This window comes from Urocampus carinirostris, chromosome 5 (assembly GCF_059441175.1).
Source record: "Urocampus carinirostris isolate Australia breed hairy pipefish chromosome 5, RoL_Ucar_1.0, whole genome shotgun sequence".
In the NCBI taxonomy this organism is placed as follows: Eukaryota; Metazoa; Chordata; class Actinopteri; order Syngnathiformes; family Syngnathidae; genus Urocampus; species Urocampus carinirostris.
Window position 1 is genome coordinate 39,934,150 of NC_142353.1, and position 72,089 is coordinate 40,006,238.

General features: G+C 41.2%; 1 protein-coding gene across 2 annotated transcripts; it reads left to right on the forward strand.

The window, feature by feature from the left end:
* Positions 1–7,073: 7,073 nt before the first annotated feature.
* LOC148366390 (protein crumbs homolog 2-like) lies at positions 7,074–58,225 on the forward strand. Of its 2 annotated transcripts, none has more exons than XM_088335217.1 (13): positions 7,074–7,188; positions 32,496–33,191; positions 34,522–34,717; positions 34,960–35,099; positions 38,848–39,033; positions 39,100–39,213; positions 43,658–44,611; positions 45,012–45,553; positions 45,822–45,987; positions 48,225–49,086; positions 52,972–53,088; positions 53,213–53,339; positions 57,731–58,225. In XM_088335217.1, the coding sequence occupies exons 1-13, from the start codon at positions 7,110–7,112 to the stop codon at positions 57,950–57,952; spliced, it is 4,401 nt and encodes a 1,466-aa protein (XP_088191343.1). In that variant the 5' UTR covers positions 7,074–7,109; the 3' UTR covers positions 57,953–58,225. The 2 variants fall into 2 exon arrangements, with proteins under 2 accessions (XP_088191343.1, XP_088191344.1); XM_088335218.1 differs by lacking the exon at positions 7,074–7,188 and adding an exon at positions 20,652–20,736.
* The last annotated feature ends 13,864 nt before the right edge of the window (positions 58,226–72,089 follow it).

Sequence of the window (72,089 nt, forward strand, 5' to 3'; positions counted from 1 at the left end):
TTGAAACTACTCAAGATCGGTTAAACTCCTTTTGACCCTTTTTTCATACATATTGGTTTCAAAACCAGATGCAAGCAGTTATTGTGTAAAAACGTCACAACATTCTGCAAATAGGGAGCCTGATGAGCTCACTTTTGGCGCAGACGGCGTAGGGCGAGAGATGGGAGGGAGTGCTTGCACTTTTTGCATAGCTCCACCCATCCCTCCCACTCACCCAATCAAATGACTAAGTTCTCTTCCGGTGTTTTGGCGTATTTACAGTTCTGTGGATTCATCATAAGGTATCTGAACACTGAATACAGATTATATAGTGAACTTTTATATAAAGGATTCTTTAGCGTTGTACAGCCAAAACGAGTTTTTTTTTTCCCCTTTTTTTTGTGTGACACCTTGACTGTAAATTGTAGTGAAAAACGTGCCCTATATATACTGCGAAGTAAGCTTTGGTTTGCCTTTGCGTGTACCTGGATAGGATAGACAACTCAAGTTTTGAACAAGATGGAGAAATTTTGCATGCAATCAAATTTGTCTCTGAGCCACAGATACTCATAGAAAGAGCCATATATGACTCGCGAGCCACAGGTTCCCGACCCCTGCTGTAGGCGAATAGCGACATGAATATGGAGGCAATTTGTTTTTTTTTTACTCTCAAAATTGCAATGCATTATTTATTTGAAACAAAATGGATAACAGCACCCGTGTATATACTGTTCAACGCCTAGCAAAAAGCATAGAATCACCAGACTTGCGCAAGCCCAATCGTAAGGTCATTCTAAAGTGTAGCATATTGGCATTCACAAACACTATACGAGATTAAGGAAAAACATTGCAATGGTGAATAAATGTTAATTTTACCTCTGTCTGCCCAATACCCACCCCTTCCCGTGTGGGGCCACCTGCGCCCCATTGACGGATTGGCTTTCTGTCTATTTAAGCTCAGTGCTCTCATTCTTCATTTGTCAGCCCGTCAACGAACCTCTGGCCCGCTAGACTTGGATTTTGACCCGGTCCTGTTTCCTGTTGGTATTCCCTGTCCGGTATTCATTTCATCTCATCAGCTACCTACTCGGGCAATTGGTATCGATCTCTTCGGCCTCTGGCTTCCTATCATTTCACACCAGACTGCTGCCTACTGTGCTTGACTCCCCATCTCCCGTAAAATAAAAGGCTCGTGAGAAAAACGTCACGTGTTTGGGTCCTGATCCAGTTCTGGTTCATGACAACCTCATGGGACTTGCAAGCACCATGTAGGGGGGGGGGCTAAGAACACCTAGGCTCTGAGAATAGCTCACCAGTGATGGGTCATAATACAGTAATTTCATTTCTTACTGGCATTAGAAATCATTGACATGGTTAATGCATTTCAATCCCTGATCAATCATTCCAAAATCCTTTAAAAAAAGTTGATACTTCTATACTGTAAATACAAATAAATCACTGCCCATATACAAGGCAGATGTTCCATGGGTTGACTGAATCGATTTTACAACCTGGTAATAACATAATAACAGTAAAAACAGAGTAACAACATGACAAGTTGTTATTTATAAATGTAGATCAATCTGGTCAATTACAAAAGTAGCTCTCAGCTTTCAAAAGTTTGGTGGTTCTTAGGTCCATACCAAAACCTTCACTGGGTTTAAGATCTGTTCAAGCCACTCCAGGACCTCGGAATGACTCTTGTGATACCAGATAGATAGATAGATAGATACTTTATTCATCCCCGTAGGGAAATTCACACTTCCAGCAGTCTACCCCGTTGTTTATTAACAGATGAACATGATGCCCTAGGGGTGCTTGTAGCGAAGTGGATGACGTCACGCCAGTCCAAAAATTCGACATCCCTGCGGCAGATGGAAAACTTTTCTTTGTGAAAATCCAGGGATACACCACCTCGTGTTAGCAAGTCCGCCTCCTCTCCGATTCCCCCCGGCTTTCGTGTCTCTGTTTAGCGGCGTTGAAGCCGGATAGCTCCGGGTAGCTCCGGGTGGCTACACGTTAGCGTCCGGAATGCTAAACGTGGCCACGCTTCCGCAAAACACAGCAACTGCGCTCCCTGTGCGCTTCGATGTTTTCCACCAGCACTCGATGATCTTATTTGGTCGTGAGTTCGCATTTACCATGATTACGGATGGTACCGAAGACTTATAACGCCGCTAGCCGCTTCGCTAGCTCAGGCTCTTCCTCCACGATAGGCCCCTTCATCACACCGGCACGAGAATTCTTCAGGGCAAGGAGTTGAAATTCCTTGAATACACGCATTTCTTGTGCGTTAAAACCCATGTCCATAGGATAGAAGTAATCCATAGTGTAGTTGTCAAAACGGGAAGAAAAAACACCGAAGATAGGAGCAGACAATAAAACAATAGGGCAGCTGCTGGAAAAGGCAGCCGCTCGTGGCACGCCTCCTAGAAAATAAAAGTATGTTTTAACATGTGTTCTGTGAAAATGTCATGTCCCCTTTTGAATAAACCAACCACCATCTCTAAAGAATAGAAGGTTACTTCAAAGGTCTGGAGCAAAATCAATCCAAACAAGTCATAAATGTGGACACAAGAAACATAAAGACGTGCTTGGCAAGGAAAAAGCAACATCTCATGCAGGGTTTAAAGGCAGAGAATGAAAATGTGTTTGTTACTGAATCCAAAAACATTATTTGACAAAGACTTTCATTCCACAGCTAAGAAGACAACAAAAGTCTTCTTGACTAGGCTTGTGTTCCTCCAATTGAATTAAGGGTACACCTGGAAGATGTACTTGAAGGCACCAAAAGCAGAAATGTTTTATTTTCCTTAAAATAGTGATTTAAATAAAAATATGAATAATAATGATAATAATAAATCTCATGGGCAGCACGGCGGCGCAGTGGTTAGCGCGTGTGCGGCACAGTTCTGAGGTCGTGGGAACCTCCTGCGTGAGTTCAAATCCAGCTATCGGCCTAAGTGTGCGGAGTTTGTATGTTCTCCCCGTGCTTGCGTGGGTTTCCTTCGGGCACTCCGGTTTTCGTCCCGCATTTCAGGTGAATTGGCCGGTCCAAATTGTCCCTAGGTGTGACTGAGCGAGTGAGTTGTCTGTCCCCGAGTGCCCTGCGATTGGCTGGCAACCAGTTCAGGGTGTCCCCTGCCCACTGCCCAATGATTGCTGGAATGGGCTCCAGCACCCCCGCGACCCTACTGAGGATAAGCGGTGCAGCCAATGAGATTAATCTCATGTGTGGATTTTTATATTTATTTGCTATTCAGTTTTATTGCACACAATTCAACAAAATTTATCATGTATTTCTTGCCAGTCACATAAAAGTAATCAACTGAGTTGTGTTTGAAGAAAACAGTGCAAAAGAGTTGAAGTCTACTTTAAAGTTTTTTTTTTTATATTAATTTAGAAGGCACCACTGTTTTTCTATAGCGTGAAATGCTGCCCTCTGTTGGCGGGTTGATCCACTTACAGCACTGGCGTAGTGTTTCTTGCCAACCTATTGACCAATTGGATTATTAGAACCATTGCAAAAAGAAGTCTCTCTCTCACTCTCTCTCTCTCTCTTTCTTTCTTTCTTTCTTTCTTTCTTTCTTTCTTTCTTTCTTTCTTTCTTTCTCTCTTTCCAACTCTCCTGGACCAATTCCAAAAATTGATCAACAGATTGCGATGTTCTGTCTATTTTTGTTTAAATAAAGTGCAGTATTGCAGTATAGTGGTATGTATTTTTTCTTTTTTTGTGTGAAAAACAGAACAGGGCACACGTCTTTAAGTTCATAATAACAGAAAGGGTGGCAAAGAGTCATTTTTTTCTTCAAACAGTTATTCATTTCTCACTTGCCATTTTTTTGAAAACAATTAGGACAATTCCCAGTAAATATAAACAATAAGATCAAACACATATTTGATAGTAATAGCAGTTAAAATTACTACAATAAGAATTAAAGGTGTTCAGAAGCGCTTTTTTAGCCTACTGATGCATACCGAGTAGTCATCGATACCAATATGAAGTACTGAATCCCATTCCTCTGCCCCCCAAAAATGGTTGATTTGTTTAAAGAAGTCGGGAGTTTGAATCCTATGTTGTTATTATAAGAAAATAACAATAATAATAATTGGATTAACACAGAATTAATTAAATTCAGAAATAGATAGACTTTTGCACCAATGAGTAGCATACTTGTCGATCTAAGCCAATTGATCCCCTACTTAATGATTGCAATTACCCTTATGAAGTGAAAATCCATCCATCCATCCATTATCTGCACCGCTTATCCTCAGTAGGGTCGCGGGGGTGCTGGAGCCTATCCCAGCTATCTTCGGGCAGTGGGCAGGGGACACCCTGAGCTGGTTGTCAGCCTGTCGCAGGGCACACCTACGCTCATTCACACCTAGGGACAATTTGGACCGGCCGCATAACCCGACATGCATGTTTTTGGGAATGTGGGAGGATGCCCATACAGGCACGGGGAGAACATGCAAACTCTGCACAGGGAGGCTGGAATAGAACCCTGCACCTCCACATCGTGGGACCGCACACTAACCAACCAACCGCTGTAAAATAACCTAGTTAAAAAAAGTTAAGATACGATAAGTCTAAAATCAAGAAGCCCATCTATTATCTGCACCGCTTTTCCTCAGTAGGGTCACGGGGGTGCTGGAGCCCATCAGAGCTATCTTCAAGCAGTGGGCAGGGGACACCCTGAACTGGTTGCCAGCCAGTTGCAGGGCACACAGGGACATAAAACTCACTCGCTCATTCACACCGAGGGACAATTTGGACCAGCCAATCAACCTGACATGCATGTTTTTGGAAAGTGGGTGGAAAATGGAGAAACCCACGCAAGCACAGGGAGAACATGCAAACTCCACACAGGAATGTTCGATCTCATGACCTCAGTGAACATAAATCTTACAAACACAACGCAGCACCTATTTACTCATAGAAGGATCGACTATGTAGACTAAAAACAAAATAGTGACCGAGACAATCCAGAGTAGAGCCAAAACGGGCAATACGAGATGGGTGTGATTGTCCTGTTTTCACAATCATCCAATAATATCGCTGTATTTAGATTCCCACACCCCTTAGGGCGGATCTGCTTTTTGTATCCTAGGAGATGTAATAAAAAGATAGGGCTTCAGGGAAGACCTTTAGAACAGAATTGTTATTTTGAACTGTGATGTTTTTATTTTGTACAGTCCTTTCCTGTTCTCCTTAGAATTCATTGAGGTCTTCTCTCCTCATTTGGGTGTCTACTGAATTAGCCAAACAAAGGCTGCCAAAGGTAGAAATACTGCAGGAATAAAGTCACATAGTGCAATATGTCAGGATTGCTTCTCCAGAAGAGCAATTTTTTCTTGTCTGGTCCGCCTTCCGTCTCCTGCTGAGAATTCTCCGTGGCAATGGAAGAGCTAAGCTGACAGACAGACACAATCTGAAAGGCTCAGTGGAATGCATTGTTTTGCTATTAGATTTGCTCTACAAATATGACTCGGGGAAGTCGACTTTGATCCCCGATAGCCGGCTTCAAATCCCTTTCATTACTCCAGCATTTGAGGAGGCATCCTTCAGGCCAGGTTGGAAGTGGAAGCAATGAAGGGGTTAACAAAGGATGCTCGTAGGGGGCCTCTTGGGGGCACTGCCGGGGCTTGCCGTCTCTCTTTGGCTTCTTAACCCTGCGAGATTATACCGAGCTGGAGGCCAGAGCGTAAAACAACATTATTTGACGAAGACTTTCAGAAGTAAAGATTTGCTCATTCCACAGCTAAGAAGACAGCAAAAATCTTCTTGACTAGACTTGTGTTTCTCCAATTGAATTAAGGCTACACCTGGAAGATGTACTTGAAGGCACTAAAATCAGAAACGTCTTATTTTCCGTAAAATAGTGACTTAAATAATTAAAAATATAAATGATAATAAAAATTCTCATGTATGGAATTTTATATTTATTTGCTATTCAGTTTTATTGCACACAATTCAACAAAATATGTCATGTATTTCTTGCCAGTCACATAAAAGTAATCAACTGAGTTGTGTTTGAAGAAAACAGTGCAAAAGAGTTGAAGTCTACTTTAAAGATTGTTTTTTATATTAATTTAGAAGGCACCACTGTTATTCTACAGCGTGAAATGCTGCCCTCTGTTGGTGGGTTGATCCACTTACATCACTGGCGTAGTGTTTCTTGCCAACCACATTGTACAATTGGATTATTAGAACCATTGCAAAAAGAGGTCTCTCTCTCTCTCTCTCTCTCTTTCTTTCTTTCTTTCTTTCTTTCTTTCTTTCTTTCTTTCTTTCTTTCTTTCTTTCTTTCTTTCTTTCTTTCTTTCTTTCTTTCTTTCTTTCTTTCTTTCTTTCTTTCTTTCTTTCTTTCTTTCTTTCTTTCTTTCTTTCTCTCTCTCTCTTTTTTTATTTCTCTCTGTCTCTTTCTCTCCCTCTCTTTCTTTATTTCTCTCTCTCGCTTTCTCTCTCTCTCTCTATTTCTCTCTCTCTTTCTTTCAAACTCTCCTGGACCAATTCCAAAAATTGATCAACAGATCGTGATGTTCTTTATATTTTTGTTTAAATAAAGTGCTGTATTGCAGTATAGTGGTATGTATTTTCTCTTTTTTTTTGTGAAAAACATTAACAGGACACACGTCTTTGTGTTCATAGTAAATAAAAGGGCGCCCAAGAGTCCCTTTTTCCTCAAACATTTATTTATTCCTCAACTGCCATCATTTTGAGAACAACTTAGACAATTGCCATTCCCACTTCTCAACCCAGCGAGATTATACCGAGCTGGAGGCCAGAGCGTAAGACGACAGATTGAGGTCTTGAGAGAGAGAGAAACTACATGTGGATAAGATCTAAGGTCTCATAGACCATGTCAGGTTCAGTTTTTGCAACCACGGCCCTTACCAAATCACCATCATCAACTGCAACATAGTTTGAGATCCTCACTTCCACAGACAGACAAGACACCGCCTGGGTTGGCTTTTGAATCACTTTATTGTGTTAATCAGGTATTAGAAACAGACGGGCAATTAGTCAAGTCACCTTAGAGATTTTGCTGAGCAGAACCGGAGCAAGGCACAGTCATTTCGAATGAGGAATCTCCGGGCTCGGGTATCCCGATCTGCTTCTTTTTAAGATGCTTCAAGAAGGCCGAATCCTCTTACCCGGAACTCCCACGATCAACATTAATTCCCACCCAGAGGAACTGCAGCCCTGTAAGTCCTCGCGTTCTCTTATCATGGTTTCACCCGTCGAGTCTACATTTTGAGGCCGATTTACGCAGTCTCGGGCTGTCGGTTTTCAGCTTCCGTCTGGATTTGCACTTTTGCTTCGTTATGTCTGTTTGGCTCCGTCTTTAATTGCTGACCTAATTTCATTTGTCCGAGCAGCGCCTGTTGTCTTGTCTCAGTGGTTGTTTATCAAGCTATTTGTTTCTATGTAACATTTTCATCAACAAATCATTTTCCCAGGAATCATTTTCTATTTCAGCTGTTTTTTTTTAAACTCGTAATTCAAGCTAAAGTAAATAAGATATCGTACTATATTTTTATTAATCCAACCCTAAAAAACCTTTACACTGCTCTTTATATTTATAGGCCTACCTATTTGAATCTTATTGAATTGTCTTAATTGTCATCGATATGCAATGAAATTAGGGGTGGCGCTCTTAAAAGAACCTATCAGGATAGATAGATAGATAGATAGATAGATAGATAGATAGATAGATAGAGAAATAGAGAGATGGATAGAGAGATGGATACAGAGATAGATGGATAGATAAATGTAAAGTGAAATGATCTGCATTTATATAGTGCTTTTCAAGTCAATGATTTTCCAAAGCGCTTTACAATGTGCTCCACATTTCCCAATAGCGGCATTGCAGCCATGTAAGGTGCTAACCTGCTATTGGGGGTATTAGGGGTTCAGTGTCTTACCCAAGGACACTTTGACATGTAACATGGACGAGCCGGGATCCGAACTGGGATCCCTTGATCCCAAGACAAGCGCTCTACCTCCTGAGCTACTAGAGATAGAGAGATGGATAGAGACATGGATAGAGAGATGGATAGAGAGATGGATAGAGAGATAGATAGATATATGGATACAGAGATAGATGGATACAGAGATAGAGATATGGATAGAGAGATAGATGGTTAGATAGATAAATAGATAGATAGAGAGATGGATAGAGAGATAGATGGATACAGAGATAGATAGATGGATACAGAGATAGATAGATTGATAGATAGATAGATGGATAGATAGATAGATAGATAGATAGATAGATGGATAGAGAGATAGATAGATAGATGGATACAGAGATAGATAGATGGATACAGAGATAGAGATATGGATATAGAGATAGATGGATAGATAGATAGATAGATAGATAGATAGATAGATCGATAGATAGATAGATAGATAGATAGATAGATAGATAGATAGATAGATAGATAGATAGATAGATAGATCGATAGATACATAGATAGATAGATACATAGAGAGATAGAGAGATAGATAGAGAGATAGATGGATAGATAGATAAATAGATAGATAGAGAGATGGAAAGAGAGATGGATAGAGAGATAGATGGATACAGAGATAGATAGATGGATACAGAGATAGATAGATAGATAGATAGATAGATAGATAGATAGATAGATACTTCATTCATCCTGGTAGGGAAATTCACACTTCCAGCAGTATCCTTGTGTTGAAAAATAAAATAATAAAATAAAAGAAATATAATACAAAAATACCCAATATAACGTAATCAAATACACACTGTAATAAAAATAGGGTAATATGCAAATGTGGGGATGGGGTTTAGTGTGGGCTTTTACTCTCCTGGGTGGAGTTACAGAGCCTCATGGCCTCAGTCTGTCCGTGGAAAAACGCAGGGAAAAAAAATCCAACAATTTGAGACTGAAGTTATGATAATAATGTAACGCTTGTGAATGAAAAAGAATAGTGCATCGTAATAATAATGCAATGAAAATAAGTGAAAAACATTGAACAGCAACAAAAACCTCAAAACAAGTCACAAGGTATCTATTTTACAGTTTCATGAAAAAACCTTTAGCAGCAACAAAACATAAATAAAACCTAAATAATTCAAAAGATAGTCACACTTTTGTATGCTCGTTTAGGGGTGTGATGGCCTATTCACTTGTCAAGCATGTATTTTGTTAAAGGCACTTGTTTACCAGGTGAATAGGTATTGCTGGGAAGCAGTTCCTTAGGTATTTTAAAAGGGGATGATCCTTTTAATGGCTATTGAGACACGTTTAATTGTAGTTCACACGTGTTTCATAGTCGAAACCAATTATTTGAAGTCACTTTTTGTTTTTTGACTGATTTGCGTAAAGGGCTATTATTACCCATTACCATGTTGTTACAATGCTGTTAATATATTATAACCAGGTTGTAAGTGTCGAGGTTAAAATAGGCTCAGCCAACCAACAAACAGCCCGCCAGTTAGAAATTAATTTGCCAGAAAATCACAATGATCCATTATATATTTTGATAAGCAGCCCACAGGCTACTCAGGTGGTCCTAGGGGGCTACCTCGTGCCCGCGAGGCCCAAGTTGAAAACCCCTGGTCAAAAAAGTTCATCATTTTTATCAGATAAACATCAATATACCAAGTACAAGTTTTCGCAAATGAGGACATGAGTTCCAATGCCAATTCCGAACCATCGGTATATATACATTTCTACTTCTAGCTGTATAGTATACATGTCAAGAACCAGAACAGGATCAGGACCCAAATGCGTGACGTTTCTCACACAAGCCTTTTATTTTACGGTAAATGGGGAGTCATGCACGTTAGGCAGCAGTCTGGCTTGGAAAGACAGGAAGCCAGAGACCAACAAGATTGATATAAATTGCCCGAGCAGATATCGGACGGATGGGGTCGATACCGGACAGGACGGGACAGACAGGATTGATAATGAAACAGGACATCGAAAATAAACAGGACAAACTAGACGGGAACGAAAACCGAAAAGAATAATAATGAGGACAAAAACGGGAACGAAACTGGAAACCGATATTGTTCTGGTTTTGACATGAGCACAAGAATGCAATATTTTGTAAATAATGGCTAAAGAAAATGACTTGTAATAAAAAAATAGACAAAAAAAACTTTATGAAAATTGCATTAATTTTGTATTGAAATATTTTGACAAAAATTGTATAAAACGTGATAAATTGTATAGGTTGACAGCAGGGTTGGGTAGGGTTACTTTAACTTGATTACTTTCAATTACTTGTGAATTACTCCAATACCAAAAATGCTGATAAAAGACAAAAGAAACTAAATATGAATAAAAAGATGACTCACACCACGTGGTAAGCTTTCTCTCCTGGCTTTGATCTCTTTGATCTCCGGCAAAACTAACATAAAATGCGACAGAAACAAAATGAAAATAAATCCAAACAGCTTGCCAACATCATTTTTGCCGTACCGTGTATTCCGTTACTCCCCAAGCCTGCACAAAATTTACAAATTTTATTCATATTTAGTTTCTTTTGTCTTTTATTAGCATATTTGGTATTGGAGTAATCCAAAAGTCATTGAAAGTAATCCAGTTAAAGTAACCCTACCCAACCCTGGTTGACAGTTATGCTTACTGTACACACATAAGGGCATTACGTTCACCATTTGAGAACTGTCGGTATTTTGCATTTGGTATTAAAGTTTTGTTTTTTGTTGTTGATGGCTGTCGAGAAGGATCCTGGAATTTCAGGGGTCACAAAGCAATTGGAAGTCTTTTGAAAAGTCATTGTTGTTGAAGGGCCAGACAGGAATGAATGCGAAGACATCGAAGGGAGGGCAGAGAGAGAGTTTTCGTGTGTGTTCATGTGAACGTGTGGGAGAGATTAGTAAATAAAAGGAAATTTTAGGATTGACGAGGCACTGCAACCCCCCCTTTCAAGACGCTCAATAGGAAAGTCATAAATTGAAAGGAGGGAATGCCGGCTAGGGTGTTTCCTAAGGACTAGACACATGTGTTATTCTAGAAAATGTAGGTTTTAGTAGTAACACTCATTCAATACATTAGGCTCCTGTTTAGCTGTTAAATCTTTCTCTCTTTTCTTAATCTGCTCATGACTCCACTTGCCAGTATTATCCTACCTCACAAGCAATGTTCCCTGTAATTTTCCACGGGTCTGAGCGTTTACACAAAGTCGGTGAGCAGCGCTTGAAAAAACAGTGAGCAACCATAATCCCAAGTGTGGCAAGATAATTCATTATCAAACATGTCCAAAACTTGACATCAAGTTACATTTTGCTGAGTTTCCGGCAATGCAAAATTATTTTTCTCTTTTGAATGAATCGACTCATGTACTATTGCAAAGGTTGTACGGCCTACAAACGTCGTTTGTTCTTACAATTCTTTCACAAGATATCCATTTCTTTTTATTTCCTGATATATTTTGTCGCATAATATTAACATTTTTGGGGGCTTATTGAGTCGGTTGTAAGATACAGAACTGTACTTAATCACATTTTTTCAGTGGAAGTACAATGTTGGCAACAAGATTCACTTGATATCATTGGAAATTATTAGAGTGCAACTCAAACTTTTTCTTCTTTTTTCCGTGGTTTTTTTTTACTTTTTAAAAAATTCCTTTGAAAAATATCTCATTGTGTTTACTTTTTCCGAGCTGTTACTTTTTTCTTTTTGTTCTCTATTTACTTTTTTCCTACATTTCTTTCTTTTCTTTTTTTCTGGCTTTTTTCTAAATTTTTCCTTCTTTTTTCTCTTACTTTTGTTTCTTTTTTTTCTCAGCTTTTCACTACTTTTTCATTTTGGTATTTTTTTTCTTTTTTGTTCTATTCCCCCCTTCCTTTAAGTCATTTTGTGCATAATTTTACATAATATTTGGCCATGTTGGGATTAAAGAAGCAAAAACAACCTGAAGAGCCGTTTAGGACCCGAAAAGGTTGCCGAAGAAGCCGGTTCCCTGACAAACTCTACTAACTTTACTCAACTTCGTTCTACTTCGACTCGACTTCAAAATACTGTATTTAGGACACAACGTCAGGGGAACCCGTGTATTTTTACCTTCATGCACTGTAACTTTGACTTGATTCGCTTCTTAATGAGTAATTTTGAGCCCTCATTTTCGTGCGCTGGCTAGATTTTCTTGTGCGCTGAGAATGTGCGAGCAGTGCGCAATTGCGCAAGCGCACAGCTTAGAGGGAACTCTGCTCACAAAGCTTGCAGACACAACTGAAATTGGGAGTTACAGACTACCATAAAACCCAATTAGCATTCAATGGGTGGATTTGCGTTGACTCCTCATTAGCAGTTACTAAGTTTCACACGGCTTGTAAAAAACGTCTAGTCTCAAAATCACTTCAAACACAATGTGTGGGCAGATCAATCCAAACATTGATATTATCGATACGAAGCAAGTACTTATACTAGATTGATACTATTTCCCTGGGATCCATACTTCAATCTACCACTCATTTCTCTATGTAGATATAGGGCAGCCCCTCTCTCTCTCACCCGGTTACTCTTTAAGTTTGTGCCTGACTGTCAGGAACACTTTTAGCACCTGTCTCTACCTGGCCTGCTGCTGCATCCTGCCTGCTAGGCAGGAGAGAGGGCCACATTTTTGTGGCCACCCTAACAGAATCTTTAACTGACAATAGCAAAAAGTTTTTTGTTTGTTTTGACTAAATTGCACTGTTTTTAATATTCTCACAATCGGCCGATCATGTTCTTTGAATCCCACACCCTTTTTGGCAGATCTGATTTTATAACCTAAGCAATTTGATTAAAAAAAGGGGATTAGGGGAGGGCTTTGGAAAGTTGGAATTTCTTATTTGAAGTCTACGCTCTGTCATGTTCTTCTTGCAAGTTCAAAATCCTTTGTTGTCTTCTCTCCTTTTATGAGTTGCCAACTATAATACAAACTTAACACTATTGTGCCATGGAAGATGAAGTAATGTTCTCATTTTGCCAAGAGAATAACCTATTCGAACCAACAAAACAAAACATTTGCTTCTCTTGTTTTGACTTTTTGGCCTCACAAAAAGAAAAAAAGATGACCCTCCCTGTCCTTTGTTGCCCGTGAGTTTGAGTCACAGTTTGGGACTACGTCACTTCTCCTGGCAAACACAACTTTCTCTTTTGTAATACATGATTAATGACCAAAAAAAGGGCACGAGAAGAAAAAGACAGTAACTCAAGTGAACAACGCTATCACACCGTACTCTTGTAAAATCAGTCCTTCACCCACTTAGTGAAATGTCAGGCCTGTTTCAAAACATACTTTGTTTTTCAATCCAAGAAAAGAACATTCTTAAGCGAGATACGGGAAAAGTTACTATCTAACATTTAGAGTTTTTTTCCCTGAAATTCACCAGTTTTAAAGGCCAATATATTATAGCATCCGATAGTGGTTGGGAAAAATGCATGGATGTTTTAAAAAAAAAAACAACAAGAAACTAAAAAGTCAAAAGCATCTACCTTATGAATGACCTATACTGTATTTCTCATCTCATCTCATTAGCCGTACCGCTTATCCTCATTAGGGTCGCGGGGGGGCTGGAGCCCAACCCAGCCATCTCCGGGCAGTGGGCAGGGGACACCCTCAACTGGTTGCCAGCCAATCGCAGGGCACACAGGGACAGACAACTCATTCGCTCATTCACACCTAGGGACATTTTGGACCGGCCAGTCCCCCTGAAATTCATGTTTTTGGAACGTGGGAGGAAACCGGAGTGCCCGGAGGAAACCCACGCAAGCACGGGAAGAACATACAAACTCCGCACAGGAAGTCTGGAGCTGGATTTGAACCCACGCAGGAGGTTCCCATGACATGAACTGTGTCGCACAAGCGCTAACCACTGCGCCGCCGTGCTGCCTATAGCCTGGTCCCTTCTCAAGGTTTTTTCATGTTGAGGTTTTTGAGTTTTTCCTTGCTCTCATGTAAGTTTTAGATCTCGGATGGTGTCATAATAGTCTGTAGTTTGCAATAAACTGAGGTCCGTGCAGCCCTTTGACAGTCCTTGTGATTAATGGCTATACAGTACAAAACATGACTTGACTACTATAACATAAAAATGCTTTTTATTTAGTAATTTGACATCTGTTGACACCATTATTGAAAACCTTCCTCCATCCATTATCTGCACCGCTTATCCTCAGTAGGGTCGGGGGGTTGCTGAAGCCTATCCCTGCTATCTTCGGGCAGTGGACAGGGGGACACCCTGAACTGTTATCGAAAAACATTGTGTCATGATTACTGATGTGAATCACCTGTGCCCGCTCATATGGCGCCAACTGCCCCGGACTCTGATTGGCTCCTGTCCCTATTTGAACCCACTCCTTTCTGTCACCTGTGGTCAGTCCGTCTGCGGACATCAGTTTACTCTAGGCAAGCTTTTCGACCCTGACTCTCTCCTGTTTTTGCTCCCGTCTGTTTCCCGGCTTCGACACGTTTTTTGATTTTGACCACATCTTCTCTCCTCTCCTGCCTTTTAACTCGTTGCTGATGCTGACCATGTTTTTTGCTCTCCTGTCCCGGCTACTGACCCGTTTTTTCCATTTCCACCACGGAAGTGCCACTTCTGCGTTCAGAGCGACCTGCTTCCCGCGACCAGCGATCACCGGATCCTGTGTGCAATCCTTTTGTTTCTTCTCAATAAATCTGAGAGAAACGTAACGCAAGTGGGTCCTGCCTCTGTTCTAGTCTTGACACATTGATTATATATGTATACATTCTATGTAAAGTCTTACTAACTTGTAACTAAAAGTTGGTTTCATTATCTCTCCTGTCTGTCCCGTCCTGTCCGGTATCGACCCCATCTGTCCGATATTAACTCTGGCACTTGGTATCGATCTCGTTAGCATCTGGCTTCCTACCATTTCACGCCAGACTGCTTCCTCAAATGCATGACTCCCCATTTCACGTAAAATAAAAGGCTTGTGTGAGAACACGTGTTTGGGTCCTGATCCGGTTCCAGTTCTTGACAAATAAATGATAAAATACATGACAAATGACAAACTAATTACTGAAATAAATAAGAAAATGCATATTTGAATAGATTATACATGTCATATATTTAGGTATTACTTGATTTATCTATGTGTTCATTGATTCATATGGCATATATTTCCAGGTATTTTTACATTCATTTCTCCATATGGAAGGAATGGTTCTCCATACTAAGCATTCCCTTTAAAATCTACAGGCAAAAACTAAGCAATGCTCTTAAATTTTCAAACAAAAACAACTGTTTTTGTTGCCTGACTGGAGCTCCTCAGTCATTTGCATTGGAAAACCAACCTAGGCGAGACAACATGTCCGCCTGCCCGTTTTTTTCCATTGTGTAACAACTTCATAGAATGCGGCAGGCTTTCTTTCTCTGAGGAATGTGGAACCGCAGCGACCCCGTGATCCAAAATGTTGAGGGCGTAAAGTGTGGATGCTTCTTACCCCCAATGCCCACTTCTCTCTCGCGCTCTCTCTCTATGTTTAATTAACTTTTTTGTTGTTATGAACGCGGCAGGGAGGAGTTAAGTCTAATTCTGGGCTTAAGATCAGGGATGAGGGTTGGGGGTTGGTAGAAGGGAGTGGGGCGCCCCGGTCGGCTCAATCGAATAAACCCAACCTCCCTCTTCTAAACTTGGGGTATGGGGTGGTTATGTGGATAACTCGGCAACAATTCATTGATCCAAGATTAACACTCTTACAGTGATAATATTGAAGTGGGCTCTCGGCCCAGGTCCTTTGGGATCTGCCGCACCAGAAAAAACATGTCAGTGGACATCAGTGAGCACACATCACTTCAAAAGCTGGGGTGCGTTCTGAGCACTGACATCCGTTAGAAAAACAGCTTGAAGCTGAAAAAATACCATTTAGCACAGCAATGTCAAATGTATGCCCGCTGGCCAGATCAGGCCTGTCGGATTTTTTTTTTTTTTTTTTTACAACCCGCCATAAATTTCCGAGTATGACAATAAAACAAGCAGGTCTCTGGGTCATTTCTATCAAACCAAATGCTCACCTTTGCGGATAGAGGGCTGTCATGATTACTGCAGGTGCCCCGTTGGCGCCAACAGCGGCGGGACCTGATTGGTTGTTGGACTCTTTTTAAACTCCCGTCTTCCAAAAGGAACCCGCCGGACCGTCTGTGAATCTATGCTCTCAGCTAGGCAACCTTTTGTACTCTCCGACATTATCCTGCCCTGTTTTCCTGCCGACCTTTTTCTTGACCCGTTTCTGCTTTTGCTCCTCCGTCCCGGCCGTCGACCTGTTTTGCCCTGTTTCCTGACTGATACCTGTTGCCGACTTTTTTTCTGGACCCGTTTCTGTTTTGCTCCCTCGTCCTGGCCATCGACTTGTTTTCTCGCTGTCAACGACTACCCTCGCTCGACACGGAAGTGCCACTTCTGCGTTCCTGCCATCAGCTACCTGTGACCGACGATGATCGGATCGTGGATGCAAGCACTGCTCTCTTTCTTTATAAAAACTGAGTAAAACGAACGCTATTGGGTCCTGTCTCCGTTCCTGGGTTGTGACAAGGGCAGCCTTGCGTTTGTATGGTTTCATGCCAACCTTTTGACATGAAATAGCAGTGGTTTTATTGCACAATCCATATTCTAGCTTAAAACCAGAAACTTAGACTTGCTTCAAAATGAAGCAGCCATAGACTAAGATACTAGTCTCGAGTCAAGATTTTTTGTTGTTGGTGTCTAGATTTGAAAAAGTGGTAGGCATTTTTAAGGGGCGAAAAGCAGTAGTCTAATGCGTAAAGCAGTAGTGTTGGCTGGTATTTAATTGTGTTGGGTTTAGAAAAGATCCCTTGTCTGTCACGACCAGCACACAGGGTAGACCCAATCGCGTAACGTTTTCTAACAGTTTTATTGAAAGAAAGAGAAGGAGGAAAGGCAGCGCCCGCGATCCGATGCTCGCTGGACGCGGGAAGCTCTCGCTATCGCAATCGGATTGTGATCCGAATACGAAAGTGGATCTTCCGTTGCGGCCGATGGCGGTGTCAGGGACGGAAAAACTGGTTGATAGCTGGGACAGGAGAGCAAGAACGTGGTCGGGGTCAGAAACGGGTCGTAAGTCGGGACGGATGAGCAGACGTAGTCGGGGACATAAAGAGGTCGTAAGCCGGGACGGGAGAGCCGACGTGGTCAGGATGAAAACAGGTCGTAGCCGGAGACAGACAGGAGCAGAAACGGGACAGGTGGGAGTCAGGGTCCAAAAAGTCTTGCCTAGTATACACTGAGGTTTGCAGACAGACTGACCACAGGAGAGTGACAGGTCTAGGTTTAAATCGGGACAGGGAGCCAATCAAATGAGCGGGCACAGGTGATTCCAGTCGGTAATCATGACAGTCTCGAGTCAAGATTTTTTGTTGTTGGTTGTTGTTAGATTTGAAAAAGCGGTAGGCATTCTTAAGGGGCGAAAAGTAGTACTCCAATGCGTAAAGCGGTAGCGTTGGCAAGTATTCAAATGTGTTGAGTTTAGAAAAGATCCCTTGTCCTCCATTGTTGTAACACGTAGGGTAGGTAACTAATGTAGGCTGAATGATAAAGCATAATACTGAAAAACAAAGCTAAACATTTGGAGCTAACATTATTTAACTTATCCGGCCCCAGAGCCAATCAAAGTTTGACATCCATGGTTTACTGTTTGAAAAAATATTTTTGGAGGACAGTAGTTTTCCTCTCTTGTCTTTCACACGCTCATTGAGTTTTGAGTTATTAGAATGTTGGTAGAATTAGAGGTTGGAGATGAACGACTTCTCAGGACGTTTTTTTAATAGCGGAAATAATATGGACACCTTTGTGATACATTCAATCAATAGTGTGCAAGTGACATTTCAAGCAAGCCTTTTAGATAGATAGATCGATAGATAGATACTTTATTCATCCCTGCAGGGAAATTCACATTTCCAGCAGCATCCCTTCGCTGAGAACAATACAATAATAAGGCAAAAGGAATACAATATACAAATACCCAATGTGACGTGCTAATACCCACTGTAGCGTGTTGTATAGAGTATTTAAATAGTGCTACATAAAATACACGCTGCAATAAAAGTACGGTAATATGCAATGTAGGGGGTGTGGTTTAATGTGGGCCTTTACTCCGCCGGGTGGAGTTAAAGAGCCTCATGGCATGAGGAAGAAAAGATCTCTTCAGTCTGTCCGTGGTACAAGACAGTGACAGCAGCTGCTCTTCAGTCTGGATATAATGCAGATTTTATAATTTGTCTGAAGTGTTCCAGAACTGCTGTTGAAGTTCTGGGTTGTTTTCATCGTTGATCAATATCCGGTTATCAGCCATTTTGACAGCTCTGTTTTTTTTTTTTTGTTGCTATTGTTGATCAATGTCCTGCTATCTTCCATTTCGACAGCTCGCCCCTGTGTCGCTGAGATCTTGTTTTCGTTGGGCTAGTTGACATGAGGCACTCATGCGGTTAGTACAACAATATGAATATATGGCTGATGTTGATGCAAGCTTTGTATAGTGCAGTCTTTAACATTTAAGTATTTAGTTCCATTCCTTTTTGAACCTAATGTTACACTTTTGTTTCCTGCTGAAACATCAGTGGGCAAACTGAATAATCCAGGTTCACCAGAGCTCAGTAAGCATTATGACAAGAGTGACATTGTTATACTCAATATTGTAAAAAGTACAGTATTCTAATCCCAGGGCTTACATAAATCACTACAATTACTGAATTTTGTATTACTGTTTAGAACATTTAACTTGATCACTGCTTCCAGTAAAGTACAAAATTAAACGTACTGAAAACAGAATTATTAGCCTTGCTGTGGTGACTTTGGAGAGTTTTTCGTTGCTTTTTATTTTCTTTTATCCTTAATCCATAATCATCCAAAAACACAGTTGCTCTCAATTTTGAGATGTTGGCATTTTATTTGTACCCATCATGCATTGTGGTAGACTGTTTTTAAAAGAAAGCAATTAATACAGTTTGATACACACTGCATAGCGAAAAAATAATGGCTCTCCAAACTTCCCAGGAGTGGTTTAGTTTTCTTACATTTCCAACCAATATCAAGTGTTGGGGACCTGTCATGACCAGAACGGAAACAGGACCCACTCGCGTAACGTTTCTCACAGTTTTATTGGGAAGAAGGGAAAGGATTGCACACACGATCCGGTAATCGCTGGTCGCGGGGAGCAGGTCGCTCTGAACGCGGAAGTGGGTCTTCCGTGGCGAGCGATGGCGGTATCGGGAACAGAAAAAGCGGGTCAGTAGCCGGGATAGAAGAGCAAAAACGTGATTGGGATCAGTAGACTTGGTCGAGATCAAAAGCGGATCATTATTCGGGGCGGAGACCAGACGTGGTCGAGATCAAAACAGTTTGTAATTCGGGACGGGAGAGCAGACGTGGTCTAGCTCGAAACAGATCGTAACGGGAGACTAACAAGAGCAAAAAATAGGACAGGCGAAAAAGGACTTGCCGTCTTACAGATTCGCAGACGGACCGACAAAAGGGGACTGACAGGAGAGAGTTCAAATACTGACTGGGAGCCAATCTGTCAACAAGCTGCAGCTGGCGCCACACGGGCGGCTCATTACTCATGTGGAACTCGTAGTTCGCAGCAATGTCCATAAGAGTAAAGTAGCCTAACAGAGATGAGACTTTGATTTCACAGAAATGACAAAAGTGTCTGTATGAATGTGAACATTGGCGGAGATATATATAAATAAAAGATAATATCAAGGGTCAACTAATTATTAACATGATGTGTTGACACATAAACAACTATCACTATCTAGAAAAATCTAGAAAAATCTAGAATTTTTTTTTCTCTGTTTGTGTTTGTACACTCAGCATAAAGAAAACAACACAGAAATCTATAATACAGTAGTAGCCCAGAGATGTTAACTTGGTTCCACCTAATGTTCTTTTCAGAAAAAAAGAAAAAAAAAGATGTCTTATGGTTTTAAAAGCACATCTGAGCAAAGAATGTCAAAAAAAATTCTATCAATATTCTATTCGATATTCAGCCTGTTATTTTCATCAATACCCCAAAAAACTCCTCTAAACTCATTCACTGCCATCGACGTCTTTACCTGCTAATGGCATTGATTGGGTGAATGCCAATCACGTCTATAGCTGTCAATGGCAGTGAACGAGTTAAAAATGGTTCGTGAAGACAGGTTTTAATTAAAATGCTCTTGGGACAATTAGGTACAGAATTTGTGTCTGCATGGGGTAAAACCCATAGATTTGGACTAACATGATGACACATTTGGTCGGTTCCACAGATCTACATTTTTGTTGTTGCAGACACTCAACTGAAATCTGAAAACATTAAAGAAATAATAGAGTTGCAGGAGTTGTGTCTTTTGAACCCTTACCCGGTGGGCGGAGTTCAGTCCTGAGCTCCAGTTCACGTTTTTCTCCAGGCACTCTCTGCTGGGGTGATTATTCTGATTTACTCTGTCCCAGTTTGTTCCCCAGAGAGACTACTCGTGCGCACATGCCAATTGCCCGAGCAAACTCCAAAACACAGCAGACACGAGTGCCTGATGTGCTCAGACATGGAGCAAGTGGTCCTCACTCATCTAACTTTTGGACAGCATGGATGGAGAACCGCAGCATGCTGAATGGAGAACTTGAGGAGTGACTGCTTCGTGCCGCACTGACTGGAAACCTCTGCAGCCTGTTTTGCCATGGAGTTAGGAAAAGTTTGGTCCAGACATCAGAGGACTCTGCTGATCACCATGATGATGTTCAAACTGGGTAAGGATGCTCATACTCTTGAATGTTTTTTTTGTGTTTAAAAAAAATGAAGAACTGTACATTTCCATGCTACAATTCCTCATAACTAAACTAAGCAATGTGGTTGCAGTCACGTGGATGCTTTAAAACTCAAAGTTACCAAATCTGTGTGTTAAAGCATCTCAAGTGGCACTCATGCACTGCCTCCAGCCACTTCAGCATCCCACCACAGGAAAAGTTCAATCTTACAGGTTGCAACTGCAAGATATTACGTACAGTCTTAGCAAAGTAGTCATACATCCACAAGCTTCTTTTATTAGTTTACAAATAAAACCTCTAATTAGCAATATTTCCCCATGAGACGCAAGATCCATAGTGTGTGCGGGGGTTGGTGGTGGGATTTTGCTGGGCGACCCCTCCACCTTTTGAATACCACGCTGACCCATTTTCCCCGTGACCCTCATTTGTGTGCAGCGTCTGAAGCTCATTTAAACGGTGGCGAATGGAAGGCAGGGAGCTGGGTGGGCATTGTTAAAGATCACCATGGTAACAAGCTGAGCGTCCGGCTGCACATTTTTTTTTTTGTGTCTCGGTTTTAAAATGGGGGTGGTGACGGGAATTAGGGTGTATGGTTGGTGACCCGGGACTACGAAGGAATTAATGACCAATGCATAATTTCCTTGGGTTTTTAATGTCAACCAAGAAAACTTTGAAGCAAACGTGCAAAAACAATTGGAAAAAAACTTTGAGTTTGCGGAAACTCTGGATAAAAGAGACTCTAAATGAAAACCTCCCTCTCCTCCTTTTGAGCTTTTCAGTATGCCATCTGCAGATGACTCAGTCAAATGCAGGTGCATTCGATCTTTTCAGCGGAAAACTCTGACTAATGATACCAATGTGCTGTTAGCTCGTATGCTAATTATCATGATATACATTTTAGCTAACAGTGTGAATAGATGTTCGGTAGTGTCAGGAAATTTTGCTTTGGAGAGGGTGAACACAGACTTACAATGGGACAAAAAGATCAGATATGGAATTCCATCGACGGCAGAGTTTACACAGGGAACAAAACCACGCATGCCACTGTCTGACTCAATGTGTAACCTCGACTGATTCAGAGGATTTGAACATTTTTTATAAAGCAAAGCAGCCACCTGCCGTGCAGACTTTGCCGCACAAAGCTGAACCCAGAAGACCTGCCAGTGTCTGATGGAGGGCTCAACTCATTGCCTGGGGGGCTTTGACCCTCTATGTGAGTCACAGCGCTAATTCCATTGCTGTGACTGTACCTGCCAGGAATTTTAGTTTGTTATGATATTTCAATGTTATTAGTGAATGGCAAGTGTTCAGCTTTCTCATAGTTTGGGCTTGAAAAGTACAAAAACATCATTAGGAATCTCTTTATGGCGAAACCGTTCTAGTTGCGAACGTGGATTTAATGTAGAAGAGTCATAGTCAACAATAGCTGGAAACACTTGCTATAGATTCTAACATATGATTTAGCTTACTTGTCCAAGATTTGTGTAAGTGTAGTCCGGAACAGTTTTATTGTTCACTTTTACTTTTGTTAAGGATTGTTGTCTTTGTTCGTTAAGTTATTTTCAAATCACTTATTTTTACAAGGGGTCTCGGGAGTGCTGGAGCCCACCCGGCTAATTTCGTGCAGTAGGCAAGGGACACTCCGGATTGGTTGCCAGATAATCCAGTGGCAGATTGAGACAGACAACCATTTACTGGAACACTCGTTCGTGGTTTTATTTGGAGATAGAAACCTGTCCCAATCCCTGCTCTTTTGTGGACTGCCACATTTGTTTGTTTCATTCATTTTTGGATGCCTGCTAATGGGGAGAACTCTCAGACGATGAGGCCATTGTTTAATGGTGGGAATGGTGTTTTATAAGGTGAAATACACTATGAGTAATATGCTGTACATACATTTTTTAATTCATCCCAAAAATGTAAATTTTGTCTCATCCGACCAGAGCCACTTCTTCCACTACTTTGTTTTGCACTACACATGGCTAGTGTCAAACTTCAAATTACCTTTTCTACTGTGCAATTTGAGAAACGGATTTCTTCTTTTGTTACATGTTTGTTACATGAGATTTGTTACATGAGATTCTGATCTGAACGAATAGAGAAAGGCATGGTGGGAAGTAGTTCAGCCAATAGCATAATTTTATGATTCGGTGTTGCTAACCAATAGCAGACCTGCATCGTGTATGAAGTCCACCAATAGCACACAGGCATCTTAGAGATGTAGCACCACATACGCACAATATTTTTTGAGCACACAACCGTTCTGATTCAGATTCAGATTCAGATTCAGATCTACTTTATTGTCATTCTAGTACATTCTTGCCTCATTTCCATAATTTGGGATCCATAAAACATGTTCCTGTCATGATTACCGATGTGATTCACCTGTGCCTGCTCATTTGGCGCCAACCGCCACGGTTTCTGATTGGCTCCCTGGCCCTACTTAAACCTAGTCCTGTTTATCCCCTGTTGTCATTCCGTCTGCGAACCTCTGTGTATACAAAGCAAGCCTTTTTCGACCATGAGTCCCACCTGTCTCGTTTTTGCTCCCGTTTGTCTCTGCCTACGACTTGTTTTGATCCTGACCACGTCTGTTCTACCGTCCGGGCTTACGACCCATTTCTGATCCCGACCACGTCTACTCTCCTGTCCTGGCTTACGACTCGTTTCCGACCCTGACCACGCTTTGCTCTCCCAGTCCCGGCTACCGACCAATTTTTCCGTCCCTAACACCGCCATCGCTCGCTATGGAAGATCCACTTCCGTGTTCAGATCACAAGTATGAGAGCAACTTGCTTCCCGGGTCCAGCAAACACTGGATTGTGGGCCCACAGCCCTTCCTCTTTCCTTCAATAAAACTTGTGGTAAACGTTACGCAATTGGGTCCTGTTTCCGTTCTGGTCCTGACAGTTCCTACCTTAGTCGTGGACTCCGTTTTAGTGGCATCTCTACATTGTTCTTTTTGTTTTGATTAACAGTCAAGTCTTGGTAGGTTTCAGGTGGTCAGATATTTTCAATATTTCATTGTGATTGATACAGTTCTCCACAGAACAAAATAAACCATGTACAATAACACTGAGGCTTTCCTGCACATGAATGAGTGAATGAATGAAAACTTGATTCGAACATTAAAATAAAAACAGAACAAAAACAATAACTCAACAACAAAATAATAATATAATAATATAAGATGTTCGAAAAGGGGTAGTCAGAAGCAAATGCTTGTATTCCCTACTCCTTCATCTTCCCTATTAAATACACCAATTATATAACAGTTGTTATAATATTAATAATAACAGTTATGATATAACAATAGCAACAATAACACAAAGTATATGGGTATACTATATAAATTTATGGGCAGCACGGCGGCGCAGTGGTTAGCGCGTGTGCGGCACAGTTCTAAGGTCTCATAGACACCTCCTGTGTGGGTTCAAATCCAGCTACCGGATTTACTGTGCGGAGTTTGTATGTTCTCCCCGTGCCTGCGTGGGTTTCCTCTGGGCACTCCGGTTTCCTCCCACATTCCAAAGACATGCATTTCAGGTGGATTGGCCGGTCCAAATTGTCCCTAGGTGTGAATGAGCGAGCTAGTTGTCTGTCCCTGTGTGCCCTGCGATGGGCTCCAGCACCCCCGCGACCCTACTGAGGATAAGCCGTGCAGCTAATGATGATAATGATGATATTAATTTATGAGTCATCTAGTTCAACAATGGATCATTTGTAAATGCTCATGGACTTCTGGTGTCAAAGGGTTCAAGAAAATTATTGAATATATTCCTGTTGTATTAGCTATACATTCATTCTCCTTGGTCAATGGAAATCTCATTGGAAATCAGAAATTACACACGCAAATGCAATGTTAAGGTGCTGCAAAATTGTGATCGCAAAGAATTGACCAAACTCTTACATTTTGAAATAGTTAATTTAAACCCATTAAACTGCATTTACCTATGTGAAAGAGTTCATGTTGAGCTTTAAAGATGGCTTAAATGAGAGAGAGAGGGAACTGAGATGTGAAAGATGAGCTTCGGGAAACGCAAGAAGAGAACGAGCGAGAAGATCGACGGCTAAACCAAGTTAGCATTAGCAAGCAGCTACGAGTTGTGATGGACAGAGCAGACGATAATCGAGAGAATCTTTTTCCACGGCAACAGGAGACAAAGTTGCCTGGCGTCAAAAAGGAAGAAGACGAGTTTTTGTATAGTAATAGGAGAACCTTAAAATCGCATCTTAGGCTAACAGGGAGCCAATGCAGGTTAGCCAAAATTGGGGTGATGTGATTGTACTTTTTTGTCCTAGTTAAAAGCCTCGCTGCAGCATTTTGTACCAGCTGAAGACTCTTGAGTCTGGTCATCGGAAGACCGGAAAGTAGTGCATTACAGTAATCGAGACGGGAGGTAACAAACGCGTGAATTATGATTCCCGCATCCGACTGAGAAAGTATAGGACGAATTTTAGCAATGTTACGAAGATGGAAGAAAGCGGTTCTAGTAGTTTTCTTCACATGTGTTTGAAAGGACAGATCGGGCTCAAATATGAAACTTAAATTTTTAGGTGAGTCGCTCTCTTCCCCCTGAGATCCGATCTGCTGCCTCAGTGGACATGTTTACATCTAAGCTTAAAACTCACTTCTACTCTATAGCATATGAATAACATAACTTCTTATATGTAATAACTTGTGAAGCCCTTTGAGACTATTTGTGATTAAGGGCTATACAAATAAAAATGACTTTACTGACTTGACTTCTATTTCACACAATAACGGGAGGTGATTCGTGCTCAGTGCGAATCAGGGACACCGTGTCGTCTGGATAGCGTCAGTCGCCAAACAACTTGTACCTGCTAGCAGTGACCTGCTCTGCTCAGTGTTATCACTTGGCTGATATCGTACCAGTCAGTGCCACGGTTCTAGCCTGTCTCACCATAACCATGATCTACAGCGTGCTCTTTGATTGCGGGGGGTTGGGCTCTGGTTAGGAGGTGCTGTTATCATCTCCTTGGAATGTGTGAGGAGTCGATGGACTCGGGATGGAGGGGTGTGGAGTGAGGACATCCTTGCGGCAGCTGTCAGCTCTTCTATCTTGAGATCAATGACGTTTCATGTTGAGCAGTTTGAAGCAGTTCATTGGATTTTCTTTCTACAGATATACGGGGTGGTCTTTTGGATGATTTGAACCTTTGTATCTCCGAGCAGTTAAGCGTAGGATGTGAAGAGATGATGCCAGGCCGAGGAAATGACACATCCCTTACGCTTCAATCCGACTCTAAAAGGGAGAAACAAACAATTCAACACCTTGACTACGATATCATTAACACACAAGGTGGTATTCTGTTCAGTCGTGAAATATCACAGCCCAGAGGATTACTTCAGAGCGCTTAAATTAAAACGTAGTATAAGTAGTATTAGTTTTATTGGACAAAGCACTTTACACTTTGTTTTGTCACCTCTACGGATGAAGGTTTGTTATTGGAAATGGGGCAAATGTCAAGGCTGTGTTGTTTGTCCTTTCAAGCCCTCATCCATTTTCTAAACTGGTTGTCCTAATCCGGGTCACGAGGGGTGCTCGACTTTACTTCAGATGCATGGGCGGGAGGCTGAATATACGCTGCCTGGATAGCAAAACTCGAATGAACCCCAAGTGTGACTTCTAAAAAACACCATTGATTTAAATAAACATACTTTTAGGGTTGGGTGGGGTTACTTTAACTTGATTACTTTCAATTGCTTTTGGAATACTCCAATACCAAATATGCTAATAAAAGACAAAAAAAACCCAACTAAATATGAATAAAATTATGACTCACAACACGTGGTAAGCTGTCTCTCCTGGCTTTGATCTCTTTGATCTCCGGGAAAACTAACATAAAATGCGACAGAAACAAAATGAAAATAAATCCAAACAGCTTGCCAACATCAACATCATTTTTGCCGTTCCATGTATTCCGTTACTCCCCAAGCCTGCACAAAATTGAGTAATTTTATTCATATTTAGTTTCTTTTGTCTTTTATTAGCATAATTGGTATTGGAGTAATCCAAAAGTAATTGAAATTAATCAAGTTAAAGTAACCCTACCCAACCCTGCATACTTTTATCTAAAACGGCATTTTAATATAAAAAGCATTAGAAATGAGTCCCTCAAGTACCCACCCTCATACAAATTGTATCCAGCTTGCTGTTAATAGAGTAAAATCAAATTCTGAGGAACACTTTCCACCCAAAAATTAAATGTTCGAAATTGTTGGCCTCAGGTAGAAGATTCAGGAGCATCAAGTCAAAAACTAATAGATTAAAAAACAGCTTCTACCCAAAGGCAATGATCACCCTCAATGCATCAAAGTAAAACACCAGTGAACCGTGCTTGGACTGGGATTATAACATCATGACAAAGGATAATTCAGGTTTTAATTATTTTTCTTTAATATTATCTATTTTAATACTATTATCAGAACCAGGTCAGGAGGAGAACCCAAATGCGTAACGTTACTCACAAGTTTATTGAGATATAGAGGAAAATCAGAGCCAGCGATCAGCAAGCCGCTCACGGGATCTGAATGTGGAAGTGGATCTTCCGGAGCGGGAGATCAAAGCGTGGTTGGACGGAAAAACAGGTTGTTAGCCGGGACGGGAGATCAGAACGTGGTCGGGGTCAAAAAACGGGTCATAGCCGGAGACAAACGGAGAAATCAGGAATGGACGAGTGGAAAACGGGTGACAAAACGGGACCGACGGGAGTCAGAGTCAAAAATCCTTGCCTTGTGTAAACAGAGGTTTGCTGACGGACTGACAAAGGGCAAGTAAGAGCACTGACCTTTTTTAAGCCGCGTTTTTTTATCTTACAATTTCTTGTGCTGTCACAATTGTTCTTTTTAATCTCACTGCGCTTCTGAAATGTTCCAATGACACTGAATTATATTCTGATATATTACGTGGCTTGTGACACCATTCAAAGCTATTTATGTTAGACCCGTAGCAGTTATTGTTAGATGCTCCATGTAAATAAAGCTTGCTTTGTCTTTTATCGTCAGCAGGCTTGCAACATGTGAACATGGCTAATATTTGTGATTCATGGACCCCGGTCTTCTTATGCAGGCTTTTACTGGCGTTTTTAGATATATTTTCCAGCTATCTGCTCTGCTAATGTTAGCCACTTTACTGAAGCCTATTCCTGCTGACCAACTTCAACTACCGTATTTTCCGCACTATAAGGCGCACCGGGTTATAGGGCGCACCCCGAAAAAATAGTTTTTGGTCCTATTTTTGACATATATAAGACGCACCGGATTATAAGGCGCTACAATGGGAACGTGGACAAAACAGTCAGATAGTTCAGTCCAACTTATTACCCCCTTAACATTCCCAAAGCTTGCAAAGACGCAAATACGTGTCGAGAACATGTGCGAATGCGGTGTCCGTAAGATGTCACTCAAATGCATCGTTCCATCATTCGGAAGGTCAAAGTCTTGGGATTCAAGAAATGATAACCATTCCTTCGTATCTATTTTCTTTTTCGCTCGCAACTTTACTGTGCATATGACAATAAACACTTGGAATTGAGTTTAATTTAAAAATAGACACTCCATTCCATCCATTATCTGCACCGCTTATCACAGAAACATCGAGTTCAGTCTGAAACAAGACAATATAAAACCGGGAATAGCTCACCGAAGTCATTGTGTTCATAATAATGTGCAGGCAATGTCCTCTTATATCCGTAAGGGTAGTAAATCCAGGAGAATACAATATTTACAAATACAGAATAGAAAAAAATGCTTTCTCTATGCCATCGGCCACATGCTATACGCATTCATCTTTTTCGGCCAATTGCAGGCTTTGTTTGCCGTTTGAGCCTATGGCAGTCTGTAAATGATAAAAAGGATCCGCCTCTTGACCTCCGAATAACTTTAGCCAATAGTGATCGATTCAACTGATGATTGACACATCTTTTTCGGCCAATTGCAGGCTTTGTTTGCCGTTTGAGCCAATGGCAGTCTGTAAATGATAAGAAGGATCCGCCTCTTGACCTCCGAATAACTTTAGCCAATAGTGATCGATTCAACTGATGATTGACACATTGGTTAGCCAATGAAACGCCGGTAAATAAATCCCACCATCCACCGCGTACTACTTGGCGTTCGGGGGAAAATCGAGTCGGCGGCTGCAAGTTAGTTGGAAAACTTAATGTTGATCCATAAATAAGGCGCATGGTCAGCTTTTGAAAAAAATAAAGGCTTTTAGGTGCGCCTTATAGTGCGGAAATTACGGTACTTCAAGTAGTGAATTAATGCACACTACCACTTTAAAATCGATCTATGAGCAATTAATTAGAACGTGCTTGGCTGTGGTAAAGTAAGCGACATTGATGAACGGAGTGTTCTTGCTATTAGAATGTGGGAGGAGGCCAGAGGGTGTCAAGAATTCCAACACACGCGAGCATGTAGAGGGCAAGCTCACTACAAGTGGGAGATATTCGAATTTGTAAAGTTGGAATCATTCAAATAGGCAGGATTTAAAACTTGTGAAATAACAAATCAAATAATTTCCACAACAAAAAAATGGAAATTGGATACGCGACTGGACCCTTTCCAGAAGCAGTGAAATCCTCTCACTTTATTGCTTCAAATTTGACATTTCTTGCAAAAAAATCACAATGAAATTTAATAATCCTTGATTAAATCATCAAAATGCAAAAAACAAAACAAAAAACAAAGCCCAAAAATGTTCGTGTAGCTATATTTCTATCTATCTATCTAAAAAACAAATCCCCAAAATGATAAGAACAATTTAAAATGTCTTTTACACAGAAGGAGCAAAGTCTGTTGACCAGAGGTGTTTGATAAATATTGTACACAATTTATTTTTTGTCACGACCGGTACAAGCAGGGGACTCAAATGTGTAACGTTTCACACAATGCTTTATTAAGGGATCGGGAAGTCAGGGCGAGAGGAAAAAGACAGCAATCTGGTGGTCGGAGATCGGAACAGGTCGGGCAGCCGGGACAGGAGATGGCGCGCGGTTGGAGATCATAACAAGTCGGGCAGCCGGGACGGGAGACGGAGCGTGGTCGAAGATCGGAACATGTCGGGTAGCCGGGACGAGCGAGAAGTCAGGGATCGGAGATCGATTCAGGAAACAGAAAAAAACAGGTAGCCGGGACAGGAGAACGGAGCTTGAATCAGGGATCGATACAGGAAACAGTATCAGGATACGGGTAGCCGGGATTGGAGAACGGAGCTTGAATCAGGGATTGATACAGGAAACAGAATCAGGATACGGGTAGCCGGGACAAGATAACGGAGCTTGGATCGGGATCGATACAGGAAACAGGTCGGCATCAAAACGGGAGCCAGAGACAATAGTGCTTGCCTTGCATGCGCTGAGGTTTGCACACGGACTGACCAGTAATAAACAAGAATGACGTGTTTAAATAGGAGGAGGACTAATTAGGGAACGAGTGGCAGCTGGGGCTGAACGAGTGAGCGCAGGTGAGGGCAATTGGCAAATCATGACAGTTTTTAATTAAATTTCTACATAAAAATCACACCAAATTGTAGTCACAGTATTTTTTGCACAAAAGGCGCATCTAAAGTAACAAAACAAAAAAAAGGTGTGCGTTATAATCAGTAAAAAATAAAATCACAAATGTATAAAAATACTAAGAAACGATTCTAGATACGGCAACAAATTATGAACAAATCAAGTTATTTTAGGTGTGAGATCAAATTCCCTACTATTTAAAGTCTATGAAATACATTTTTTTTAAATGGTCCGGTGTTTCTTTTTAAAGGCAACCTTGTAGTTTTATTTTGATGCGCCCAATCATCCAGTGCGCCTTATACATGAAATAGCTCACCAAGGAATGTTTTAAGGGTGCAACTTGCAATCGGATGAACGTTGTAGTTCAGGAAATACGGTACTAGTCATCTATACAAAGATCAGAGAGCGATTTTGACAAAATATTACTTCAAAATACATTTAGAAATCAACCCGCCATTTTTTTTTCTTTCTTGGCCAGTTTAAAATATAAACCCATGACAAACAGCAGAGCAGTTGCGTGTAAAACTTTCATACTCACAAGACTGACATCTTCTAAATTTAGCTATCTAATACGTTTACTTTTGAAACCATCTGCCTTGACATTAAGTCCAGAAGAAAGATGGGCTTTTTCCCCCCTTTCATTACCAGATTGGTTCCTAAGCACCTTGAAAGGTCAGAGTGACAGGTAGCCCCTCTGCATAAGCCTCATGCTACAGCTCAAGATTATGCCAGAAGGATGTCCAGAACAGAACCGAAGACATTCACTTATTGTATAATCCACACATTTCAGACTAGTCATTGAAAGTTGTGTTCAAATACAGCTGAGATTCTGCAATTGGTACTATTGAATATTTAAAGGCCTTTATCATCTCTTTGGTCTGGAGCAGCGTTTCTCGAGTTTCACCTGCTAGATTTGATCATAGATTTGTGTATCCTATGTTACACGTGAAGCAGAGGTAAGATCTTCGTGCCGGGCCGGGACTGTGTTTTTCTCTCGCCATCCCCTATTAACCTACGACACTGTATGGTTTTCTGAAATCCAATTATTGTTGATTGGGGGCAGCACGGCGGCGCAGTGGTTAGCGCGTGTGCGGCACAGTTCTGAGGTCATAAGATCGAACCTCCTGTGTGGAGTTTGCATGTTCTCCCCGTGCTCGCGTGGCTTTACGCCTGGCTCTCCGGTTTCCCCCCACATTCCAAAACCACGTGTTTCGGGTTGATTGACGGGTCCAAATTGTCCCTGGGTGTGAATGAGCGAGTGACTTGTCTGTGTCTGTGTGCTCTGCGACTGAATGGCAACCAGTTCAGAGTGTCCCCTGCCCACTGCCCAGAGATAGCTGAGATGGGATCCAGCACCCTCCGCGACCCTACTGAGTATAAGTGGTGCAGATAATGGATGGATGGATGGATGGATATTGTTGATTGGTTCTGGGCTGTATTTGGCCCAGGGGCTTCTACTTGAATAGCCATAATGTTGGACAATACATAACTAATATAACTCGACAATTTTACTGTATTACAAATTATTCCTGTACACTTAGTTTTAGATAGATTGATAGATAGATAGATACTTTATACATACACAAATTCACACTTCCACCAGTCTCCTTTGTTGTTTATTAACAGATTAACAGGATCACCTCGGGGTGCTTTGTCGTAGTTTAGCCACAGCGGAGTGGATGACGTCAGACGCTAGTCCAAAAGTTCGACGTCCCTGCAGCAGATGGAAATCTTTGTGCCCAGGGATACACTACCTCGTGTTAGCGAGTCCACCTCCTCTCCGCTTCCCCCAGGCTTTCGTGTCTCTGTCTAACAGCGCCGGGGAGCTCCGGGTAGCACGACGTTAGCGTCCGGGATGCTAGACGTGATCCACGTGACCGTAAAACACAGCAAACTGCAATCCCTGTGTGCTTTGATGTTTTTCACCAGCACAGCCAGTTCGTCTGTCTTATTTGGTAGAAATCAGTAATTATATTTTATTAAGATTCCACTTTTGAAGAATACCTTTTGATGTACCGGATGAAAATCCCAGCATTGCACTGCATATAAAATATTGTCCAATCGCCAGGATCATTAACAAGCTCCTGCAAACTTGCTTATGAGCTGATCATTTGTGTCTCCTGAGTTGTAGAAGAAAAATCTCAAAAATTGTGCTGTTCCCATCCAAAAATCATCAGTATCTCATTGTTTTTTATGCTCAGGTCTTCTCTGTACGGCTGCAGCAGACAAGTGTCTATCATCCCCCTGTAACAACGGCGCCACATGTCTGGAACATCTGGGTGACTACGTGTGCCTTTGCCCCAAAGGGCCCGTGTGGTATATGGGCAAAGACTGCGATGAACTATACGATGCATGCATCTTGGCACCTTGTGCCAACTGCACCAGCAGTCCCGGAACTGGCAATTTCACGTGTCACTGTCCGGCTGGCTTCACGGGGCCCAACTGCGACCAGGACATGGACGAGTGCGAAAGCAACCCCTGCAAAGGGGTCAGGTCTTTCTGCGTGGACAGATTTGATGCGTATTCATGCCACTGTCCTCATGGATTAGGAGGTCAGTACTGTGAGTCTGAAGTCACCACTTGCTCTGAGGAAACATGCCACAATAGCGGAACCTGCATAGACGTTCCTGACGTCGGATATCATTGTCAGTGTAATGCCGGATACCAGGGCGACAACTGTGAGGAAAACATTGATGAATGCGAGTCGGCACCGTGTCAAAACGGTGCCATTTGTAAAGATGGCATCAATGCCTACCAGTGTTTCTGCGTGCCTGGATTTCAAGGCTCCCACTGTGACTTGGACATAAACGAGTGTGCCTCGCAACCGTGTCAAAATAATGGAACCTGTTCGGATGAAGTGGACGATTACAGTTGCGAATGTGTTGATGGCTTCAAAGGTAAGAAGAACGTGAATAGGAAAGAGTATTTTTTCTGTGAATGCCTGTCTACCTATTCATATATCCATCCATCTATCGATCGATCGATCTATCTATCTATCTATCTATCTATCTATCTATCTATCTATCTATCTATCTATCTATCTATCTATCTATCTATCTATCTATCTATCTATCTATCTATCTATCTATCTATCTATCTATCTATCTATCTATCTATCTATCTATCTATCTATCTATCTATCTATCTATCTATCTATCTATCTATCTATCTATCTATCTATCTATCTATCTATCTATCTATCTATCTATCTATCTATCTATCTATCTATCTATCTATCTATCTATCTATCTATCTATCTATCTATCTATCTATCTATCTATCTGTCTGTCTGTTTATCCATCTATCAATATTTATCCATAGCTCTCGCTTTATACCTATGGTTGGTTGGTTGGTTGGCTGGTTGGATCCCTTCACCACTACGGTTGTAGGGGCACCATTTCCTATGTTGTGTCTTGGGGCACTTGGTGACACCTATCTCTCTCCAGGCCTATCTATGTTTCCAACCAGTCTCTCTCTCTCTCTCTCTCTCTCTCTCTCTCTCTCTCTCTCTCTCTCTCTCTCTCTCTCTCTCTCTCTCTCTCTCTCTCTCTCTCTCTCTCTCTCTCTCTCTCTCTCTCTCTCTCTCTCTCTCTCTCTCTCTCTCTCTCCTTCTCTCTCTCTGTATCTTCATCTCCCCTTACTCATTTTCTCTCTCCGTAAATCTTTCCATCTCAATCTCTCTCGCTCTTTCTCTCTCACTCTTTCTCTCTCTGTCTCTGTCTCTTTCTCTCTATATATTCTCTCTCTCTCTCTCTCTCTCTCTCTCTCTCTCTCTCTCTCTCTCTCTTATATATATATATATATTTATAAATATATATATATATATATATATATATATATATATATATATATATATATATATATATATATATATATATATATATATATATATATATATATATATATATATATATATATATATATATATATATATATATATATATATATATATATATATATATATATATATGTGTGTGTGTACACAGTTCTGAGGTCATGGAATCAAATCCAGCTACCAGCCTTCCTGTGCGGAGTTTGCATGTTCTCCTTGTGCTTGCATGGGTTTCCTCCAGGTACTCTGGTTTCCTCCCACAGTCCAAAAAACATGCGTGTCAGGTTAATTGGCCGGTCAAATAGTCCCTAGGTCTGAAATATGTATAATGGCATTTTGCCAATCTCATGACTCAGCTCATAAGCTCATGTCTTGTCCCACTTCCATGTCTTCAGGGATAAACTGTGAAGTGGAGATCGATGAGTGTGAAGTACAACCTTGCCTGAACGGTGCAACCTGTCGAGACCACATTGCCATGTATACGTGCGATTGTATGGATGGCTTCCAGGGTCAAGACTGTGAGGTTAACATCGATGAATGTGCTAGCTTGCCGTGTCTGAATGATGGCAGGTGCATTGACGGTATCAACAGGTACGGTCCACACGACAGTAATGCATTTATTCTAACTACTATGCAATCATGTGTACAACAATGCATGATCCTTTCCACAGGACTTATTTGTGTTTTTGTATCTTAAAATGTTAGAATGTCTAGTTGATTATTTATATTATTTCAAAATGTTTAATGCATAATATGCTTAAATGGGACTATGAAATGCGTGTTGAACAAGATCACACTAACAATTTCAACTTGTGGGTCCTGTCCTCCTTTAGATATCAATGTAATTGTGAGGGCACGGGTTTCGAAGGTCCCAATTGTGAAGAGGATGTTCCTGAATGTGCATCCAATCCGTGTCAGCATGGAGGAACATGCTTGGAGGGGATCAATCAATACAAATGCCTCTGTTGGCCAGGTAATCATATTTTCCATGTTCTCTATTTCTTCACCATTGGATTGTTAATAAACAAAGTTGTGTCTTCACGATGTCACCAGTCATTGAAATACATCATGCCACATCTTATTGGAAAGCCTAAATTTAGGGATTCAAGACATCATGACAATTTCAAAATATACTCATCCGAAAAACGTCAGAATACGTCTGAAACAAGATACCTTCTACTCAAACAAGGGAACTTCTACTCATGACACGATTACCTGCAAATATGGTGTGGTTACCTTCACAAAAATCCAGTGAATCCAACCATGTAAAATATTTACTCCAAAACACACGATAAGGCCGACAGATAAAAGGAAAATCCGCCAAGAAGTATTTCCGCATTATTTGACGATATTTGTTTTAATCTGTCTGTTTGGCTCCATTACTCCCCCTTGAAAAGTAAACAGAATCCCCAGATTATTTTCTATACTTCCATTTGCCTTTACATTTTGACTGGGCATTTGGCCAATTGTAAACTTTCTTTCACGGTACGTAGCCTATGACAACCTATGAAGGCCCGTATTTAAAAAAAAAAAAAAAAAACTCACGACCAATTCGGCTTCGAAAATTTTAGTCAATACTGACTGATTCAAATGTTAGCTAATGGACTTCCCTACATAAATAAGTACACATATAGCTTGTGTGTTCAAATCAGAGGCAAAAGTAAACATGCACAATTCCAATGTGATTCATTTTTATGCACCACGATTACATGCAACTGTGCACAATCATTGGTTGACTTCTGAGAGAAGTAAAACATTTACAACTCCTACATAATGTCTAAAAACTGGCCGAAGTAAAATAGACAAATGCAAAGTTTTTAAAGGGTGTGAATTGATTGTCTCCAAATGGCCAATTTGGAAACACCTAGACCTCCCATTAGAACAATGTGTAAAACACAATGTTTATTCTTTTAGATTTGATCAAATTTGACAAGGTACTAGGTAAGGCTTTAAGCTATTGTCCCACCTGTTCTTCAGCTAAGATGCCCATGCTACACTCTTTTTCGGGTGTTTGATTGAAAAAACAAAATTCAGACGAAAAAAAACCCTTTCTATTTCTCTGTGTTCTAACTCAGATTACTCAATGTTAGTAGTCTTACCTTTCAAAAGAGACCAAACTCTTCAAGAATAGCATTCAATATACTTTGGTTACGTTTTGATTGGTATTTTAGGTGAATTTTACAGGAACAGCAAACCAAAACAGTGTAATTTGTATACACAAATGAAAAAAGTGTCTAAAAATGACAGTAAGTTGTAACCAGAGTGCATCTAAAACAGACCACCTGGGCACTCCAGTCTTCGAAGGCCACAATACCTGCCTGATTTTTTTAGGTTTTTCCGTTCCAATACAGGTGATTATAAGCTACTACCAGCGTGCTAATGAGCTTATAATTTGTATTACTCGATTTGAAGATGAGAAATCTCCAACATCATGCAGTACATGCGGCCCTCGAGAACCGGAGTGCTCAGGTCTGACCTAAAAAGACCAAATCGCAATAGGGTGTGCGAATTAAAGGATTCTTGCTAATGTGGCTTAATACCTCTCCAGACTGGCTGTTTCCCACGCATAAAGCTAAATCAACAATAAGACTTAAATTCCCGGAGGCCAGATTGGGTCAAAAGAGCAGCATTTTGTGATTGTGCGAAAAACGCATATTTTTCATGCGGCCATTGATAATGAGCAACAATGAGAATGCATTCCTTGTTTCTGCTTTCTCAAAATTATGTTTGGACAAATCAAGGTTATATTATGGAGCTTCTCTTTACATGGTTTTCTGTGCCTTGCCATGTTTTCATCTGCAGTATAATCACAGCGTGTTTTTATGTTTATGCGTCCGTATGTGACTGCCTGGGATGTTGGGTGGGAAGTGGTTATTTATTAATTATTTTTTTTTTAAATTCATTTCATAGTCTGGATAGTGCTCTAAAACTACAAATAATTTGGATTTATTCTTCTTTTCTTTGTTTTCTTTCTGGCTTGCAAGTTAAATTAAGGCTGCAACCTTCGAACTATTTAAATGGTCGACTACTCACTGACTATTAAAACAATTACTCGAATAATTGAATAATTCTATATTTCCCCCTAAATTAAGCATGCATTTGATTTAATTATGCGGCTAATGATAATAAACCAAAAAAGGGGTACGATGAAAATTACATCTCTTATCGAACATACTGTGCATTCTATTTAAAGCATTAGGCACAGTGTTTGGTCAGTAGAAGCAAACACCCATAACTAAACATCTATCCAATTTTTAAAGATAAAGGCAAAAAAAGAAATATAAATTGGGTAAACATTTTTCATCCCTTTAAACTAAGAACAACACATGTCATTAAATCTTATTTGCTTGAATGTTACCCGAATCTTTTTGAGGCGAGTCAGACTCCATTTCGTTCAACTTTCCGACGTGCTTTCTCTTTTAATACTAATGCATCGCTGAAGTAATGCCATGATACGCAAGGTCCGCTTGGCAAAATTTGCAAGTAGTCTTTGTATTTGCCAAATCGAGCTTAAAATTTTTCAAACTCTAGAAATTTTGCTACGGGTACTTCATGTTTCCGTTCTCATTTCAGTATGTTACTACTTCAGACAGAAACGTTATCGCACATGAGTGACTCTTGGCAGAGATTGATATCAAGTAATGTACCTAACTGTGTCAGAAAAACATGTCTGGCGACAAAGTTACAATAAAATTCATTGTCGACAATTTCTCTTATTGATTTTGTTGATAACATTGACTAACCGTTGCAGCTATAATTCCGACAATACATTTTAGTACAGTTGAATAAAAATCATAGAATGCAGCAACTGCTGACTGTGTAAAATTGCAAAATGCGACATAGTGCTTCAATTTCAGTTACATACCCTACCTTCATGTAGTCTGGGAACAAAGTCCCAGTAAAAATAAAATCACACACAACAAAAGGTTGATTTCATTTAAATTAAAGGGAATGAAAGGGTAAAGCTGCCCTCTTCATTGACGTCTGAAAACCTTTATGATGCCCTTCTAGAAGATAAATTAGTCTACATTTTTGCCAATATTATTCAGATAATTTGGCAAACGGGGACTTTGAGAGTACTTGATTCAATACTGACTACATACGATATTTCAACTTTTCACCCACAAATCAAGTCCCGAGTTTATACATCCATATTGAATAGAAATTCAAAGGATTCTGTTCTCTTTCCGTATCATTCGAATTATGACAGATTGCTGGAGTTTCCTTAATCCTCAGGGAACGATGACAAGCGAATTCCATTTGGTCTATGACAGCGGGAATCACCGATGAAATCACACAAAAACCACGTCTATGTTGCAATCTGGCAGTATTCCCCACAGTGTGGTTGCCCTGGTGCTGTCGTCTAAAAATATAGGGATCATATTTTCATGTTTTATTTTTGGTATAGTGGTTACATATGCGCACGTTCTGGTAATCGCTCCGGTAGTTTCCATCTTGTATGGTCACATGATCCAACTACAGTGACAGAAACAACTTGCAGTAGAGCTGAAAACAGCTTCAGGTGTACTGTTGGCGTTCTGCAGCCAAAGTCTTTGGCTCCAAATCTTTCGCGCGGAATTAATGGTATCTTGATTACTAATGTAATGTAAATATAAAAAATAATTTAAGTGTGTAACTTTGCAAATCACATTGAATCATAATCAGATTCAGACAGCATGACATAAATGGCTTTAGCCCTTTACCTTTTGGATATGTTTCAGGTTACCATGGTGATAATTGTCAGGTGGATGAAGACGAGTGTGAAACGCTCCCATGTGAAAACGACGGCATATGCTTCCAACGCTCGGATGTCGAGCACTACGGGGTTCTCCCTGAACTCGGCGCAGCCAACTTCTCCTATGAAGACGCAGCGGGATTTGTTTGCCACTGTCAACCTGGATTCACAGGTAAGCGAGCGAACCCTACTCAGATTCCTTTTGAATGGAGTGACGTGGACACAAATATTGTTCCAGGGGATAATTGTTCCGTCAACGTGGACGAGTGTCTGTCTGCTCCGTGTCTGCACGAGGGAAGCTGCAAGGATTTAATCAACTCGTATCAATGTTTCTGCTCTGATGGCTTCACTGGTAGGAGTTTTTATATAACTTTTACAAAACACACTAACACAAGGTATTTAAATTTTGCTGCCTTTTCTGACATCAATTGGGTATTACAACTTGTAGAGTGCCGCAAAAAAAATAATATGAATAATATGGTTAGCGTGCAGCCCCCTGGTGTGTATGTTTAGGGTTCAAGTCCAGATACCGCAGCCTCCCTGTGTGGAGTTTACATGTTCTCCCCGTGCCTGTGTGGGTTTCCTCTGGGCACTCCGGTTTCCTCCCACATTCCTCAAAACATGCATATCAGGTTAAATATGCAACTCCAAATTGTCCCTAGGAGTGAATGAGCGAGTGAGTTGTCTGTCTCTTTGTGCCCTCCGACTGGCTGGCAACCAGTTCAGGGTGTTCCCTGCCCAATGCCTGAAGATAGCTGGGATGGGCTCTAGCACCCCCGCATGCCTATTGAGGACAAGCGGTACAGATACTGGATGGATGGGCCCATCCGAGGTCAGACTTATTGTTTAAAGGGGCTTTGAGTATTTTTTGCACCTCTTAATGTTAAAAAAACAATATTGATTTGATTAAAAAGGTTTAAGACATTCGTATTTATTTTACATAACATGAGCATCACCGAGAGCAGGGGTGGCGAACAAGTTTGACACAAAGAGCCGGAATTTTTTACTGAGAGAGTCAAAGAGCCACACCATGCACTGACCTGCCATGACAGACACACACAAACACACACAATTAAAAACACATTATTTCCCATAACACACTTCTCTCCTTACAATACAACAAGTATTGTTCTTATGTTGATTTCAAGGAAAGTGTCCACCCTCAATACACACAAAAAAACCCTAACACGAAACAAGGCAAAGAGCCACAGTATATAGAAAATATGATGAGGCAAAGAGCCACATTCTTATTGGCCAAGAGCCGCATGCGGCTCTAGAGCCACATGTTCGCCACCCCTGACCTAGAGGGAGCAGACATAAAAACCAAAACCTCGCGGAAAACTGGGGAAAAAAATGAGAAGCAAATTGCTGCGGTTAGGTCATGTTGAATCTCTGTAATTTGTATTCTTCCTTGTGCTTTTTAGCACTCATTTTTGGCTCATTTTGACCAAATGCTTGAATAATTAACCGAACACAGACTGCCTTAAACCACCGTACGAATTAAGAGACAACAAAATAGGAATTGATATGTCAACAGCAAACCACACGTTACTAATCAGGGCCACAGCCAACAGAAGGGGATGCATATGGTTTACAAGAACAGAAAACAACAAAGCCAATCAATGCTCCCATATGTTCATCTCGGGTATTAAACCAGAACCACAAAGCAATTGTTGAAGGGGGAGTGGGGAGTGGGGATTATAACAAAGCTGATTAGGAACCTGTTTCAAATCTGCTGGTCAAAATTTCCATCTGGACCCTATGTGGATGTGCAAATTGATCATTTTGATAATCGTTTTAAAAAGATTTAAAATGTTTTGGCACAAAGTCAGACTAAATAAGTTACTGAATAAGAAGAATCTCCATGTTGAACCAATCATAATCCTATTATGTTCCATACGCCTTTACGCTTGCTTGACTTCTCTATTACAATAGGTAGTCAAACAATATTGGTACTGAGGTTCACCGACTGTTTTGCTTAGCTGAATACTACAAATGTGGGCTTCATCACAGTCAACTGTCAAAGTGGCCTCATACTCGAAGGTTCCACTTGTGCATTTTCTCCATGTCTTCATTGTTAATTAAAAATGCAATGTATGGGACCTGGGCAGAACGTCTCATTAAATGAAGTATTGAGAGACGGTAATGGTTTGTCTTCTTCTCGTCAGCATTTATAAATCCATGCATTTTTTGTTTTTACTGTAAACATATTTCACGTACACCAAAATGCAAAGAGCCATTGAGTGAATCTTAAACCCACCAGAAACGCACCTTTTGGTGACACTACAAAATAGAATCCGGTTTAAGGTAAGCCTTTTGAAGATTTATCTGCTGTCCTCACCCGTTGCCATGATTAAGAGCTTGCAGGGTGCTTACACCAGACAAAACTTTTTCCTATGAAGGACACATAAATACAAACTAAGGGATGCAAGGGCCACTTTGATTTTCTAAGTATTTTTGATTTAATACAACAAACAAATACAATTTTTTTTGTTTTAGTTTCAAGCAAAAATTGAAATAGCGCTCTCTAAATTTAGTTCAGTTTTACAAAATGTATTAATTTATCAAATAAATCCAGCATCTTTGGGTATCAAAAAACAAGCTTTCTGTGCAAAAAATGTATTTTCAGCACCACTAAAAATGTTCAATGGCTTCAATAGGCCTTAGTTAGACATTACATAGAACAGGGATGGGCAGTCAATAGCCGGCGGCCAACACGGCCAAAAAATAGCCCAAAACAGCCTGCCAAACAATGATGGCAAAATATAAAGATAATATACCTGTATAATGTGTGTATGAATGTAAATAAAAAAAAAATACAAAAAATTGGGTGCTACTCTTGCCCCCAGTGTCCCACTGTGTGTGCCCACCCTACCAGAGTTTGTTTTATTTTTTTTCATGAAGCATTAATGTTTACAAGACCACTGCGTACAAGACCATCTTAAAAGTAGCTGGGTACATTCGTCTGTACTTATATATATATCCCATCTCTGCTATGGTCAGGCAGTGGGCAGCGGACACCCTGAACTGGTCGCCAGCCAATCGCAGGGCACACACAGACCGACAACTCACTCGCTCAAACACACCTAGGGACAACTTGGACCGGCCAATTAACCTGTACATGTATGTTTTTGGAATGTGGGAGGACACTGGAGTGCCCAGAAGAAACCTGCGCAAGCACGGGGAGAACATGCAAACTCCACACAGGAAGGTTCGATCTTATGACTGCAGAACTGTGCCTCACATGAGCTAATCACTGCGCCGCCGTGCTGCCCTCCCGTAGTATACTGTAGAATATTTCTCATTTGAAACATGACAGCAAGGTGAATTGCACCTCAGTGCCATGTTGCAGAAGTCCAGGGTACAAATCTAGCTACCGGCTCCCATGTGCAGAGTTTGCATATTCTCCATGTACCAGCGTAGGTTGCCTCCATGCACTCTGGTTTCCTCCCACATTCCAAAAACATTCTTTGTATGTTGATTGGCGAATCAAAAAAATGGTGACCCGGTTCAGGCTTTCCTCTGACCACTGCCTGAAGCCAGCTGGGAGGGGCTCCAACATCCCCGCAACTCTAGTGCAGAAAAGTTTAAAAGAAACGCCATTCTTGCCTGTAGCCTTTGGCCTGTAGTGCCCCCTGCAGGTTGCTTTCAAAAATAGCAGCCCAAACCCAGCACCCTTTGACCACCAGCACAAGGATCAGGAATGCATTCGCCCTGTCAAATAGTGACAGGAGCCAGCTGGAAGCTGTAGGCTTATTACTTCTCTCAGGATGGGCTGTGGATACTCAGAGTGTGAAGGAGGTTGGAGGAGTGGCATGGAGGAGGGGAAACAAGTTAAGGTGGGCAGGGCTGCCTTGTAATCACTGCTGTCCGACTGCATTGAGTATAGCAGAGGAGTTAAGACAGTTTTTTAAGCTTGAGGTGTAAAAAGACAGAAAGGACACGGTTGTCCCTCTTGTGTCATCCAGCAGTGCAAGCGAGTGTGGGCGTGTTGGCGTAGACTTATTGGAGGATGAGAGGAAGGAGGTTACTGCTTCTGCTGCTGTTCGGTTTCTGCTGTGAGTCATGGGGGATGACAGGTACAGCATGGTACAGCACTTTTAATATACAGTATTGACTATAGCAATAACACCTGCTTTTATTGGATTACTAAACTTTGTGTACAGCACTAAAGAAAGCTTAAAGTGTCTTTGAACATGCTGATGCTTTGCTTATGACTGTTTTTGAGTATGCAAAGCGCTGAATGTCCAAAATAAACCAACTGACACAATGTGGCTAAGTCAATGTCCTTCCATTAAATCAAATTGGCCTGAATAATGTAAATTCAATTTACCAATTATCAATATCCTCCCCAGCTTCCTCATCAACCAAATGACTAAATGATGCACTGCCTCAATCGAATCTGCGTAGATGGGTGTATGAAGGAAAGCTTGCGTCTGCATATAATAAACTCTGAGTTGGTTTATGCCTGTTGATTGTGAGCATTTTGACGGATCTTTCAGGATCTCCACATATATTTGAGTTGATTCTATAGAAACAGACTTCAAATGAAAAGATTAAATCCTCATCTTTCTTCTGTCTATTTTTGTTTCTAACGTATCCGTTTTTTGAGTGAGCTGCCCTTCAAAAATAGATTGGTCTTGGCAGAATCGCACGTTTTGGTACCCAGTTCCGAGATTTTTGGAGGCTATGTGCCGTCAATGGCGCTCAAAGAGTTGGGGATGTCAGATTCGCCATTTGACTAAGATCATTGTTTTGGTAAGATGACAAAAATGTTGTCCCTTCTGCCCATACAGGTGTGCATTGTGAGGTGGATATTGATGAATGCGAAAGTAATCCCTGCCAGAACGGTGCCACATGCCAAGATGCTGCCAATTCCTACATATGCCATTGTCCAGAAGCAGAACCTGGCACCGAGCCGCTGGGCGGGCGTAACTGTGACGTTCTCCTGGTTGGCTGTCAGCAGCATCAATGTCAACACGACGGGTTCTGCATGCCTTTACTGACGGCATACGAGGAGCATAGCTACACGTGCCGGTGTGGGCCGGGTTGGACCGGAGAGCTCTGCAACACCTCCACCACCTTTTCTTTCAACACAGAGGGCTACGTTCACATGCAGTTGCCTGGTTCTAAAAATGGAGCGAGACAAGGTGGTGATGATTACAGCTATGGCCTCCACGTACAGCTTAGATTCAGAAGCACTTTGCCAGACATGCTTTTATATCATCGTGGTACCATGGAACACTTCATCTCCCTGCAGTTAATACAGGGTTCACTCCAGGCCTGGTTAAAATCTAGCAGATTGCTGCAAGTCATCTATCCAGGTCCAGTCAATGACGGAGAATGGTACAGAGTCACAGTGACTATGGAAGAGAGACTGATCATGGTTGTAGAAGGACCCGGCTGCGAGGAAGGATGCAGAGTGAAAAATCAAGTGTACAACCATCTGATCTTCTTCCAGTCAAATTCTTTCCAGCAGCTGTATGTAGGAGGAGCCCCAAAGGAATATTTGTCACTCACGTTGAGTGGGAGGGGCTTCATCGGCTGCATGGAAGACCTTCGAATCGACCATAAATTGCTACTGCCTCAGGATCTGATGAGAGAGGAGAACGTTGGTTTGGATTTAGGATGTGTGAAAGAAGATTTGTGCCATGATGACCCTTGTGGACAAACTGGGTTTTGCGTGGACATGTGGGTTGTGGCTAAATGCCAGTGCCACCGGCCATACTATGGAGAATCCTGTGAAAGAGGTGAGATTTTGTAGCACAAATCAACACTCCACACCTTTGCACAGTGGTTCTTAACTTTTTTGAGCCAAAGCTCTTTACAATTTTTTTTTTGTATTTTTTTTAACTAAAATATACTCAACGGAGGCCACATTATCTGTTGATAAAACACATTTTAAAAATCTTTTTTAAATCCTTTGTTGAGTCAAAAAAAGAAAACACAAAATTTGATAATGGATAAGGTTTCACAGCACACTGAATTCAGTTCTATAACTCATGGTGGACCAGTCTTCAGGACCAGAACTGTGGCACAGTTAGGTCTGTTTTAGGCACATTAGCTCCTCAAACAGACTCTATGAATGTGATTCTGCTCTGCACGTGCATGCTCCAGTATCATGAATTTGTTGAACCACTGTCTTTCTAGAATACCCATCGTGGACCTTTGGTCATGAGAACACGACAAGCTATGCTGCTTTCAACATCGCAGAAACCCATGGAGACAATTTCACCATCTCCTTTATATTGCGCTCCCTGAAAAAAAATGGCCTTCTTCTGCAGTTTCGCCGAGAGGAGAGATCCTACCTGACAATCTACCTGAAGGAAGCTACAGTTGCCATATATAGCCCTTACACCACTCTTCTCTCAGAAGCCAAGTTGGTAGCAGATGGAAAAAATAATTTGGTCACCATTAAAGTCAACTACGGCCATGTGTTCTTCCCCTTAGCGGGAAACCATCGTGCCATTGGGAATGTGAGCATCGAGGCAGGTGATGTTGTGTTTGTTGGCGGACTCCCCGAAGGTGAAAATGGGAACAAGTGGGGTGGAAAGTTTAAGGGATGCCTACAGGACATTCGACTGGACGACAAGCATTTGTCCATCGTGGATTATAAAGAAGAAGGCGAAATTTATGAGGCAACTGCACTGAGGAATGTTCTGCCAGGATGTCAAAGTGACGATACATGCAAGGTACTGTTAGAAAATGACACTTTAATGCAGTTTTAATGCAAAACCTCGGCTTAAGTTTCCGAATTGTGGAGCAGTGTTTCTGTGCACTCTTGCAGTTGGGCTTTGCCTCAACCTAACTGACATTGATCTGGTGGTTGTGAATCCCTTTGATCTGTTTGTTATCTCCTAATCTCCCCTGCAGCACGTTTTGGCCCACCGCAGTCATCTTGGGTTAGAGATCCTGCGAGTGAGCGTCTAATCCTAGGTACCTGTCTTTGTCTGTGCACAGGATGAGCCGTGCCTCAATGGAGGAAAGTGTCTGATCACCTGGAATGATTTCAAGTGTGACTGTTCCATCAACTTCTCCGGACGGCTTTGCGAGAAACGTTTGTGGTGTGTGGAAAATCCTTGCTTTGAAGGAGGCCGGTGCGTCGAGCTTTGGGACGGTTACGAGTGTGAGTAGTCATTTGTTACGAGCGTCCCTCAAGATGAAAGTCACCTGAGGTTGCAGAAGGGTCATTTTGCAGTCACTGGTTAAGTAGAGCTACAAATTGGATAACATTAACTGCACATAGAGACAAGGATTTGAACTTGAGTTTCTTTTGCGTTTCAGCTCTGATGTCGAGAGTTTCGAAACAATGTTATATAAAAAAAAAAACTTCCTACAGGATAATGATACCGGAACCACTTATTTTATTTTGTATTTTTGGGGCAGCCCGGCGGTTAGAACATGTGTGGCACGGTTCCGAGGTCATGGGATCAAACCTTCCTGTGTGGAGTTTGCATGTTCTCCCCGTGCTTGCGTGGGTTCACTCTGGTTTAGTCCCACATTCCAAAAGCATGCATGTCAGGTTAATTGGCCGGTCCAAATTGTCCCTAGGGGTGAATGAGCGAGTGAGTTGTCTGTCTCTGTGTGCCCTGCGACTGGCTGGCAACCAGTTCAGGGTGTTCCCTGCCCACTGCCCGAAGATGGCTGGGATGGACTCCAGCACCCCCTTGACCCTACTGAGGATAATTGGTGCAAATAATGGATGGATATTTTGTATTTTCTTTAATTTTTTTTTTGATGGCATTTTATCTTTTTTTATATAAAAAAACACACTTAAACTAGTCACAATTGTCTCATGTAATAGATGTTAGTGATTTTAATTTTTTTGTATGTGTAATGCGTGTGCGTGTGTGTTTGTGTGTATTTGTGCTCTTTATTATAATTCTTCATGGATTTAGTGCGTATTTCTGACCAAAAGCTGACTCAAGTAGTCAGGAAACCAGCAGAGGTGAGAGGCTGATGAAGCAGTTTGACTCTATCCCCATCAATTCAGCGTTTCGGAAAAGGCACAAAAAATAAATAAAGACAGAACAAAGCAAATAAAAAACATTATTATAAAATATAAAAAGGCACAAGGGAGGCTGAGGTTGTGAGTCTAGCATGCATGATGTCTTCCAAAATTAGAAAAATACATACGCTTAGCAAAACAACCTATCATCTGCCATATAAGAATGTTGCCTACATAAGTATGAATGTCATCATTTTACCAGAAAAGAAGCTAAAATCGTTTAACTCGAAAAATACCACTAATAATGTAAATGTTTCTTTTTTGCAGTGGGTTGAGCGAGGGGGCTGGGAATCCCCTCCTCTGAATCAATCTCCCAAAATATATATATATGTATATATACAACTGCTACTCCATCAACAGTATTTTTTCAAAAAATGATGAAAACTAACTTTTACTGTTATTAACTATAACTATTTGGAAATTGGGAGATACTGTACAATTAGAAAGGGAACAGCAAAAATCATTTAAAAATATGTAATTGTGCCCGTAAAAAAATCACATCATAATGCATTTTTCTACTTCGGGACTGTAGCATTATCCATCCATCCATCCATTATCTGCACCGCTTATTCTCAGTAGGGTCACGGGGGTGCTGGAGCCCATCCCAGCTATCTTCAGGCAGTGGGCAGGGGACACTCTGAACAGGTTGCCAGCCAGTCGCAAGGCACACAGACAGGGACTATTCACTCGCTCATTCACACCTAGAGACAATTTGGACCGGCCAATTAACATGACATGCAATGTTTTTGGCATATGGGAGGAAACCGGAGTTCCTGGAAGAAACCCACGCAAGCACGGGGAAACATACAAACTCCACACAGGAGGTTTGATCTCAAGACCTCACAACTGTGCCGCACACGCGCTAACCACTGCGCCGCCATGCTGCCTCCCTGCCAATTAACCTGACATGCATATTTTTGGAATGTGGGAGGAAACCAGAGTGCCTGGAGGAAAGCCACGCAAGCATTGGGAGAACATACAAATTCCGCACAGGAAGGCTGGTCGCTAAATTTGAACCCATGACATCAGAACTGTGCTGCCGACGTGCTAACCCCTCAGCTGCAGTGTTATGCTACATGCGTGCAAAATAATCTAAAAAAAATAAATCAGTGAATACAATTTATGCCCATTTGTGGGCTTTCTTTATAAAAAAAATAAAATGAAAAGCTGTGTTGTGGATATGCGTTGTGAAAACTCCAGAATACATCTATTAAAAAAGATGCACTCAAGGCAAGTCACATTTATTTGTATCGCCCTTAGGAAATAGCCTAGTTATACCATAAACTAAAAGTGAATTTGTTTGTCAAGCCAGTGATTTCACCGCACCTGAAATTCCTTATTTTTGCATCCCACAGGTTTGACAGAAGCCATTTTCGAGAACAATGCTCTCGTGTATTTTGCCAACAACACCCTACCGAGCCCAATTACAAACATCACGGTGGACATCAGAACACGGGACAACAACGGTATCTTGCTGCGGGCTGAGAACCAAGCCGAGATCTTTTGTCTGGGTCTTCTGAATTCCACCCTTCTCGTCAAAATGGACACAGGGAATAGTGCGGACCTGCTGGCTTTTACCAGTGACAGAGTCATTGCAGACGGAGCATGGCATCACATCCATCTGAGTATGATGGACCCTGCAACTTCAGAGTCCCGATGGCGTCTCACCGTCGATGGACAGACGGCCGGCTGTAGCCTTGAAGTTGGCGGCACCCTCAACTTCCTTAACGATACGCAAATTTGGCTGGCGGAGAAGTATTCTGGATGTTTGGGGGAAATTAGAATCGGTGGAACCTACCTACCCATTTTCAGCTCACCTGATGCCCCTCAGATGAGTCGTTTCTCCAGACTGAGTGGACAAGAGCCAATCTTGGGGTGCCAGGGTGCCCCGGTGTGTGACCCTCAGCCGTGTTTCAATGACGGAGTATGCCAGGATCACTTTAATGAGTTCAACTGTAGCTGCAACCCAGGGTGGGAAGGCGAACTGTGTGAAGCCGAGATAAATGAATGCTCATCCGGGCCTTGCGTCTATGGGACATGTCGAGATCTTCTGGCAGACTACCAATGTGACTGCGAGGCTGGATATATTGGGAGGAACTGTCAAGAAGAAGTAGATAACTGTCTGGAGTTTCACTGCTTGAATGAAGGAACTTGTGTGGAAACTATGTTGACCAATACTTGTTTATGTCCACCTGGATACGCGGGAAAACGCTGTCAGTAAGTTCTTCCTCTTTCTCTTGCATCTATCTTCACGCCAAGCTCCGAACATCTATGTGCACGTGCCAACCTTTTAAGATTAAAAAGCAGTAGATGTGATAGCGCCCTCTATTGTCATGCGCAGTAAACAATTCATCTGCAGAATAATACAAAACCAAAAAAGCATGTTTTATATATGTTTAAAACCAGAAGTGGCAAACCTTTTACCAAACAGAATTGTAACGTGTAATGTGACTTAGTCTTGCTTAAAAGTAAAGTATCCGTCTACTAAAATACTACTCTTAATTCAGGTTGTAGTTTTTTATTCAAACTTGAAAAAACGGTAGATATTCAAAAATTAATTGGTAGACTTTTTAAAGTGGAGAAAAGAGCAAAGCTGTAGTGTTAGGTATGTGTTTGGGGTTTGGGGTATGCTTTAATGGGTTGTATCCTGGTGCTCCGGTAATCTTACAAATTTCATAATAACCATGCATGTTAGTATTATCGGGATGTTGAAAGACTTTTGTTTTATTTTTTAATTAATCTATGCCCAGTGAACTATTTTTGCAAGTAATTACCCCCCTTACCAGTGTGTAAGAGAGGATCATTAAATTTGAATACTAATAGAGGATCATTGACATTAAGTACTGAGAGAGAGAGGAGAGAAGAGAGAGTACTGTGAGAGAAGAGTGAGATAGAGAGATAGAGATAGAGAGAGAGACACGCAGCCAGACACAGAGAGACACACAGAGAGTGTGAGACAGAGAGACAGAGAGAGTGTGAGACAAAGAGACAGAGAGAGTGTGAGACAGAGAGACAGAGAGGGACAGAGACACACAGCTACACAGAGACACACACTGACAAAGAGAGAGACACACGAGAGAGCGAACGAGAGAGAGACAGAGAGACACAGAGAAAGACACAGACAGAGAGAGAAAGAGAGAGGGGCGGGGGCAGAGAAAGACACAGACACACCGTGACACACACACAGAGAGAGAGAGAGAGAGAGAGAGAGAGAGACAGAGAGAGAGAGAGAGAGAGAGAGAGAGACAGAGAGAGAGACAGAGACAGAGACAGAGACAGAGAGACAGACACAGAGACACAGAGAGACAGAGAGACACAGAGAAAGAGACAGAGAAAGAGAGATAACAGAGAGAGAGAGACACACACAGAGAGACAGAGAGACAGACACAGAGACACAGAGACACAGAGACACAGAGACACAGAGAGACACAGAGAGAGAGACAGAGAGAGAGAGAGAGAGAGAGAGAGAGAGAGAGAGACACACACACACACACACAGACACAGAGAGAGACACAGAGGGACATAGAGAGAGAGAGAGAGAGAGAGAGACAGAGAGAGAGAGGGACTGAGACAGAGACAGACAGAGAGAGACAGAGAGAGAGAAAAAAAAACATTTCAATAAAAATAAAAATAAATGAAAAAAAAAAGATACAATAATACATTTTTCCTGAAAGATTTAAGTGAAAGCAAAAACTCACTCAGTTACATGCAAAGTGCATTCAATATCCTTTAATCTTCTGTTCAACAGCGTCTATGTACAACTCGTGCTGGCTGCACTAGCATTAATTTCTTATTCATGCAGGGACCAAAAACTATTGTCTTTTGGGCCCCGGCCCTAGAGTACCCTCTCTGTTCCTAATCGTGTACTCAGTGAAGTCTTTGAGAACAAATAAACAACAATGATCACGCTTTGCAAGAATGCCAAAAAGCTACCGTCAAGTAAAAAACCTCTAACGTTCTATTTTTGGTCCTTCTTTTCAGTCTTAATTTATCATCATGATTATCTCAGGCATATTTTAGTGAGGTGGATGGGCAAACTATTACTACATTTTAATCCTGCTCTCCAACCCAAACAGGTCAAAATATGTCAATAAAGTACTACGGATGGAAATATGTTTTTTGGTGCCAACGTTGTCCCCAATATCCCTTTCTGTGTGTACAAAAAAAATACTTAAATGCTTAAAACTGGGAACTCATATATTATTTTGCTTTCATTCTGAAAAGATAAAGAAATACAATAGAAATGCTACAAAAATGATACTACAGGAATACTATATAAAAAAACAATACTACAGAAATATTACCCTAAAAATGATACAAAAGTACTACTACATAATATGACAGAAATACCAAAGAAATACAACAAAACAACTCACTATCGAAATATGACAGAAATACGACAAAAATTCAACTACAGTAATATAACAAAAATATTACAGATTGACTACAAATGATCTACAATGAAAATACTACAAAAATAATACAGAATTACTACAGAAATACTACAAAAATACTTATGTGGAAATACAAGAAAAAGGATTTTGCAGAAATACAAAACAACTACGACAAACATAGAACAACAATATCACTACAAAGATACTAAAAAATACAACAAAAATCAAACTGCAGAAATACTAAAAGAATACTAAAAACTACAGTAATACGACAAAACGCAGTAATACGACAAAACAAAATATCATATTTAGTGCTTAAAACGGTAACCCGAAATATATTGTTTTGCTTCAATTGTGAGTGTTTCAATAATCTATTTAAAAACAAATATAAATAAATATAACATGTGTATCTATTTATAAATGAGAATATTTGTATAGATCTTCAGGACTAATTGCTCGGCCATTTTCTCTTAACCCAAGACTGTCAGGACCAGAACAGAAACGGGACCCAATTGCGTTACGGTTCTCACAAGTTTTATTAAAGGAAAGAGGTAGGGCTGCGCCCACGATCCGGCGTTCGCTAAGCGCTGGAAACAGGTCGCTCTGAATGCGGAAGTGGATATTCCGTAGCGAGCGATGGCGGTGTCGGGAACGGAAAAACGGGACAGGAGAGCAAAAACGTGGTCGGGGTCAGAAGCGAGTCGTAGGCCAGGAAAGGAGAGTAGATATGGTCGGGGACAAAAAAAGGTCAAAAGCCGGGACGGGAGAACAGACGTGGTCAGGATCAAAACGAGTCGAAGCCGGGGGACAGACGGGGGCAAAAAACAGGTGAAATGAAATGAAAATGAAATGAAATGAAATGATCTGCATTTTATATAGCGCTTTTCAAGTCAATGACTTCTCAAAGCGCTTTACAATGTGCTCCACATTTCCCAATAGCGGCCTTGCAGCCATGTAAGGCGCTAACCTGCTTATTGGGGGTAGTAGGGGTTCAGTGTCTTACCCAAGGACACTTCGACATGTAACACGGAGGAGCCGGGATTCGAACTGGGATCCCTTGATCCCAAGACGAGCGCTCTACCTCCTGAGCTACTACGTCGAAAAAGGCTTGCCTAGTGTTAACTGAGATTCGCAGAAGGACTGACAAAATGGGACAGATAGGAGAGGGTTTAAATAGGGACAGGGAGCCAATCAGAGTCCGAGGCAGTTGGCGCCACAGGGGCGGGCACCGGTGATTCACATCGGTAATCATGACAAATACCCCACACAGTTGGCCACCCCAGTTTTGGATAGAAGATATTGTAAAAACGGAATTGTCCTCAAATAATTGTGTCCGTTTTCAGTTTTAAGCTGGGATACTGTGAAACTTTTTACTGTCTATTTTATCCTTTTTTTTGTTGAATTCATTGGATGCATGGATCTCAAAGAATTTTGAGTCACAGAACAGTGTTGGAGTTATTGGAGCTCAGTAGCCTAGATGGTAAGACGCCCGCTTTGAGACTGGGAGGTCGGTGGTTCGAGCCCCGGCCGAGTCATTCCTAAGACTTAAAAAGTGGTCGACGGCGCCCTCTGTTGGCTGCGGCTGCATCGGCTCGCTACAACGGGTCAGGTGCAATCGACATTTCGTTCTGTGTACATTGTTACACAGAATGACAATACAAGGAAATTATTATTATTATTATTTGCATACTATTTCTTTGCCCAACAGGCGTCGATTCCCCCCAGCGGCATGCGATGCCAAAACCGAGTGCCTTAACGGAGGGGTTTGCATTTGGGGGGACACCGGGGGCAACTGCACCTGCAAACCGGGTTACACCGGTGCCAGGTGAGTCCTACTCATATCCTGCACACTTGCGTTAAAGCTTGTCAGGTCAGGTTGGTTTATTAAAGGTGCCGGCGAAGGTGTTTGTCAGATCCTGTTGATTTAAAACCCCGTTGATGTCTTTCAGGTGCCAGACAGAAATAGACGAGTGTGAATCCAGTCCTTGTCTTAATGGCGCCACTTGTCTAGACAGACTCAACCACTTCCAGTGCGTTTGTGTGCCAGGCTATAGCGGCTCATTGTGTGAAGCCAATGTAAGTGAAAATAGAACCTTTACATCAATTCAGTTGACTAATTGTGGATTAGTTCCTGCCGTATAAGCAGGAGAATACAGGTTATTCTCTTGCTTACTCAACACTTCACCTTAGCTCAGACACAACACATACAAACAAACAGAAAGTCAAGTCATGTTTATTTGTAGAAGCAGTGTCTGAAACTCATGACAAAAAGTTACTAGACACCAGGGCAGACAACTCTGAAAAGTTACCCTTTTCACAACTTGAAACACAATAAGATGACTAATCGCAAAAAATCCATTGTTGCTAAGTATTAAGTACAGTGGAACCTCGATTCTCGACCATAATCCGTTCCAGAACCCTGTTCGAAAACCGATTTGTTCGATCACCGAAATCATTTTTCCCATTAAAAAGAATGTAAATCGTTTTAATCCGTTCCAACACCCTGAATGTTTACCTTGAATGTTTAACGTAAACTGAAGCTAACCCAGGCAAATCGTACGTTCGCGTTATCGTAATCTTCCGTACGAAAGATTACGCTAACATGAACGTGTAAAAATAAAAAAATCAGGTCGTTTACAAGTCATTTAGCTCCCGGGTCTCCACAACAAGTGGTGAGCGGTTCATTGGAAAGGGGGCTCCGTTCCAACACCCTGAATGTTGGGCTCCGTTCCAACACCCTGAATGTTTACCTTGAATGTTTAACGTAAACAAAGCTAACCCAGGCTAATCGTACGTCCGCGTTATCGTAATCTTCCGTACGAAAGATTACGCTAACATGAACGTGTAAAAATTAAAAAAAAGGATAAAGAAAATAATTATGAATAGGATTTCTTACCTTTGTGGTGGTCAGCAGAAGGCGCAGGTGGACCGTGGGGTATGCCCTAGCAAGATCAGACACTCGCACACCTCCTTCATATTTTGCTATTATTTCTTTCTTAAATGCAATAGTTGTACGCACTACTTTTCTTTTTTCCCCTGTAGCAACTTTGCTGCTTGCACTGACTTTCTTCGGAGGCATAATGGGGCTAAAACACTTCGTACACCTATAATAAAAGCGAAAGCAAAACAAAGCACGTCCGCACGCGATAACAGTTGGTCATGAAAAGAGCCCTCTACACCTGTACGCCACTCAGCATCGCACCCTAGCGTACACACTCATGCATTACCAGCATTCGAACTCCGATTTTTTGACCAAACAGCGAAGCAAGAATTTCCTGAAATTTTTGGTCGGACTCTGAGAGGCGTTCGAAAACCGAGGTTCCACTGTATTGATAATCAGAATATATAACAGAACAACACTTTAAAATTAATTTTATTGCAAATCTACTCATAACATTCATTGCATGTATATGACATCGCTGTTTTCCATCTGCCATCAGTATGCATCTGTATTTACTCATCTTCATTCATGCAATGTTTGCGTTGCGTCATCAGCTACTAGCCACGTGAACTCCTCTTTCCACGATGCTTTTAATGTACGTTTACGCTTTGTAGCGTCATCAATTTTGTTAGCTTCTTTTGAATCATTCTTCTGGGGCCGAGGTTTTGGCATGATTCCTAACCGATTATCCATTTTTCTTGTGTTCTCTGTGCGTCTACTTTGAAAAATGATATGCAAATGCACGACCTTATAACGCTCGGGAAAGTCCGGAAGCACTAAGTTATTCGATGCAGGCTTCTGATTGGCTGCGGGGTATGCAAATTGCCAAACAAAATTCAGAAATTTCCAAACCGAATGAAGATTTCGAAATCGAAAAAAAAAAAAACCCGGGAGATTTTTTTTTTCTTGAAAAAGTTGTCGGCCAAAGTTGTACGCCCGACGTAAAACTTGCAGACGTTATTTCAAACACTGGTATACCTCTTTATCACAAGAAGTCTCAAAGGGCTGCACAGACTATTACAGACTATGATTAAACCATCCCCTGATCTGAAACCTACATGAAGGCAAGGAAAATCTCAAAACCTTAGCATGAGGAAAATGAAACAATCTTAACGACCGTGAAGATCAAATTCACTTACAGAATTTACAGAATGCGTTGCGACATAAAGTTTCTTCCTGGGGGAATGACAGAAAATGAGAAGCACTGCTCTAGGCCAAAAAATGCATAAATATTTAAAATACAACATTGGAGCACTGTGACTTTCAGATAGCCTTGGCTATACTGTACTGCCTCCGCTTTTAAGGCCAACGCTGATTCGCTATATTTATCAGTTCCCCGACACCATTTAGGATGTAATCTAATTGTTTGGTGGAGAAATATTAGTAGATATTGTTCACAGTCTCAATGTTTTTGATGGGTTCTTCGTTCCCGAATTTGACCTTGAGTTACAGCTTGCTTATACAATGTGATGATAGTCTATAGCAGGGGTCAGCAACCTTTTTTGGTGTGGAGTGCCACTTTCAAATGTCCTTGTAAACCAGTGTGCCACACCAAGATTAATGACTTTCAAAACATTTTTTTCTATATCCAACAGAGCTGTCATTTTACACCAGTCCAAATATACAACATGGATTGACATTTTAACCGTATAACTCATTCATTTTCAACCCTTTTTGAACCAAGGTACACTTTTATTTATAAAAAAGTTCCGTGGCACACTGTCGAAAATGTTTGAAAATTAAGTCATGTCAAATATTTCACTGTACTACCGCATAAGCAGATAATTAGCATATAAAAAGAAGAAAATAATACTTAAAAAAAAAAGAATGACGTGCTTAATGTTTGATTTTTTACAGTGCAATCTCAAACAGCTTTGTTAAAGAAATGAAGTTATTAAATGTACTGTGCTACCTCAAAAGCAGATAATTAGTACATAAAAAGTATATAAAAATCAACTGCTACCTACTGATATGGATGACTATTACAGTTCCTCGTCTGAAGATAGCAAAAATACTGAATAATGGCCTGATTTTTTGGAAAGATAAAATTGGGCAAATTTCAGCGGGCACTCCGGTTTCCTCCCACATTCCAAAAACATGCATTTCAGGTGAATTGGCCGGTCCAAATTGTCCCTAGGTGTAACTGAGCGAGTGAGTTGTCTGTCCCCGTGTGCCCTGCGATTGGCTGGCAACCAGTCCAGGGTGTCCCCTGCCCACTGCCCTATGATTGCTGGGATGGGCTCCAGCATCCCCGCGACCCTACTGAGGATAAGCGGTGCAGCTGATGAGATGAGATGAGATGAGACTGGACAAGGTCTCAGGGCACACTAGTGTGCCCCGGCACACTGGTTGAAAAACACTTGTATAACTGACCAATTTATCTTCCACTATTCTTGTTTATCAATCAACGAAAAAAGGAATATGAATAACTAGTGGAAAGGCCTGTAGCCATCCATGACTTAAACTTTTTGCCACAAGAATTAACCAGAACCAACCATTTTTCATCAAGAACGAACTCCAATCAAAAAACAAGTGCTATGGACAGCTACCATACCATTCGTCAATGATATCTTGTTGCAGAAAATATCAAAACTTGAAATAACAGCAGCAAAGCAGAAGGCACGCACGCACGCACACACACACACACACACACACGCTTCTCTAAAATATTCACCATCAATAAATGGTTTTCTGTGCTTTGCTATGCAGTGAGCAATGGTATAGCTTGCTTCAGTGCTGGTGTTTTTAGCAGTGACAAATGTTTTCCAGGTCTCTGTTTGTTTGCCGTGCTTGGACACTGCGCGTTTTAATGTCTCCGCCATGTCAGATTCACCCTTGAATTCATGTTCATGTTTCGTCTCGTAATGACGTTAAACACTTGCTGTGCGAGGTACAACGCTCTTGAGGCATAATGCACAAAACAGCACGGTCATTTTTTGCATAAAGCCTCATTAGTCTGTCCACGCTGGCTGGAAAGAACGAGATGTTTTCGCCCGAGAAGCCGTCATGATTCGTTCATGTATCGCGCGCGTGTGTTTCGCTGGGTTAAAAAACGGATCTCTCCTCTGCGAATGCCGCACAAACACGCACTGACACACGGAGGGGCGCTAACGTAAAGCCTTTAGATAACATGGCGTGCAACTGAAAATGTCTAAATTTCTGGTAAAAATATAATCATTATTATTTTGCGGTGCGCTGGCCTGCCACTGGTTAACTCCTAGGAAGTCCCAGGATGCCGACCCCTGGTCTATAGTTTGCAATAGTCTGTGGTCTGTGCAGCCCTTTGAGACTCCTTGTGATTAATGGTGTCACAAATAAACATGACTTGACTTGATTGAGGTTTTGATTGTTTTCCATGCGCTCATGTAGGTCTTAGATCAGGGGATGGTGTAATAATAGTCTGTAGTTTGCAATAATCTGTGGTCTGTGCAGCCTTTTGAGACTCCTTGTGTTTAAGGTTGTCACAAATATACATGACTTGACTTTCTATATCCCTTTTAGTAATAAATCGCATTTGTTCTTGCAGAAAAAGGAGCAAAAGGAGCGTATCCCTTGGCTGGTGGTGACCATCCCCCTCATCACACTATGTGTACTACTAGCTATCCTGGTGATCTTCTTCCTTATCATGACCGCCCGGAAGAAGCGTCAGTCGGAGGGCACCTACAGTCCCAGCTCACAGGAGGTAGCTGGAGCCAGGTTGGAAATGGGCAGCGTCCTCAAAGTTCCCCCTGAGGAGAGGCTAATCTAAAACATCCTATGAGAGAGAGCAGAACTTCTTGGCTCTCAAGGGCCTTGTTGCCTATCCACAATGCCCCGGAAAAAACAAAATAGGGGGCATGTCTGATGGATCTAAAAGACTGAAACTTCATCTTGGGGAAACTACTGATGCTGAAGAGCCTCGTGTTGATAACGTCAAATCCCATAAGACTATTTGCATAGATGTCAAACGTCGCAAAGACAATCTCAGTGTTTAAAGAGATTGGACTCAAATTGAGACCACTATCATCATTTTCATCCTTAAAAACACTGATACATATATATATATATATATATATATATATATACATATATATATATATATTTTTTTTTTTTTGATACAAAATGGCACCTTCAAAACAGGTGCGTCCTGACCAACCCAATACTAAATAGAGCCTCAATTATTTATTACACATTATTAAAAAAATCAATGTGTTTCCCAACAATATATTTTCTCTCTATATATATACAGTCATGTAAAATACTGCTGTTTTTATACAATATTTGTACACCAATAGATTTTAACTGAGGTTTTAGACCAGCTGTGGGCAAACTATGGCCTGGGGGCCAGATTTTATTCCGGCCCGCCATGGAAACATGGTAAAACTATAATGAAAATATGTATAAAATGATAAAAATGAATATAACTAGCAAAAACGTGTTCATTTGGTACTAGTCATATCTCCAGTGCCCCTGAATGTCAAGAACCAGAACAGTATCAGGACCCAAACGTGTGACGTTACTCACACAAGCCTTTTATTTTACGGGGAATGGGGAATCATGCACGTTAGGCAGCAGTCTGGCGTGAAATGATAGGAAGCCAGAGGCCGACGAGATCGATACCAATTGCCCGAGTAGATTTCGGACGGATGGGGTCGATACCGGACAGGACGGATGGACAGGATTGATAATGAAAGAGCGTATCGAAAATAAACGGGACAAACTAGACAGGAATGAAAATTGGACAAAATAATAAACAGGAAAAAAATAGACGGAAACAAAACTGGAAACCGAAATTAAACAGGACAAAATAAACGGGACAATACCGGACAGGAAATACCAACAGGAACAGGACCGAGTCGAAACCCACGTCTTGCGGGGCAGAAGTTCGTTGACGTACTGACAAACAAAAAATGAGAGCACTGAGCTTATATAGACAGAAAGCCAATCTGTTAATAAGCCGCAGCTGGTGCCACACGGGCGGGGCCAATTGGGCGCCATGGCAACCTTGACACTGACATTCAAACACCATTGCCAATTGTTAGCATGTATTCGTTATTTTTATCATTTTTTTATAACGTACGGTAAAAAAACACGATTTTTAGTGTATAATACAATGGCGGATCAAGATAATCTCTGAAAAAAAACTTTTCCTGGGCCAAATTTTGACATGTGTTGTATGATATCTAACACGACCTAAACTAAAAATCTATTTATGAAAAACAAAAAAAACTACCATTTTGTTTAAAGGGACAGTGTGTCATATTAAGTGCCTCTTAGAGGTACAAATACATAATTCAGTGAAATACATAGCAAAATCAATACTATGTAGTCGCCGGCATGTTTGTCTGAAATCTTGTTGCTGCGCTGTGCTCGTTTGGCACTGTTTTTTGCTCGCATTAGACAATAATGCGCCATCTAGTGGTCAAATATTACACAATGTACCTTTAAATATCCCCTCGTGTAGCCCGTAGAGCGTGTTCTGCACGTCGTTTGATTTTCGAATGTCAGTGAAGGCATCGCGCCGCTAAGCTTCTGCATCTGAGTCCCGTGATTTGGACTCCAACTGCTTAATTTTTCCCTCTCTGGGTTCTCTTTTTAGCCGCTCCAGTGAGTTTTTGTTAGTTACTCCTACTTATTTTCTGAGGTTTGCCTGCTTACTCAAAAACATAACTGTAAATAGACATAATTACACACATGGTCTTAACCGTATTAATTCTCTATAAAGTGAGCTGACAAACCTTTTATATCATTTTTCATGCTACTCTGGTTTGGTGGGCAAACTACGCCCCATGGGCCGCATGCGGCCAGTCAGGCTTTTTAATCTATCCCACCCGATGTTGATGATATCATGATAATATGTATACAAGTGTCCCCAATATTCAAATATCTCATCTCATCTCATCTCATCAGCTGTACCGCTTATCCTCATTAGGGTCGCGGGGGGCTGGAGCCAATCCCAGCCATCTCCGGGCAGTGGGCAGGGGACACCCTGAACTGGTTGCCAGCCAATCGCAGGGCACACGGGGACAGACAACTCACTCGCTCATTCACACCTAGGGACAATTTGGACTGGCCAATTCACCTGAAATGCATGTTTTTGGACTGTGGGAGGAAACCGGAGTGCCCGGAGGAAACCCACGCAAGCACGGGGAGAACATACAAACTCCGCACAGGAAGTCTGGAGCTGGATTTGAACCCACGCGGGAGGTTCCCATGACATGAACTGTGCCGCACATGCGCTAACCACTGCGCCGCCGTGCTGCCCATATTTAAATATCCCACTCCATTTTTCTTTCCTTTGACTCAACACGGTCATTATTTGAATCGAGACTGAAGTGACACTGGATTTTGTCTTCTGTTGCAAAACGTTTTTTAAAATGAAAATGTGAAATTTGATCATGTCAATCAAATTGACATGACTTTAAGGGACAGTCTTTATTGTCTGACCACTAGATGTCACTGTATTATATCGAGGAACAGAAAACGGGTGATTAAAAAGCACAATGACTCCACGTAACCAAAATAGACAATTTTACTTCATCTCTTTAGCTGTACCGCTTATCCTCATTAGGGCCGCGGGGGGGCTGGAGCCCATCCGAGCCATCTCCGGGCAGTGGGCAGGGGACACCCTGAACTGGTTGCCAGCCAATCGCAGTTTTGAGACAATTTTACTTATCTCATCTCATCTCATCTCATTAGCCGTACCGCTTATCCTCATTAGGGTCGCGGGGGGGCTGGAGCCCATCCCAGCCATCTCCGGGCAGTGGGCAGGGGACACCCTGAACTGGTTGCCAGCCAATCGCAGGGCACACAGGGACAGACAACTCATTCGCTCATAATCTCTTATTTTCTTGAGGTTTTTTGGTACCCATAGAAGCAAGATGGTGCATAATTATCTCAGCTCCTTCCATGTGAAGCTTATATTATGTCAAATAAATGCAAATTTCCCAACCTATTATTTTAAAAAAAAGCACATTATATGATTTGATTTGTTTTTATTATTGTTTTTTTTTAAATGAAGTTATTTTTTCTACCATTAGGAGCTGCTAGATAATATAAACTTTCCCTTTAAACCTTTAAATGAGTGGACTGCAGGACCCCAAGCTAACCTATTTAAAAGCCGTGAGACAAATCAAATGTATTGATTGTAAGGATTATGCAATTTAAACAAGCAGTCGTACCATTTTTAACAAACTCTTCATGCAAACACCTTCAATAAAAAAGTTAAACTACCGAGCTATATGTACAGTATTTTAAAACCCACTAAAATCCTTCTCATATTGACTTCGCTATATCTATGTTTTGCCATGTCTAAAGAAACGTTTCCGGTCTTCTTCTGTGGTGTTAAATAGCGCGTGTCAACTCACATTTGCAGGTTATTATCGCCATCTACTGTTAGGGAGTGTAAATGACCTTCAGTTTATTTTTTCTTAGCATTATTTTCCCATGGCGAAGGCCCTTGACTCACTGAAAATAAGACCGGGACCCTCGTTGGGGTCGCAACCCAACCAGTTGTTAAACACTGTTTTATATAATCAAACACTTATTTACAGTGTTTGTATCTTTAAATATGTCTCTGAACTAGAATTTGTGAAATTAATGAAGAAAAGTCCACTGACTCAAAGTATTGTAAAAAAAACTGCTGTAACATGACTGCACTTATGGAGTCTTCATGTTTGTAAATATGATTTCAGTTTTTTTTGTGTGTGTGTGTTCTATGTAATATATTTCCTGTCTTGTTTAAATAATGTATCGATTAACTCATTATAGAGATCTAGCATAGTCTCATCTCACTGCCATTGAACAAAGAGCAGAATTCAGTACGTTTCTGTCAGGACCAGAATGGAAACAGGACCCAATTGCGTAACGTTTACCACAAGTTTTATTGAAAGAAAGCCCTTTTTTGCCTGGACCGTTTTTTGCTCCTGTTTGTCTCCCGCAATGATCTTTTTTGATCTCGACCACGTCTGCTCTCCCGTCCCAAATAACGATCCGTTTTCTATCTCGACCATGTCTACTCTCCTCTCCTGGCTTTTGACTTGTTTCCGATCCCGACCACTTTTTTGCTCTATTATCCTGGCTACAAACCTGTTTTTACCGCTCCCGACACCACCATCACTCACAAGTTTTATTCAAGGAAAGAGGAAGGGCTGCGCCCACGATCCGACGTTTGTTAGGCGCGGGAAGAAAGTAGCTCTCGTACTAAATTTATGATCCGAACACAGAAGTGGATCTTCCATAGTGAGCGATGGCGGTGTCAAAGACCGAAAAACAGGTCCATAGCAGGGACAGGAGAGCAAAAACGTCATCGGGTTCAGTAACAGGTCGTAAGCCAGTACGGGAGAGCAGACGTGGTCAGAATCAAAACGGGTCGTAGCTGGAGACAGACGGGAGCAAATCGGGACAGGTGGGAGTCAGGGTTGAAAAAGCTTGCCTACTGTTAACTCAGGTTTGCAGACAGACTGACAAAAGGGGGCAGATAGGAGTGAGTTCAAATAGGGACAGGGAGCCAATCAGAGTCCGAGGCAGTTGCCGCCAAAGGAGCGGGCACAGGTGTTTCACATCGGTAATCATGACAGTTTCATTCTTTATCAGGAAGTATAACTATTGGAAATTGAATAATAGGAATATTTGCATCAAGTTGGTTTACTTTATACACTGTATAGTTTTTTTCCAGACTAAAGTGAATTATTTACAAAGATACATCAATGAGAAAATATTAAATAATATGGTTTTCATTTTTAATATAATCAGAAAATTACTGGTAATTAATACAAAAATCACAGCTATTGGATTGATAGTTTCTGCTTGGTCCAAACTACACCCTTGGGGCCATTTGTGGCCCACCCAGCATATTCTAAAAAAAGTTTGTCTTAATAATTCCTAATTTTTTTGTATTTGGCTCTCCGACAATGTTAAGATATATTTCCTCTAACTATAGCAACAGTATCTCTTGGAGTCAGCAATATAAACAGTCTTTTGCCATTTGCTTACAATTATGAACACGGAAGATTACTGAATATACATTGGGACAGACCCAAGATCCAAATTGTCAAGAACCAGAAAAGGATCAGGACCCAAACGCGTGACGTTCTCAAACAATAGGGATTCATGCAAGTTAGGCAGCGGTCTGGCGTGGAAAGACTGGAAGCCAGAGACTGACACTAATTGCCTGAGCAGATATCGGACGGATGGGGTCAATACCGGACAGGAAGGGACAGACAGGATTGATATTGAAACAGGATATCGTAATTAAATAGGACAAACTAGAAGGGAACACAAACTGGGGAGAATAATAAACAGGACAAAAATAAACGGGAACCAAACTGAAAATCGATACCCGATACTGGAGACTGGAGTCAGAATCAGACAGAACGAGACAGCAGGAAGACAAACTAGTTAGAGGAATGAAAACTGGAGAGAATAATAAACAGGACAAAAATAGACGGGAACTGAACTGAAAACCGATATTAAGCAGGACAAAATAAACGGGAACAATACCGTACCGCAAATACCAACAGCGAACAGGACCGAGTCGGAACCCACGTCTTGCGGGGCAGAGGTTCGTTGACGGACTGACCAACGGAGGGTGAGAACTCTGAACTTAAATAGAAGGAAAGCCAATCTGTCAACGAGCCGCAGCTGGCGCCACATGGGCGGGCCAATTGGGCGCCATGGCAACCGTGACATAAATTTGCTTTCCCCATGTGTATTTTTTAATGCTGAAATATTTTCATAAAAACATTATCGGGAGTAAAACACGACGCATACTTAAAATGCAAAACTACTCAACTTTTTTTAAATCCAATAAATGTTTTCATCCAGGTGCTGTGTTGTTATGTTTTGTCCGTGTTCTTCTACTATACACTAAATTGTAACGTTTACTTATGTCGACTCTACGAAAGTATTGTGATTATGTAGTTTCCAGAAATCTGCAGGTCTGTTTTGTATATGATGAGATGCACATTGTGCCTTCTGTGATCTCTTTTTTTTTTTAATTTATTCCCATTTTGACATCAGACAAGAAGATGGCTAACCATCGGTTTAATACAAAAACCAGGAATATGTGATTGGTCTTTTTTGTACCTTGAGGTAGTGCTATTCCACTGGAGTTGTCTCATCTGTGTTGTACAATTTATAATTACAATCTAAAGTATTCTATTTTGATTCCATGTTGTGCTACTTGTGAATTTGTGTTGCACATTTTAAGGGTTAAAACACCGCACCGACTACTTGTGTGAACCTGGTAAAAAAAATCTACTTTCATCCAGATTTACCATTTCAAAAACTGTCTGCTTCAATGTGACCAGAATTGACCAGAAATGATCGATCCCAAACATAATTTTGTCAAACTGTATGTATATTTTGAGTTTTTTTCCCTTTTTTTGTGAACAGAATTCGATGTTTGCGACACACTGTTGAAGGAATAATAAAATTCAATTTAAAAAAAGAACTGTGATTGACATATCTATTTGCTTTTGGACCGTTAATATTTGAAAAACCAAGTTTTTCTGCTACGGATTCCAAATTTAATAATAACTATCATGCAAAAATGAAATCCGGCTTATAAAAGAGGTAACTTAAATCTCTTGATCGAATCATTACCAATCCTGATTTATTATGCACAATAAAAAGCTTAAAAATAAATCGTGGGACAACAAATGCATGGGGTTGGTTAACATTTCACATAGACTCAGCTTAAAAAAAAAATGTCAAGGGCTCTCTCGGGATGGTACAGAATCCCAATGCAGAATCACATATTGGTAGAATCAAACGGTTTTCATTTATTAGGATCACACGGAAAGACAGGCGGCGAGGCAACAGTATCCAGAGCACCAGAAGCAAACAAGTTTTACCAAACAAACAGTGGAAAGGTAATGAGGTCCAGTGAGTCCCAGTAGACCACAAAGCTACCAGTCCAAAGGTACGTCAGGCGGTATTTGTAGCTTGGGAGGTCAGGCAGGGCTTCGGTCTACTGAGTAGAAGAAGCGCAGTGACATGGGTGTTCTGAACATGATGAGAAAGATAAGAAACTAGCAAGGAACCAGAGGAACAGAGTATTAATAAAAGAAAGAGGATGCGTTGTCATAGGTGGAAAAACCATGGAGGAACCAAGACAACTGAGAACAACTGTGAGGCTGAAAATTGAGCCTATAGATGAGTGACCAAATTGGGTAAAGTCAAGAAAGAGAAAGAGAGAGGGAGTGAGGGAAGAGTGTGAGAGAGAATGAGAGAGAGAGAGAGAGGGATAAAGAGAGAGAGAGAACAGCTCACAGGATCGGAGCGTGGTCAGGGGCAAAAATGGGTCAATAGCCGAGCGGGAGATCAGAATGTGGTCGGTGGTCAAAAACGGGTAGTTAGCCGGAGCAGGAGATCAGAGCGTGGTCAAATGGACAAAACGGGTCAATAGCTGGAGACAAACCGTAAATCAGGAACAGACGAGTAGGAAACGGATGAAGATGGGACCGACGGGAGCCAGAGTCAAAGTGCTTGCCTTGCGTATGCACAGGTTCGCTGACGGACTGACAAGGAGTGATTGGAGTACTGGGATTAAATAGGAGGGGAATCAATTAGGCAACTAGGAGCAGCTGGCGCGAAACCAGCAGGCACAGGTGAGTGCAATATGCAATAAGCTCTTCTCTTTCCGCATTTTGGGTTTTCTTCGGGCTCATTCCTGCAAATCAATTTTAACTGTTCAGGTTCAGGCTGGGTCGGGCTATAATACCATTAGGCCTGGGTCGGGTTGGGCTGGATTCTTTAAGCCCAATCTTTTTATGGCCCACTTTTAAACATGTAAAAATGACCGATGGCCTTAAAATGTATCCATCCTGTCAACTGTTATAAATAAACAAAAAACTGTCAATGATGGAGACTTGTTAGGTAATGTAACCTCTGAAGACATATATATATATATATATATATATATATATATATATATATGTATATATATATATATATATATATATATATATATATATATATATATATATATATATATATATATATATATATATATATATATATATATATATATATATATATATATATAAAATATGTAAAGGTTTATACAGTCTTGGTTAGCTTACATTAAACAACAAAAGACAGGCTTTAATTTGTTATACTATATCACCTCTTCTCTTCCTGAATTCGGGTTCGCTTCGGGCTCAGTTCTGCTAATCAAGTTAATTGGTCGGGTTCAGGCTGGGTCGGGCTACAATACTATCGGGCCTGCGTTACGTTGGGCTGAATTCCTTAAGCCCAATCTTACCTCTCACCCAGCTATAATTATGAAGTGTCCGCAAAGCAGAGTCCAATACCCTGTCATCATGTTAAAATCCATCATGAAGGCCAACAACATTTAGAAGTAGTGTCTTGGACTAAGCAGCACGGTGACGCAGTGGTTAAGCGCGTGTGCGGCACAGTTCTGAGGTCATGAGATAGAACCTCCTGTGTGGCGTTTGCATGTTCTCCCCGGGCACTCAGGTTTTCTCCCACATTCCAAAAACATGCATGTCAGGTTAATTGGCCGGTCCAAATTGTCCCTAGGTGTGAATAAGCGAGCGAATTGTCTGTCCCTGTGTGCCCTGCGATTGGCTGGCAATTCAGTTGAGGGTGTCCCCTGCCCACTGCCCGAAAATAGCCTGGATGGGCTCCAGCACCCCCACGACCCTACTGAGGATAAGCGGTGCAGATAATGGATGGATGGATGTCTTGGACTAAACTTAATTGTAGTCTCCCCTTCCATGGCGTACAAGTGCACCCCTCCCCTCCGCACGAACCCTCAGTTCCCCCTGACTGGCTAGCAAGTGGTCGGACTGACAGATGAGGCCTGTTCTCCTGTTAGCATCATGTCAAAAGGAAAGGAAGCCTCCAGGCGGCGTCAGCCATCAGTAGTGCCAGTTCCAGGTCTAATGAGGGAGACGGCTGCCTCGCCATTCACTCCCCCGTGTCAGGGGGTGACCGACAAATCAGCGGTGCATCACGGCCTCCCCTCCCCGATACAAATGATATGTTGACAAATGCAGATATTTCACTTTTAATTGACAGAGATGATTCGGCTGCCGGGGCTTCTGAAGAGACAAGACGCTTGCAACATTAGGGCTGGGGGAGAGAGTGAGAGATCTTAGTGAGGGAGATTATTTGAGAGAGAAAACGTTTTTGGAGTACGCCTGAGAAGGATTTCATATTTGTACAGAATGTCATTTTGTGTGTCCTACTTGTAGCTTTAAGTCCGGGTTTGGCATTAGAGGGGCATTCTTTATATTTGTCAGTACTCATCCAGACTTATTTAGAAATCCTTTGTTTTGATTTGTGTGTGTGTTCGCAGGGTTGGGTAGGGTTACTTTAACTGGATTACTTTCAATTACTTTTGGATGACTCCAATACCAAATATGCTGATAAAAGACAAAAGAAACTAAATATGAATAAAATTACTACATTTTGTGCAGGCTTGGGGAGTAACGGAATACATGGAACGGCAAAAATGATGTTGGCAAGTCAAGTCAAGTCAAGTCAAATTTATTTATATAGCCCTTAATCACAAAAATGTCTCAAAGGACTGCACAGGATTACAGTTACAAAATTACACAATTACCTGATCTTAAACCAGCAAACCAGCATGCGGGCAAGGAAAAACTCAAAAACCTCAGTGTGAGGAGAAAAGAGAAACCTTGAGAAAGGACCTCACATGTGGTAATCCCCCTTCCAGGATTGAACAGGGTGAATTACAATTAGCATTACTGTACACAGAATAGTAAACACTAGGTAAGATGTTGAAAATGTCCGGAAAGAGCATGACATCAACGACGACGCCAGCTGGTAAATGCAGGGGTTGACATGCTGCAGGTCAGACCCCGGTCCGTTGACCCATCCCAGATCATCCTTCTCCTTCGTATCAGCCAGGCAGGCCTCAGAAAAAGACAGGACAAAACAGAATACAAGGTGGGCATCAATCATATGCTTTGGAATAGAAGTGTGTCTTAAGCCTCAATTTAAAAACTTCCGTTGAGGTTGCAGATCTTATCTCCAGAGGCAGGGCGTTCCACAACACCGGGGCCCGGATGGAGAACGCTCTCGAGCCCGCAGACTTCTTGGCTCTCGGAGTCACAAGTAGACCGGCATTTTCCGAGCGCAGACTCTGTGCAGGAACATAGGGGGAAATCAAATCGGAGAGATAAGAGGGTGCAAGCCCATGCAAACATTTATATGTTAATAAGAGAACCTTAAAGTCACATCTTAAGTGGACTGGGAGCCAGTGCAAGTTGGCCAATACAGGTGTAATATGCTCAAACTTTTTAGTCTTAGTCAAAAGTCTAGCTGCCGCATTCTGAACCAGCTGCAAACTTTTAATGCTAGACATCGGGAGACCAGAAAGCAATACATTACAGTAATCAAGCCGAGAAGTAATAAACGCATGAATTAAAATCTCTGCATCTGATTGGGACAGCATTGAACGAATCTTCGCAATATTACGGAGGTGGTAGAAAGCTATTCTAGTAATATTTTTCACATGTAACTGAAACGACAGGTTAGGATCAAATATAACACCTAGATTTTTGACCGAGTCACTATGGGTGATATTACATTTGTCTAGGTTCAGGGTAATGTTTGAAAACAAATGACGACAGTGAGCTGGACCAATAATCAACATTTCAGCTGTTTGTATTTATTTTCATTTTGTTTCTGTCGCATTTTATGTTCGTTTTGCCGGAGATCAAAGAGATCAAAGCCAGGAGAGAAAGCTTACCACGTGTTGTGAGTCATCATTTTATTCATATTTAGTTTATTTTGTCGTTTATTAGCATATTTGGTATTGGAGTAATCCAAAAGTAATTGAAAGTAATCCAATTAAAGTAACCCTACCCAACCCTGTGTGTTCGTGTGTGTGAGTATTCGTACGTGACAAATACGCTACGAAACTGTCAGGACCAGAACGGAAACGTCACAATTGCGTAACGTTTACCAAAATTTTTATTGATAGAAAGAGGAAGGGCTGCGCCCATGATCCGGAATTCGCCGGACGCGGGAAGCAATTCGCTCTCAGATTCGGAGCAAGGGTGGTGTCAGGGACGAAAAAAACGGGTCGATAGCCGGGACTGGGAGAGCAAGGCATGGTCGGGGTCAGAAACGGGTCGTAAGTCGAGACGGGAGAGCAGAAATTGTAGGGATTAAAAAATGGGTCAAAGCCGGGAAATAGACGGGACCAAAAACAGGTGGGATTCAGGGTCGAAAAAAGCTTGCCTAGAGTAAACTGAGGTTCGCAGATGGACTGACAAGTCGAAAGCCAGAACGGGAGAGTAGATGTAGTTGGGGACAAAAAGAGGTTGTAAGCCGGGCTGGGAGAACAGACGTGGTCAGGAGCAAAACAGGTCGTAGCCGGAGACAGACGGGAGCAAAAATGGGACAGGTGGGAGTCAGGGTCAAAAAGTCTTGCCTAGTATACACTGAGGTTCGCAGACGGACTGACAAGAGGGGACAGACAGAACTGGGTTCAAATAGTGACAGGGAGCCAATCAGAACCCGCGGCAGTTGGCGCCAAATAAGCGGGCACAGGTGGATCACATCGGTAATCATGACAGTAACGGCTCGACCGATTTTCGTGAAAAATGACACAGTTGTACCTCAGGCTTCTGCGGGTGTCTTCAAAAAAGTATCTATCTATCTGTCTCTATCTATCTTTAGCTAGGTTTGGTATTAAGAAACCTTCAATAAATACCAACAAAATCAATAAACATCTGCTTTAGTATGCTCTGCAGCAGCATGTGGCCACGCAGCTCTTTAGCACCCCTAGTGGCTCCCTGGCACTTTTTCAACAGACCACGGCTCCAACAAGCTCGCCCAAGTAAAATCCCCGACAATTGGCCTTTCAATTAATCTGCAACTATGGTTAATTTTTTTTCTTTCGAGAAGAACCCTTTTTATTATTAGAATTATTTTATTTTTTTGCTAAATGACCCTAATCATTGAAAGGTTTTTGGTTTTGGGTTATAAAAATAATAATGATTTTATTCTAAATAAGTAAATCCCTTGGTATGAGCGCATATTGCACACAACGGAAATCAATGTGTAAACTAAATAATTGCTAAAAAAATCATTGTGCTCAAGGAAAGAAATTGTGAAAAAGAAAGTAAAATAATAATTCCATAAAAAATGCCTTTTGTTTGATGATTATTCTGCTACTATATAATATTTGTCATGATTACCGATGAGAATCACCTGTGCCCGCTCATTTGGCGCCAACCGCTGCGGGTTCTGATTGGCTCCCTGTCCCTATTTAAACCCTGTCCTGTCGTTCGCCTGTTGTCGGTCCGTCTGCGAACCTCTGTTTATACTAGGCAAGCCTTTTTCGACCCTGACTCCCGCCTGTCCCGTTTTTGCTCCTGTTTGTCTCTGGCTATGACTTGTTTTGATCCCAACCACGTCTGCTCTCCTGTCCAAGCTTTCGACACATTTTTGATCTCGACTACGTCTACTCTCCCGTCCTGGCTTACGACTCATTTTTGACCCTGGCCACGTTTTGCTTTCCCAGTCCCGGCCACCGACCAGTTTTTCCGTACCTGACATCGCCATCGCTCGCTATGGAAGATCCACTTCCATGTTCGGATCACAGTTAGAGTGCGAGAGCGACTTGCTTCCTGCGTCCAGCGAACACCGGATCGTGGGCGCAGTCCTTCCTCTTTTGTTCAATAAAACTTGTGGTAAATGTTACACAATTGGGTTCTGTTTTCTTTCTGGTCCTGACAAAATTAAAGGGATCCCTTGTGTATCGCGGATGTTAGGTTCCAAAATGAACCCATGATAGGCAAAATCCTTGAAGTAGAAACCTTTATTTTTTTTACTATTACTACACTCTTAAAAATGTTGTTATACTGTAAGTTTTACAGGCTTAAGCATTTGCTTGGCAAATAAAATACATATACATATTTTTTGTATTTATAACTACTGTACACTCAGATATAAATAGGCGAGGAGACGGTTTAGCCAATCAGATTGCAGAGTACAATGTCGCAAATCAGTTAAAAGTAAACTGCGTTATAGAAAAGGATTACCGTCCTTTTGTTTTGCTATTTAATCCAAAAATATATTTGTAAAGTAAAACTGAAAAAAATGCAAAAAACAATTATCCAACATTTTTTAATCTAAAATGAAAAAGAAAAATAATATAATCCATTTAGAAAATTAATATTTTTTTAAAAAAACGTTCTCCATTATTAATTATTATTATTATTAATTATCTATTTATTTGTTGGTTAGTTTTCCCAGATAAACTTGTGTCATTTATACAATATGATGTAAAATGAAATGAGTTCATCTACGTATTTTATTGGTTTTGTGACATACATTATTGAGATTACGATGATTATTGTCATACTTGCCAGCAATTATGATTATATTACATAATCTTTTTTTGTGTTTATGAAATCGTATTCTTTATTACTTTAGAGACAATTTTGATGTTTTAATAATCGTGCCTAAAAATTATCTTTCCTCTTTTGTTTATTTATAATCATAGTTCTCAAAATGGCCGTTAGAGGGCAGTCAAAAGCTGTCATCTATCACTGCTTGAGTCTATTTTTCAACGGTTTATACAGTACGGTTTGGTTTACTGTAATAATGACGCCAATTAAAGAATACTTATATCAATATATTCATCTAACCTAAACCTTAAATACCACTTTAAATACCAACATTTGAGAACCAATCATGAATGAATGAATGAAAACTTAATTTCGAACATTATAAAATAAAATAAAAACAGGAAAAAAACAATGACTCAATGGAAAAACAATGTGAACATAACATTTTCGAAAAGGGTAGTCAGAAGCAGACGCTTATTTTCCCTGCCCCTTCATCTTCCCTATTAATTACATTCTATAAACAGCTCCTCTTTTGTGTCTAGATACAAC

Coding starts and splice junctions, on each gene's coding strand:
- LOC148366390 (XM_088335217.1), top strand. CDS start 7,110: ATGCTTCAAGAAGGCCGAATCCTCTTACCCGGAACTCCCACGATCAAC. Junction 39,034..39,099: donor CTGTCAACCTGGATTCACAG/GTAAGCGAGCGA, acceptor ATATTGTTCCAG/GGGATAATTGTTCCGTCAAC. Junction 53,089..53,212: donor CCGGGTTACACCGGTGCCAG/GTGAGTCCTACT, acceptor GATGTCTTTCAG/GTGCCAGACAGAAATAGACG.